The sequence below is a fragment of the Salmo salar genome, chromosome 04 (assembly GCF_965601325.2).
Source record: "Salmo salar chromosome 04, fSalSal1, whole genome shotgun sequence".
NCBI lineage: Eukaryota > Metazoa > Chordata > Actinopteri > Salmoniformes > Salmonidae > Salmo > Salmo salar.
The window spans coordinates 22,443,885-22,515,973 of record NC_138294.1 but is presented as its reverse complement, the minus strand read 5'-3'; the positions used below and the strand labels follow the sequence as shown (position 1 = coordinate 22,515,973).

General features: G+C 42.3%; 2 protein-coding genes across 5 annotated transcripts; one reads left to right on the top strand and one right to left on the bottom strand.

The window, feature by feature from the left end:
- Positions 1 to 22,101: 22,101 nt before the first annotated feature.
- LOC106602383 (centrosomal protein of 44 kDa) lies at positions 22,102 to 35,994 on the bottom strand. The gene is made up of 11 exons (XM_014194982.3): positions 35,852 to 35,994; positions 35,517 to 35,615; positions 30,351 to 30,498; positions 24,246 to 24,392; positions 23,948 to 24,043; positions 23,608 to 23,748; positions 23,280 to 23,492; positions 22,926 to 22,992; positions 22,668 to 22,786; positions 22,359 to 22,396; positions 22,102 to 22,233 (listed from the first exon to the last, which is right to left on the bottom strand). The coding sequence occupies exons 2-11, from the start codon at positions 35,606 to 35,608 to the stop codon at positions 22,185 to 22,187; spliced, it is 1,110 nt and encodes a 369-aa protein (XP_014050457.3). The 5' UTR covers positions 35,609 to 35,615; positions 35,852 to 35,994; the 3' UTR covers positions 22,102 to 22,184.
- Positions 35,995 to 36,384: 390 nt separating this feature from the next.
- LOC106602384 (F-box only protein 8) lies at positions 36,385 to 51,567 on the top strand. Of its 4 annotated transcripts, XR_014392103.1 has the most exons (7): positions 36,385 to 36,674; positions 40,488 to 40,900; positions 41,375 to 41,501; positions 42,129 to 42,247; positions 42,338 to 42,534; positions 46,895 to 47,114; positions 48,836 to 48,956. XR_014392103.1 is itself a non-coding variant. In XM_014194985.3 (6 exons), exons 2-6 carry the CDS (start codon positions 40,497 to 40,499, stop codon positions 49,021 to 49,023), a joined length of 1,035 nt encoding a protein of 344 aa, XP_014050460.1. In that variant the 5' UTR covers positions 36,386 to 36,674; positions 40,453 to 40,496; the 3' UTR covers positions 49,024 to 51,567. The 4 variants fall into 4 exon arrangements, 3 of the variants coding, with proteins under 3 accessions (XP_014050460.1, XP_014050458.1, XP_082830308.1); XM_014194985.3 differs by lacking the exon at positions 46,895 to 47,114 and having other exon boundaries at positions 36,386 to 36,674; positions 40,453 to 40,900; positions 48,836 to 51,567; XM_014194983.3 differs by lacking the exon at positions 46,895 to 47,114 and having other exon boundaries at positions 36,390 to 36,674; positions 48,836 to 51,567.
- Positions 51,568 to 72,089: the final 20,522 nt, after the last annotated feature.

The following is a 72,089-nucleotide window of genomic DNA, read 5'->3' as shown; positions in this document are numbered from 1 at the left end:
CTTCTTAGATGTGAATTTGGTCGGGTTCTAAAAAAAAAAGTGACATATTGCAGTTTTAAAGGGATAGATTGATGGTAAGGCCCTGCGATAGACTACAGTCCTGTCCAGGGGGTGTACTTGTACATCAACCTGCCTCACGGAACAGAAGAGAGACTCCTGCTCCTATGAGCCGTTTTGGCTTGCACAAGCCAAGGCTCGTGCAAGACTACTTATACAATGTGATACAATACAACACACCCATGCTAAGTACGATAATGTGTCTGCCTAATTATGTCACAGGTCCTTATTAAATGGAGAGATGGGTGGAATGGTATAGTGATGGAATGTGTGAGTGTGAATGTTCTCTCTGCTGTTGTCGGGCTTCTAGGCCATATGTAATGATAGGGCGGCTACATTGACTAGGAGCTGGGTGTGAACTTTATAGTTGAAATCATATCATTAAGTTAACACCACCGGTCATAAACCTATATTTACATCTACCTCCCAAACGCTGTGAATTAGACAGGATGTTCTCTCTCCTGTTCAAAACTCACATTGTGCTCAAATGACGCACGTAGCTGTTTACTCAGAATGGCGTGTACGCATGATGTATTCATCACACTGTTGAGCGCAAACTATACAATGTCTATTGTGCATGTGATAATATGGTATTTCCGTGTATCAGGGTGTTGAATTAATTTGTACAAGAAGAAGGTTACATATCCTAATATGGTCCCTGATGTTTCCTTTTGTGATGGGGTGCAATGTCACGCACAGCAACCACGCCTTATAGGGGCAGTTCAGTAAAAACATATTTTCATGTTTTTGTATGATATGTCCACACTATGAGGTAAAAATAACACTCTGAAATTGTGAACATAATGATTAATGCCATTTTTGTGTATGTATCTCAGGTGAGATCTAACTTTTGGCCCATAGCATGATTATAATAGACCAATGACTGTTCATCTGGTTAAACGGGTGGGTTCTAGACCATCCTATCAGCCAATCAATGCTATGTATGTAAATAGATTTTTATTTGTTTCCTGATGCCCACACGATGAGACTGAGCATTTCAAGTGTCAAAGTTGATTCAGGGAAATAAATAGTTATTTTCACTAAATAAACACACACATTCATTTATTAGACACTCAGTGATTATTTAAAAACAACATTAAACAAAGACTGCATGGGGGCTTTAAACACATGTCATTAAATGTTGGCTCAGAGTCAAAGGTGTAAAAACTGAATTCCCCAACCTGCGTTGAGAAACGCATACACCACCAGGTGTTTAAAGAATGCTCCTGGTGAAAGGGTTTGTTCAAATACAATTGCCTCACTCTGTCCCAGGTACAAACATGCGTCCTTTGTCCTGATCTTATCCATATTGTGATAAAAGACAAATGTCTTTTATCCGTCTATTGTGTTCGCATTGTGACAAGATTTCCTGGTCACAATGCGTCAGGGTCCCTGAATACCTCTGGAGGTGGTCGGAAGATCTGATCACAATCTTTTAATCATCTACAACTGTGGGCAATGTCAGAATGTGGACAGGATCAGGACAAAGGTAAGAAACGGGTATAAACAGGGCTTTTGAGAAGTATGGCTCAATGATTGATTAGATATTTAGAGAGAGGTTTCTTTCCACAGAGCAGCCCTTGAATGCTGTTCATTGACTACAACTCAGCATTCAACACCATAGTGTCCACGAAGCTCATCACTATGCTAAGGAACCTGGGACTAAACACCTCCCTCTGCAACTGGATCCTGTACTTCCTGACGGGCCGCCCCCAGGTGGTAAGGGTAGGCAACAACACGTCTGCCACGCTGATCCTGAACACTGGGGCCCCTCAGGGGTGTGTACTTAGTCCCCTCCTGTACGCCAAACACGACTCCAACACCATCATTAAGTTTGCTGATGAAACAACAGTGGTAGGACTGATCACTGACAACGATGAGACAGCCTATAGGGAGGAGGTCTGAGAACTGGCAGTGTGGTACCAGGACAACAACCTCTCCCTCAATGTGAGCAAGACAAAGGAGCTGATCGTGGACTACAGGAAAAGGCTGGCCGAACAGGCCCCCATTAACATCGACGGGGCTGTAGTGGAGCGGGTCGAGAGTTTCAAGTTCCTTGGTGTCCACATCACCAACGAACTATCATAGTCCAAACACACCAAGACAGTCGTGAAGAGGGCATGACAAAACCTTTTCCCCCTCAGGAGACTGAAAAAATTTGTCATGGGTCCCCAGATCCTCAAAAAGTTATACAGCTGCACCATCGAGAGCATCCTGACCGATTGCATCACCGCATGGTATGGCAACTGCTCGGCATCTCACCGTAAGGTGCTACAGAGGGTAGTGCGTACGGCCCAGGACATCACTGAGCCCAAGCTTCCTGCCATCCAGGACCTATATAATAGGCGGTGTCAGAGGAAAGCCCATAAAACTGTCAGAGACTCCAGTCACCCAAGTCATAGACTGTTTTCTCTGCTACCGCAGATAAGATACAACACACCCATTTCCTGGTTATTCTGTCCTGCTTCCGGGAATCTTCATACCCAGAATTGTTGGCACCTTTGATAAAAATGAGCAAAAAAGACTGCATAAAATAAATAATACAACTACTGAGCTATATTGTTTGCTCCATACAAATTGGGAAATTATATTATTTGATACTAATACAATTGCTCAGAGAAAGAGATTTTGTTTAACAAGTATTCTTTAAAAAAATCAACCAAAAAATATAGGGGTCAAAATAATTGGCACCCATGTTTTCAGTACCCTCCCCTTAAGAGGGTAACAGGAATGGGTCTTTTTCTAAAAAAAATTATGAGATTAGAGAAACCAAAATCTCTTTCTCTAAGCAATTCTATTAGTATCAAATAATATAAGCTCTAGACCTCAGATGAATCTGGTAATCAATGGTGTAGCTGTTGAACAAGTTGAGGAGACTAAATTACTTGGTGTTACATTAGATTGTAAACTGTCATGGTCAAAACATATAGATTCAATGGTTGTTACAATGGGGAGAGGTCTGTCCATAATAAAGAGATGCTCAGATTTTTTGACACCACATTTCAAAAAGCAAGTCCTGCAGGCTCTAGTTTTGTCTGATCTTGATTATTGTTCAGCCATGTGGTCAAGTGCTGCAAAGAAAGACCTAGTTAAGGTGCAGCTGGCCCAGAACGGAGCGGCACATCTTGCTCTTCATTGTAATCAGGGGGCTAATATAAATACTATGCATGTCAGTCTCTCTTGGTTAAGAGTTGAGGAGAGACTGACTGCATCACTTCTTTTCATAATAAACATTGTGTTGAAAATTCCAAATTGTTTGCATTGTCAACTTACACACAGCACTGACACACACACTTACATCACCAGACATGCCACCAGGGGTCTTTTCACAATCCCCAGGTCCAGAACAAATTAAAGGAAACATATAGTATTATACACAGCCATGAGTGCATGGAACTCCCTTCCATCTTATATAGCGCAAGTAAACAACACACCTGGTTTAAAAAAAAATGAATAAAGCAACACCTCACGGCACAGCCCCTCTCCCCCATGTGACCTACTTTATGTGTGTATGTACTGATATGTACAGTATGTGTAACTGATAAACACACTATATGTTCATGTTTTTAAATGTAAATTGTAAAGTATTTTGTCTGTAATGTATTTTTCGTTATATGTCGGACCCCAGTAAGACTAGCTGTCGCCATTGTCGTCGACTAATGGGGATCCTAATGAATAAAAATCTGTTTTTATGTTTTCTGTGGCCCTAGAAAGAGTAGCTGCTGCTGTCGCAACAGCTAATGGGGATCCTAATAAAATAACCCAAAATACCGAAGGAGAGGCCTCTTGAGTGGCGCAGCGGTCTAAGGCACTGCATCACAGTGCTTGAGGCATCACTACAGTCCCGGGTTTAATCCCAGACCCACGAGGCGGCGCACAATTGGCTCAGCGTTGTCCAGGTTAGGGGAGAGTTCGGCCGGCCGGTAGTTCCTTGTCCCATTGTGCTCTAGGGACTCCTTGTGGCGGGCCGGCCGCCTGCAATCTGATTTCTGTCGTCAGCTGGATGGTGTTTCCTCTGACACATTGGTCCGGCTGGCTTCCGGGTTAAGCGAGCAGTGTGTCAAGAAGCAGTGTGGCTTGGCAGGGTCGTGTTTCGGAGGAGGCATGGATTTCGACCTTTGCCTCTCCCGAGTTGCAGCGATGGGACAAGACTGTAACTACCAATTGGGGAGAAAAAATGGGTAAAAGTAAAAAGGGTTGTCCCACCTCCCCATGCTATTTGCTCTCTCTCTCTTGAACCGCTGGTACAAAACATACATCAAAAATTGGCTTCCTCACATATCAAAATCAAACAAACTGAACAAGCAATTTCTCTGTATGCAGATGACAATGTTCTACGTCGCAAACGCTCAGAAATCCCTCCAGCCAATAATGTCTATTTTCACAGCATTCAGCTCATGGTCTGGTTACAAGATCCATTGGTCTAAATCAGCTCTACTACCTCTTAACTCAGCTATGGGAAGCGTGCAACTACCACCCATGATCCCAGTGAAGAAACAAACCACCTACCTAGGCATCACCGTATTCCCCCTCTATTCACACTACTTGCAGGAAGAACTACTTAGAGACCTTTCAAAATATAAAAAATACATAAAAAGACGGTCCGCTATGGCCACTTCTTTGCATGCTAGAATCTCAATTATTAAAATCAATGTCCTCCCTCGTATCAATTTTATGAGTTCCATGTTACCACTGCCTCCTATAGACTATTGGTCTAAACTTGACTCTGTCATAAAGAAGTTAATTTGGGGGAGAAAGAGACCACAGATTAAATATGCAACACTACAGAGAACAGAAGAATCAGGTGGACTTGCAGTTCCAAATCAAACATTTTATCACCGATCATTCCAAATTATTTTCCTGAAGACCTGATTAAACCCAGAGGCTTCTGTTCCTTGCCATGCTATAGAAGAGTCAATAGTTTCACCAATTAGATTACAATATTTAGGCAGAGTTGCAAAGAAAAAGCCATACCTCAGACTGGCCAATAAAAATTAAAGATGGGCAAAAGAACACAGACACTGGACAGAGGAACTCTGCCTAGAAGGCCAGCATCCCGGAGTCACCTCTTCACTGTTGACGTTGAGACTGGTGTTTTGCGGGTACTATTTAATGAAGCTGCCAGTTGAGGACTTGTGAGGCTTCTGTTTCTCACACTAGACACAAACTGATGGACTTGTCCTCTTGCTCAGTTGTGCACCGGGGCCTCCCACTCCTCTTTCTATTCTGGTTAGAGCCAGTTTGCGCTGTTCTGTGAAGGGAGTAGTACACAGCGTTGTACGAGATATTCAGTTTCTTGGCAATTTCTCGCATGGAATAGCCTTCATTTCTCAGAACACGAATAGACTGACGAGTTTCAGAAGAAATGTATTTGTTTCTGGCCATTTTGAGCCTGAATCGAACTCGTAAATGCTGATGCTCCAGATACTCAACTAGTCTAAAGAAGGACTGAGCATTTCCGACTGAGCATTTTGAGTGTCAGAGGCTCAGGGAAGTAAATTATTCAAAATATATTTTGGAGTTTATGTTCATTAAATAAGCACAGTGATTTATTAGAAATGTCATTAAATGTTGGCTCAAAGTCAAAAGTGTAAAAACTGAATTCCCCAACCTGCTTTGAGAAATGCATACACCTCCAGGTGTTTAAAGAATGCTCCTGGTGAAAGGATTTGTTCAAATACCATTGCCTCACTCTGTCCCAGGTACAAACATGCGTCCTTTGTCCTGAACTTATCCACATTCTGATAAAAGACAAATGTGTCTTTTATCCGTCTACTGTGTCCGCAGATTTCCTGGTCTCTGCCTGTATGCACATTATTTGACAGATATTCTTTCAAAATAATATTTAATTATCTATTTTAAGAAACACATTGACGCCATAAGTCAATGGTGCCACCTGTCAATGATTTTCGAGGCCGATATAATGATGATTTCACTGTGCAGATCCGTCTACACTTGTAAGATATCCAGACACAATGGGTCCCTGACTACCTCTGGAGGAGGTCGGAAGATCTGATCACAATCTTTTAATCGTCTACAACTGTGGGCACAGTCAGAATGTGGACAAGATCAGGACAAAGGTTAGAACCAGGTATAAACAGGGCTTTTGAGAAGTATGGCTCAATGATTAATTAGATATTTAGAGAGAAGTTTCTTTCCACAGAGCAGCCCTTGATGGGAATACGGCCCTTTCAACATGCACCAGTGGGAATTGAACTCACAAAGATGTTGTTGGTGGTAGCTCCACACTCTTACCCATTGAACCAGATGGGACCTTTTTTAAGGTTGGCAAGACAATTGGACAGACGAAAGCAAACGCTCCACCTCAGTTTACTCAGATACACTGATTGGAAAAGCCTTGACAGGTGTGAACAAAATGGTGGAAGCCCATCGTTAGACTGGCTTTCACCAGAGGGATATGCTATAAAGCAGCATCAATGAGTTAGCCAGCTAGCTAATTTGCCTAAATCTTCTGGAAAATTATTTTAATTTTAAAATAAAACTTGAAATTGGCATGGTCTAATTGACTCGACAACCAATAACACATATCCAAGTTCAGATTTCTTAAATGAACCAGAAAATAAATAGTTATTTCTGGTTGTTTATCAAGGTTAGCTGGCTAACTCATTGATCCAGCTTTGTAGTATACCCCTCTGGTCGGTTTTTTCAGATCAGTGAAATGAATGAGGAGAGAGAACAGGCCTTTTAGTCCATGCAGAAAGAGCTAAAGCCTCACAGTGATACTGGTCGCGTTCCCCTGCTCAGACGTTGAATGCATCCTCCGATGGCCGAGTGCCATGTAATCAACTGTGCAGTCGGGCACCAGATTGCTATAACACATGTGTTTAGCTGATACATAAAATACCTATCCAGGCTTTGTAAGATCTGGCATGCGTCGACAACGCCTGGGCAGAGGAACGCGCCCATTGTAGGAAGTAGGATACAGAGCCCTCTAGTGATCTTCACTAGGCTGTACACCTGCACCTGCATGGATCCACAGCGAAGACTTGTCATCACATGAAGAACCAAGCCTCTTTACCTGAGTCAAAGGTGAGTTTTAAGTTCTTGTTTACCCATAGACTCTTTGTTATTCTTACAGTGATTCGTGTTGACTTTTTATACTCTGGAAATGCTTTTATTAGATCTGGTTCATCAACAAATATTGAGCAACAAGATGACTACTGTCTATGAAGAAACTCATGTGAAGGGTAAACCTATAGAGCTAGATAGAGGACTCCTCTTTATGTCTGCGCCATTATAGAATCTGTGACAGCATGGACAGCGCCATTGAGGCTACAATCCATAGGAATGACCACCCAGTTGACTACATTGACTACTTAAAACAGCAACAACAAAAAAGCATGGTGGAAGCCCCCATGCTAAACTGGCCTTTTGGCCACTAGAGGCCTCTATCATTCTCTATGGGTAAACCCCTTGAGGATCAGACGTCTAGTTTCATCTAGGGAATCCTGGTGAAAACCAGTGACACAATGACTGCCATCTTGTAGGGTAACCCCCACAACAAGCCAGAGAATACAGTAATTGATACATTTGATAACAGGCAGTAAGAAAGACCAGAAACCTTTCAACCACCCTTCATACATTTAGCCATAGTGTTTCTTTCAATATTGTGTCACGCAACACAATGTCTGCATAAACAAAATGCATAATGTTTATGTCAACTTTAGCATTATGTTAGACTTGTGTAAGCACTATGATGATTACTTTACAGTAGTGTCACTGGCAGTTCAACACGTGATTTATTAAAACATTTTGTCTGCACATTATTTTGAGATTTCCCTCCGTCATTTAGTGATGCTCTTTTAATGACTGGGCTTTGTAATGCAGTGTGTGTGTGGTGTGTGTGCATGTCTTTGTTGTATTACTGGGAAATAGGTGCATCAGCTTGACCTTGTGTAAAGTTCTGTGACTAGCCTTAATGTGTGGTGCAGTCGAAAGAGGAGACAGATGGGTAGAACACACCAGGAAAATCAGTGGTGTAAAGTACTTAAGTAAAAATACTTTAAAGTACTACTTAAGTCGTTTTGGGGGGGGGGGGGAGTCTGTATTTTACTTGTAATATTTTTGACAACTTTTACATTTACTTCAGTACAATCCTCAAAAAGAAAATGTACTTTTTACTCCATTCATTTTCCCTGACACCCAAAAGTAATTGTTACATTTTGAATGCTTAGCATGACAGGAAATTTGTCCAATTCACACATTTATCAAGAGAACATCCCTGGTCATTCCTACTGCCTCTGATCTGGCAAAGTCACTAAACACACATGCTTCGTTTGTAAATTATGTCTGCAGTGTGCCCCTGGCTAAAATGGTGCCGTCTGGTTTGCTTAATACAAGAAATGTGGAATAATTTATATGTTTACTTTTGTACTTAAGTATGAGAAATTACATTTACGTTTGATACTTAAGTATATTTAAAATCAAATACTTTTAGACTTTTACTCAAGTAGTATTTTACTGGGTGACTTACTTTTACTTTACTTTTCTATGAAGGTATATTTACTTTCATTCAAGTATGAAAATCGGGTACTTTTTCCACCACGAAGGAAAAGTGGTATCCCACTGGGCACAGATGTCAATTCAACATCTATTCACGTTGGTTCAACGGTATTTAATTTAAATGACGTGAAAACAACGTTGATTCAACCAGTGTGTGCCCAGTTGGATCCCGCTCTTCTGGACACATAGAACTAGCACACAACAACATGGGGAGTTTCTCTCCTGTAAGGTTCTCGTGAACTCATTGCTTATGTTGTCTGAGGAGAAAATGGCACAGTGGAAATGACTTACAGTTGAGTCACCGCTGCCAAAATTGATTTCCCTATTCTATTTTTGACTATGATGATTCTCTTCATTTCAACCAATTACTGTAAGGTCAAAGCAGCATGTTCTGGCAGCATGCGTTCAAAAATAAAAAGTGATTTACACATAAGTTATCGATTTCAGCAGGACTTCACCAAACTCATGAAGCACACTGTTGCCTTGTGGTGTGTAAGATAGGCTGCTAATTGGTGGTGGAGGGATGGTGCCTGTGTGAGAAGGTTAGGCTGCAAACACAGACAGTACCTACCAGACTAGAAGGTCGCTGACTGGCTGCCATTTAATCTGATTGACAGTCAGTCAACAAACTCCCTTGACAGTCTGAATAAAACGCCCCTTTAACCCATATAAGCCAACACAATATTTTGTCAGTATTCCTATGGAGCATGTAAAGCAGAAAATGATCAAATTCCTGTTGCATAGCAATTAAGTTGACTCTAAGGATGGTGTGGTATCAGTGCCTCTGCTTTAGAGAACTGAAAAGCAACCCAAAGGTCGTAGAGAAACAATATGAGTATATATGTCTGTAAGTCGAGCCGTCAACTTTCCGGCTTGGCTTTCGCAAGAATGATATGACAACATGGAGCATATTTAGCAATGATGATTGACAGCCAGGGATAAAATTAGTCACTCAAAAAGAATGGCCCAATTTAAAAGGACACGCATCCATTGAAAATACCCTTATGCTCTAATTATTGGCTACCCCTTACAAAAAGTGTGAGAGACATTCTCATTCGTTCATGGAAGTTTACTCCTTTACCCTCTGTTTATCATTTAAACTGCATTACATGACGCCTTGCTTCAGAAATGTCTAGATGTTTACGGAAACGTGTGTGACCTCGTCCTATCCTCTGCTGTGGTTGATTGGTTATCGACCACAGGATGTAGTTATTGTTTTGGAGGGGTTTGGAACCGATTTTTAAGATAAGAACTACAAGAGGTTATTTAATATGTTCTTTACAAACTATGGTGGGAACGAAAGAGAGAGTAGAACTCCCTGCCAACTCCCAGCGTTGCTCGGGGTTGAGATATCTTCAATGTAAACAGAGGCAGAAGGGCTTACATTGGTTCAGCATTCTATAAAAACTCTGCAAACCCTTTGCTCGGCGAGATAGTCTTGTGTTATTTATTCTCTAAACAGCCTTTATCCCAGCCATGTTTTTCAACCATGATGCCTGGCCTGTTGCCACAAGGTCTGACAATCCGGCTGGCCTTTGCAGCAGATGCTGTTTCTGTTTCACAACGGTCATGATAGAACAGATATATTTGATAAATTTTTCCTGGACAAATACAGTTGAAGTCGGAAGTTTACATACACTTAGGTTGGAGTGATTAAAATTCGTTTTTCAACCACCCATACATTTCTTGTTAACAAACTATAGTTTTGGCAAGTCGGTTAGGACATCTACTTTGTGCATGACACAAGTAATTTTTCCAACAATTGTTTACAGACAGATAATTTCACTTATCATTCACTGTATCACAATTCCAGTGGGTCAGAAGTTTACATACACTAAGTTGACTGTGCCTTTAAACAGCTTGGAAAATTCCAGAAAATTGTCATGGCTTTAGAAGCTTCTGATAGGCTAATTGACAACATTTAAGTCAATTGGAGGTGTACCTGTGGATGTATTTCAAGGCCTACCTTCACACTCAGTGCCTCTTTGCTTGACATGGGAAAATCAAAAGAAATCAGCCAAGACTTCATAAAAAAAATTGTGGACCTCCACAAGTCTGGTTCATCCTTAGGAGCAATTTCCAAACACCTGAAGGTACCACGTTCATCTGTACAAACAATAGTACGCACGTATAAACACCATGGGACCACATAGCCGTCATACCGCTCAGGAAGGAGACGCAGTCTGTCTCCTAAAGATGAATGTACTTTGCTGCGAAAAGTGCAAATCAATCCCAGAACAACAGCAAAGGACATTGTGAAGATGCTGGAGGAAACATTTACAAAAGTATCTATATCCATAGTAAAACGAGTCCTATATCGACAGCAAGGAAGAAGCCACTGCTTCAAAACCGTCATAAAAAAGCCAGACTACGGTTTGCAACTGCACATGGGGACAAAGATCATACTTTTTGGAGAAATGTCCTCTGGTCTGATGAAACAAAAATAGAACTGTTTGGCCATAATGACCATTGTTATGTTTGGAGGGAAAAGGGGGAGACTTGCAAGCCGTAGAACACCATCCCAACCGTGAAGCATGGGGGTGGCAGCATCATGCTGTGGGGGTGCTTTGCTGCACTTCACAAAATAGATGGCATCATGAGGATAGAAAATGATGTGGATATATTGAAGCAACATCTCAAGACATCAGTCAGGAAGTTAAAGCTTGGTCGCAAATGGGTCTTCCAAATGGACAATGACCCCAAGCATACTTCCAAAGTTGTGGCAAAATGGCTTAAAGACAACAAAGTCAAGGTATTGGAGTTGCCATCACAAAAGCCCTGACCTCAATCCCATAGAACTGAAAAAGCGTGTGCAAGCAAGGAGGCCTACAAACCTGACTCAGTTACACCAGCTCTGTCAGGAGGAATGGGCCAAAAGTCACCCAACTTATTGTGGGAAGCTTGTGGAAGGCTACCTGAAATGTTTGAGCCAAGTTAAACAATTTGAAGGCAATGCTACCAAATACTAATTGAGTGTATGTAAACTTCTGACCAACTGGGATTGTAATGAAAGAAAAATAAGCTGAAATAAATCATTCTCTCTACTATTATTCGGAAATTTCACATTCTTAAAATAAAGTGGTGATCCTAAAACAGGGCATTTTTACTAGGATTAAATGTCAGGAATTGTGAAAAACGGAGTTTAAATGTATTTGGCTAAGGTGTATGTAAACTTCCGACTTCAACTGTATGTTTCCACCACTGATTTGTGGTGTGTAGTGGGCCAATGTGCTTCTTTTCTTTCTATAGCCTTCTTTACCCAGACTCTGATGCAGGTCCTGCCAACAGTCCACTGTCGTTTGTTAGCGTCTGCTCGGGCGGTGACCTCAGCAGCACATTGACAGTGTGAGATAGAGCCGCAGTGTTTATTTTTCAACTCCATGTCCGAGTGACCTCCACAGCTCGCCTAGTGTGCTCGCTCACAATGATAAGATGTTATTGTAGGACTTCCCATAGCCCTGTGGAAACTGTTTTGATTGGCAACCCAGAGGGCTTTTGGCCCGGGTCCAACTATAACAACTTGGCTTCTATTGGCCGAGAGAGTGAGAAATAAGACTAAATTTGCAATCAATCATTAGATCGAGCGGAGGAAATTCTTTTCGGAACAAAACAATGAGGAGAAATAGTGGAGTTAAATTGGAGTGTTAGAAAAACAATCCTCAGCGTCAAGTAGGTAAATTGTCCGCAGGATGACCGGCTTGGAACCGAGACAAATGTTAGGTAAGATAATAACGGAATCTTAATGTGAATCAAATCAACAATGACTAGATGTTCTTACACAGGGGCCCGAAGCGGGATATGGTTCAGCCATGAAGGTTTAAATAGCTGGCTAGACTAACTTACCTAGCAACCTTATCGACATGATTGACTTTCAGTGACTGACATAACACAAGAAAAACTGCTGATGCACTAGCTACCAAATTTCAAAATTGCACGTGGTATATTCTTCTATGCTATCTTTCAACAGTAAGTTGAGAACCCCCAACTGAGGTCCCCCCCCCCCCTCCCCCAAATAGTCCCCCTAGCAGCCGCGGGGCCCTACCTGCAGCGCATAGTCTGCATATAGGCAGATAACAAAAACATCAAAGTCCCTTTACTCATGAGCTCAGGAAAGAGCTGACAAACAATAACTACCACTTACTGTGGACAGTCATGGGGAGAATCCGCTATAAGCTAAGTGTCACATTTGATCGCAGGCGTGTGTCTAAGGCACTTCACTGCCCGGTTTGGGCCCATACATTTCAGTCTTCACTGCTCAGCTTGGGCCTGTACATTTCAGTCATCTATACCCGCAGCAGTCATTACAATGACTGATTATTCCAATTAGCCTAGCATGGCCCAAGCAGCGGCGGTGCCTGCCATGTCTGTCTGCTATGGGGCTAACCAATCAGAAAGGTAAAGAGTTCATGGGCATGCTTGAGATCCAGCTAATTGGGGGGGTGGTGAAATTGAATGTGGACTGGTGTGAGAGGAGGGAGGAGTGGTGGGGCGCACACAGATACATATAGCACACACATACACTCAGGACCCTGAAGGAATGTGCTGAGTGCCAGCTCCCTCTTAGATTATCCCTCTTTCTTCCCTCTCTCTTTCTTTCTCTCGTTCTGTCTGTTTTCTCAGTACTGCTGTGACTGATGAAGGCTGGAGTGGAGGTGCAGATGAAGGTAGATGTGGGGAGCGACAGACAGAGCCATGTGTTTCAGCCAAGGCTAATCAACAAAAGATAATGACCCATTCACTATGAGCTTCTTTTCCTCTCTCTCACTCTGTCTGTCTTAATATCAGCCACTGGGGCTCTTAGTCTTGAGACACATTGTGATTACATCATGAATCATTGCTGTGGATAGCGTATTTATTTTAGAGCAGAGTGAATTGGGATTCTGATGGTATCTGGCTTTCAGTTAAAAACTGTAGCTCAATTGGTAGAGCATGATGCTAACAACACCAGGATAGTGGGTTTGATTCCCAGGACCACCCATATATAAAATGTATGACTGTAAGTTGCTTTGGATATGCTGAATGGCATAGATACTGAACAAAAATATAAACGCAACATGTAAAGTGTTGGTCCCGTGTTTCTTGAGCTGAAATAAAAGATCCAAGAAATGTTTAATACGTACAAAAAGCTTCTTTCTCTCAAATTTGTTTACATCCCTGTTTGTGAGCATTTCACCTTTGCCAAGATAATCCATCCACCTGACAGGTGGCATATCAAGAAACTGATTAAACAGCATTATCAATGTACAGGTGCACCTTGTGCTGGGGACAATAAAAGGCCACTCTAAAATGTGCAGTTTTGTCACACAACACAATGCCACAGACGTCTCAAGCTTTGAGGGCGTGTGCAATAGGCATGCTGACTGCAGGAATGTCCACCAGTGCTGATGAAACTGTGGGTTTGCACAACTGACGAAGCTACAGACAACGAACACATTCGAATTTTATCAATGACAATTTGAATGCAGAGATACTGTGACGATAGATCCTGAGGCCCATTTTTGTGCCATTCATCCACCACCATCACATGTTTCAGCGTGATAATGCACACCCCCACATCTCAAGGATCTATGCACAATTCCTGGAAGCTGAAAATGTCCCAGTTCTTCCATGGCCTGCCGACTTACCAGACATGTCACCCATTGAGCATGTTTGGGATGCTCTGGATCAACATGTAAGACAGCGTGTTCCAGTTCCCGCCAGTAACCAGCAATTTCGCAAAGCCGTTGAAGAGGAGTGGGACAACATTCCACAGGCCACAATCAACAGCCTGATCAACTCTATGTGAAGGAAATGTGTCGCACTGCATGAGGCAAATGGTTATCACACCAGATTCTGACTGGTTTTCTGATCCACACCCTACCTTTTTTTAAGGTAGTCTCTGTGACCAACAGATGCATATCTGTATTCCAAGTCATGTGAAATCCATAGATTAGGGCCTAATGAATTTATTTCAATTGACTGATTTCCTTATGTGAACTGCAACTCAGGAAAATCATTGAAATTGTTTTATATATATATATATATATATATATATATTTTTTTTTGTCTATATGGAGGGAAGGGATTTGCTGTTGAAACAGCTACTTGAGCAGATGGTGTTTGACTTACGGTATAGTAGGTATGTTTTAGCAATAAGACAACACAGACGTAATATTACAGCCTTTTATCAGAAATACACTTTGGAGTGAACAGATGCCATAGTTTGTTTATTCCTTGTTGGACAGTAGTAGGCCTTTCTGCTGTAAAAGATACATTCCTTTAGGGTTGAAGAAGCATATCGGTTCACAGTCAAGTCCATAAAACAAGAAAACATTCAAATGACAGCAACAACAACAAAAAATCGAATAATCCAATCTAATGCCTTGGAGGATTGACCATTTTACTGCAATTCATATTGAACTAAACTGATGACTGAGAAGACAATTGCAAAGAAAAAGATTGATGGAATCAATGGGCTTCATTCAACATGATTTAGCCTTGGAGCACTTCCCTTTATTCAAAAAATATCGACATTAGGGAGGGAGAGTATGTTTCTGGTGAATACACTTCCTCCCCTTCCAAAAGCCCTACAGCTCCGGGTAATTACTTTAAGCTGAAATGGAGCGTCTCTCTTCAACTCCACACAATGCAAGAGATGTGTTTGTTCAGGCAGGAGATCACAACAGTGCTTCATTGTACTCTTCAGTCGTGTTGTATTCAATTCATAGAACATTATTTTTCTTGGGAGAGGAGTTTCTCTTGATAGACTACATACAGCAAGACACAACCGCATAATCCCAACAACAGTCAACACACACAGAAAACACAGGATGCACAGTACAGAACATAACATTAAAACCCTCACACACAGCCAGTAAAAACAAGCAGGGTTTAGGGAACAATCTTGAGGAAACATAGCAGTGGAGAAGAAGTGATTAAGGACTTCTCCCCCGGCTTAGCCACATCTGGGTAGGGCAGGTCTCACCGTCAGGCCGCAGCAGTCCTGTAGTAACCCAGACTGGGTGTTTCAGTATGGGGGAGGGTTGGGGGTGGTCCAGGGTCTCCTGTTGGATTTGGGGGAGGAAAGGAGGGACGTGGGGGTGTTTTTTTGAAAGGAGTTACATGCCGTTTGTTGAGTCTAAAAGGAGGAATGTGTGGATCTGCTACTTTTGGTTCTCGCTCTGTAGGTCTATGATCAGACTTTACTACAGAGACTGTGTGGTCTCACTCTGCCAGCTGGCAGCCCCTGCTGAGCTCCCAGCATCACGGTAAGCTGCTCCACACACACACACACACACACACACACACAAACAACTAGAGACAGACACACACACCACCTCCACTCAGGGCTCACCTCTGATCTACCCATGTTTTTGCTGAGCTGCATCACATACTTACTCCTGACTCACACTGAAAGTCAATAACAAATGTTCAGGAACAGTACCTTGGATTTGCAATAGCAGGCTCTGTTCCAGAATACTAATGTGTACATCCTTCCAGACAGGTCCCCACATGATCTGGATGTTTCGCCTCTCCAACAGCTTCAGCCAGCTAGAGGCCTGGGAGCTGAGCTAAACAACAGGTAAGAGGGAAGGAGAGACGGGGGGAGAAAGGTCTGAGAGGTTAGGCTAGCTCTGTTCTAACTTGCTGTCTCTAGAACAAGGGGTCAATGAATGCACCCTCTAGGAATGACCATTCAGATTTAGTGGCAATTTGCTCTGAAAACATTCCATCTCACAGAGCACTTTGCAAATATTCAAAGTAGCAGTGAAGGATAAGACGGATGTATTGTTCTCTTATAGATAGAATGACCACTAGAGGGCAACAATGAAGCATGAATTAATCATGTCAGCTGGAATATACTGTATAGCTGTCTGTTAGTGAACTCTAGTGGTCAAATCCATGCATCACACTGTGGTCAGGGAAATAAAGGATCAGCAAAAGCGCTGCATTTTTGTATGTTGGTGAAATATAAAGATTTTGTATGTGAAATATACAAGCATGAAAATCAAGAGGCATTTGAACACATTTGTTTTTGGACTCCGTTAATACATTTGGTAATGCAACATTTATTGGATGCCTTCATTGAAGAAGATGCATTGGGGACAGTGGTGGAAAAAGTACCCAATTGAAAGACCCTGAGCTCAAGTGAAAGTCATCCAGTAAAATACTAATTGAGTAAAAGTCTAAAGGTATTTGGTTTTAAATATAGTTAAGTATCAAAAGTAAAGTTATAAATCATTTCAAATGACTTATATTAAGCAAACCAGAAGGCACCATTACATGTATTAATTTAATTTACGAACGAAGTTTGTGTTTATGGAGTCTGTCAGATCAGAGGCAGTAGAGATGCCAGGGATGTTCTCTTGATAAGTGCGTGAATTTGACCATCTTCCTGTCCTGCTAAGCATTATAAATGTAACTAGCACTTTTGGGTGTCAGACAAAATGTATAGAGTAAAAAGTACATTATTTTCTTTTGGAACGTAGTGAACTAAAAGTAAAAGTTGTCAAAAATATAAAAAGTAATGTAAAGTACAGATGCCCCAAAAAACTATTTTTACTTAAGTATTTTACACCACTGATTGGGGGTTTGCCACTTAGAGAGAGCAGCAGGAGCTGCTGAAGACTGTCCAAGCTCCATGGACCTTTGTTTGAATGAAGAGGTCTTTGGTTCAGTTTGATTGAGTAAGTTATGCTCTGACAGAGCTAGGCCTTTTGAATTAGAGTTTGATCATGTTGTGGGCCCCTCAGAACCATGGTTCTAAGCCTCAGAAGGTGACCATCCCTTCGGCGACCGATTTGGTAGTTGTTCAGCCCCGGGGAGGTCCTGGCTTTTGATCCGTCCCCAGCTAAGTTTGTCATTAAAAGTCTATATTTTGCCTTAAACCTGCCTCTTGAGTGTTTGTACTGTGGCCAATCCTCAATTACACCACAGCTTATGTGGCACTTATAGGAATCAAAGCCAAATCTCTGGTGTTGCAAGCACCATGCTCCAGCACACTGGGTTGTCCATTTCTTTGGATCCACAACTCCTTGGTCATCGTTTTTGGTTTTATTACGCATTTTTATGATATTTAGGTCAGGATTCAATTAAAGAGCACTTTGTCAGCAAAGTCCACATTCACGGTACAACGCTGCATATAGAAATAAGCATATCAAGAAGCTGATTAAATAGCATGATTGTTACACAGGTGCACCTTGCGCTGGGGACAAGAAAATGCCACTCTAAAATGTGCAGTTCTGACTGCAGGAATGCCCAAAAGAGCTGTTGCCAGATATTTTAATGTTAATTTCTCTACCATAAGCCGCCTCCAACGTAATTTTAGAGAATTTGGCAGTACGCCCAACCAGCCTCACTACCGCAGACCATGTGTTACCATGCCAGCCCAGGACCTCCACATCTGGCTCCTTCACCTGCGGGATCATCTGAGACCTGTCACCCGAACAGCTGATGAAACTGAGGAGTATTTCTGTCTATAATAAAGCCCTTTTGTGAGGGAAAAACTCATTCTGATTGGCTGGGCCTGGCTCCCCAGTGGGTGGGCCTATTCCCTCCCATGTCTGCGCTCCTGCCCACTCATTTGAAATCCAGATTAGGGCATAATGAATTTATTTCAATTGACTGATTTCCTTGTATGAACTGTAAAAACTTTTATTATTTTTTGTAAATCACTGAAATTGTTGCATTGATATTTTTGTTCAGTATAGTTAACAAATTGAATAAGGTTTGCTAGCTCTAGAATAGATCAAGTACATGAAAGGTCTGGGGATCTCAATGAGAGGTTTGAGAAACCACTGCTTTATAACATGCCTTGAATTGAATCTCGGCCTGAATGAGAAACTTTGAGCAGAATTAGACTTTCTCAAATGATTAATTCCTTGTGTCCTTTCTCCTAGCCTTTTTTTCAAAACGCAATTGATCTTCTTCATACAATGCAGTCCGTACTGGGCCTAGGGGAGCTCTACTATGAGGAGGAAGGATGATTGAACGGGAGCTGGAGTACAGTCCAGTATAGCCAGAGAAGACGTCTCAGAGGTCTGTTAGTGACCTCTACTGGTGTCAGTTTAGGCGCAACTGCAAAGTAGACAACACACCGTGAGGCTTTATTCAATTTGCATCGCTGAAGAATTACAGATTGCGTGACAAATGTAAAAGGTTATTTCCAATTAAACTGACATCCAGCGTTTACCGTGAATGTAGAGTCCGCCTACGCGGAAACGTTGCTTATAAATTTCACATGCTGAACTTCCGCTATACGGATTGAATAGAGCCCTCAGTTGACGGGTATTCCGACACGCCACCCTGATTGAAAGTAAGGTTACACAAGACCGGGCATTGTACGTAAAATTGTTTGTGCAAATAAAATACAGAATTACAGTACCAGTCTAAAGTTTGGACACACTTACTCATTCAAGGGTTCTTTAAAATGTACTAATTTCTACATTGTAGAATAATAATGAAGACATCAAAACTATGAAATAACATATGGAATCATGTAGTAACCAAAAAAGTTTAACAAATCAAAATATGTTTTGTATTTGAGATTCTTCAAAGTAGCCACCGTTTGTCTTGACGGCTTGCACTCTTGGCATTCTCTCAACCAGCTTCATGAGGTAGTTACCTGGAATGCATTTCAATTAACAGGTGTGCCTTGTTAAAAGTTCATTTGTGGAATTTCTTTCCTTATTAACCTGTTAGGGCTAGGGGGCAGTATTGACACGGCCGGATAAAAAAACGTACCCGATTTAATCTGCTTACTACTCCTGCCCAGTAACTAGAATATGCATATAATTATTGGCTTTGGATAGAAAACACCCTAAAGTTTCTAAAACTGTTTGAATGGTGTCTGTGTATAACAGAACTCAAATGGCAGGCCAAAACCTGAGAAGATTCCATGCAGGAAGTGGCCTGTCTGAGAAGTTGTGTTTCATCTTGGCTCTTTTTATTGAAGACTGAGGATCTTTGCTCTAACGTGACACTTCCTACGGCTCCCATAGGCTCTCAGAGCCCGGGAAAAAGCTGAACGATATCGAGGCAGCCTCTGGCTGAAACACATTATCGCTTTTGGCAAGTGGCCGATCAGAGTACTATGGGCTTAGGCGCGTGCCCGAGTCGACCCCATGCTTTATTTTCTTTCTTCTGTTTACCTAAACGCAGATTCCCGGTCAGAATATTATCGCTTTTTTTATGAGAAAAATGGCATAAAAATTGATTTTAAACAGCGGTTGACATGCTTCGAAGTACGGTAATGGAATATTTCGAATTTTGTCACGAATTGCGCCATGCTCGTCACCCTTATTTACCCTTTCGGATAGTGTCTTGAACGCACACAAACAAAGCGCTGCTGTTTGGATACAACTATGGATTATTTTGAACCAAACCAACATTTGTTATTGAAGTAGAAGTCCTGGGAGTGCATTCTGACGAAGACAGCAAAGGTAATAACATTTTTCTTATAGTAAAGCTGACTTTGAGTGCTAAACTTGCTGGGTGTCTAAATAGCTAGCCCTGTGATGCCGGGCTATCTACTGAGAATATTGCAAAATGTGCTTTCACCAAAAAGCCATTTTAAAAATCGGACATATTGAGTGCATAGAGGAGTTCTGTATCTATAATTATTAAAATCATTGTTATGCTTTTTGTGAACGTTTATCGTGAGTAATTTAGTAAATTCACCGGCAGTGTTCGGTGGGAATGCTAGTCACATGCTAATGTAAAAAGCTGGTTTTTGATACAAATATGAACTTGATTGAACAAAACATGCATGTATTGTATAACATAATGTCCTAGGGTTGTCATCTGATGAAGATCCACAAAGGTTAGTGCTGCATTTAGCTGTGGTTTGGGTTTATGTGACATTATATGCTAGCTTGAAAAAATGGGTGTCTGATTATTTCTGTCTGGGTAGTCTGACATAATCTAATGTTTTGCTTTCGTTGTAAAGCCTTTTTGAAATCGGACAGTGTGGTTAGATTAACGAGAGTCTTGTCTTTAAAATGGTGTAAAATAGTCATATGTTTGAAAAATTGAAGTTTTTGCATTTGAGGAATTTGAATAACGCGCCACGGGATTACACTGGCTGTTGCGTAGGTGGGACGATTTGGTGCCACCTAGCCCAGAGAGGTTAATGTGTTTGAGCCAATCAGCTGTGTTGTGACAAGGTAGGGGTGGTATACAGAAGATTGCCCTATTTGGTAAAAGACCAAGTCCATATTATGGCAATAACAGCTCAAATAAGCAAAGAGAAATGACAGTCCATTACTTCAGTCAATCCAGAAAAGTGCAGTCGTAAAAACCATCAAGCGCTACGCTGAAACTGGCTCTCATGTGGACCTCCACAGGAAAGGAAGACCCAGAGTTACCTTTGCTGCAGGGAAGTTCATTAGAGTTACCAGCCTCAGAAATTGCAGCCCAAATAAATGCTTCAGTGTTCAAGTAACAGATATCTCAACATCAACTGTTCAGAGGAAACTGTGAATCAGGCCTTCATGGTTGAATTGGTGCAAAAAAACCACACCAATAAGAGACTTGCTTGGGCCAAGAAACACAACCAATGGACATTAAACCGGTGGAAATCTGTCCTTTGGTCTGATGAGTCAAAATGTGAGATTTTTGGTTCTAACCGCCATGTTTTTGTTAGATGCACTTGTTGAACAGATGATCTCCGAATGTGTCGTTCCCACCGTGAAGCATGGAGGAGGTGTGATGGTGTGACAGGTAGCCTCGTGGTTAGAGCATTGCGCCAGTAACCGAAAGGTTGCTGGATCCAATCCCAGACCCGACATGGTAAAAGTCTGTTCCGTCCCTGAACAAGGTAGTTAACCCACTGTTCCCCGGTAGGCCATCATTGCAAATAAGAATTTGTTCTTGATTGACTTACCTAGTTAATTAAATAAAAAGGTTAAAAACAAACGGTGTGGGGGTGCTCTGCTGGTGACACTGTCAGTGATTTATTTAGAATTCAAGGCACACTTAACCAGCATGGCTACCACAGCATTCTGCAGCGATAAGCCATCCCATCTGGTTTGCGCTTAGTGGGACTATCATTTGTTTTCAACAGGACAATGACCCAAAACACACATCCAGGCTGTGTAAGGGCTATTTGACCAAGCAGGAGAGTGATGGAGTGCTGCATCAGATGACTTGGCCCCCACAATCACTCGACCTCAACCCAATTGAGATGGTTTGGGATGAGTTGGACCGCAGAGTGAAGGAAAAGCAGCCAACAAGTGCTCATCATATGTGGGAATTCCTTCAAGACTATTGGAAAAGCATTCCAGGTGAAGCTGGTTGAAAGAATGCCAAGAGTGTGCAAAGCTGTCATCAAGGAAAAGGGTGGCTACTTTGAAGAATCTAAAATATATTTTGATTTGTTTAACACTTTTTTTGGTTACAACATGTATTATTTCATAGTTTTGATGTCTTCACTATTATTCCACAATGTAAAAAATAGTAAAAACGAAGAAAAACCCTTGAATGAGTAGGTGTCCAAACTTTTGACTAGTACTGTTTATAATGGATTGTGAACACAAGTCGATATTTATCTATGATACCTTTATTCATCACTAACATACTAATCCAGAGAGCAATTACAAAAATACATTTTTTTTTAAAGTTTCAATTTACATTGAGGGTTCTATACTTCTTAAAAGGCTGGAAGTGTCTTTCATCCTAAAACAAAGGAGAATAACAAATCGTAATGAAGTTAAACATAAATGCAGTATTATTTTATATACAGTAGATGGTGTATTAGCCTTGGTTAACATGAGGGAATACAACAGATCTACAGTACTTACATGTTGGCTATCCTTTCCAATCTCTCTTTCATATTCTCCTATAGAAAATGAGTCAAGAATAAATGAAAAACAAAGGGCTTGATTTCATCCGTATTGCGGAAGATCCGCGTAAAAATTCTAAGGTAATGTCCAGTTGACTCCTCATATGCAGAGTTTACCGTGAATGAAATCTCCTCAAACATTGCCTTTAAAATTTAAATTGACCTATAACGTGGATCTTTCACGATACTACAGATTGAATCCAGCCCAAATAGTCTGTTTCCATGACAGACATACATACATACACACACTTGTAATATCTGCCATTACCTCTGGGGGTGCCGTTGTCACACAGGGGCTGATGGGATAGCTAGCGGAAAGGGTGGAGGACTGAGGACGCTCACAGCCAGAGTTGTGTAGGAGGCTCTCTGGAGGACTGGGTCTTGACTCTAAGGGTATGTGAGCATCAGTTGAACTTTTATATCACACTGGGAATTTGATCTTTCTATTACTGTATTTCAGTTGTTGTATACAATGGCCTCATCAATGCTCTACTAAGATACTTTCACTGTCAAAATCAGTTCCAACCCGTGACTTCTGTTGCATTATCCGCCATGTGATTACTCCAACCTCCATTGATAAGTGATGACGACTCCTAGAGGGGAAAAAAACCCCAAAAACCTTGAAAGCTGTACATTTTTCCATCTTTAACCAGCAAACAGAGATACAGCAGACATTCTGGAATGGACTGACATCATTAGTTCAACATCTGCTTCCACTTGTCATTGGATAGAGGTACGGAGAGTTCTTTAGAAGCGTCTTCAGATCGGACAGATGTGGTGTAGAGATCCCCTCCTACCTGGGCCATGGCTGACACACATGCAGACACACAGTATCCAATAATCAATTTGCAGTGGCTAGGGACACACACACAGAGCCTACCTGGGCCGTGGCTGTGGAGAGGGTCAGTCTGGTCTCCAGCAGTAGCACTCTGCTCTCCAGGTTCTCCCACTGGTGCTTGTCTATAGTGATCCTCCCGGCCGAGGCCTTCTCTAGAAGCTCCAGCCTCTGCTCCAGGGCCGAGAGCCTCCCCAGCCTGGTCTGGACCTGCAGCAGCTGGGCCTCCAGCGCTGCCAGCCTCCCCTCCACCAGGTCCTGGAAGGGTGGTCACAATCCAGTCTGTGTGTGTGTCACTTTGGTGCTGTGTGTTACAGAGAGAAGGGCTGTGTGTGTCTGTGCTTATATTGTGGAGAAGTATGCTGGTACTCACTGTTTGAGGGACTGTAGGTGCTTGGTTCTGGACCTCATCCAGTCCCAGCCCCTCTTCCTCTTCATTATCTGAGGTTCTACTAGAGGAGACCCAGGAGTCACCACCAATGTGTCTCTCCACTAGTGGCCTGCTTAGGGACAACTGTGGGAAAGAACCATCTCACCTAATCATGTTAAGGCCGGGCCATGTACTCATGCAGCATTACAACGGACTATGTTATTATTTTAAAATGTTTTATTTAACCTTTATTTAACTAGGCTAGCTCAGGCCTCTTTGTTAAAGTGTAGAGAGTTGAACAGGTCTGTTGGTCTACACTGTCATGTCCTTGGCAAATACTTACTGTGGTGGCCATGGGATTCATCGTTTCAGCCTGAAATGGGAGAGCCTCACTTTTGGAGTCTGAACTCGAGGCCTGAAAAAGAGCTCTCGGCTTTGGCTGCAACACACACAGATGCAATACATGAACCTTTTCTTTTACCAGGTAGGCTATTGAGAACGCATTCTCTATTACAATACAGACATGGTCTAATCAAGAGGGTGCAATAGTTAATTGAACCGTGAATACCGCGTCATCATTATCATGTCGTTGATGATACTCTTTGCTCTAGGCTCGTCAAAGCTGAGGGAGACAGACTGACCTTGTTGCCTTTGCTGAGCTCTTTGTGTTTCTGCAGGGCGAAGGCGATGACGTCACAGAGGATGCAGGTCTTTCTTTCTGCAAAGCCAAACTGGAGGAACTGCTGCTTGGTCAGGACAGGTTTGTAGTGGAAGAGATCCCGCAGTACCTAGATGTGGGTGAACAATAGACAGTATGACACACACGGCTGAATTCTCCCTGCTGAAAAATTCTTTCAAATCAAAAATACACAAGGTTGTTTCATTCAAACAGTAAAAAATGCAAAGATCAAAACAACATTCATTGAAGATCACATTGCAAAGTATCTCGTACAGGGGTTTAACTCATTTTGCACTGGGGGCCACATTCGGTCTTCAAGAAGGTCCAGAGGGTCGCACTGAAAATGTGTTCACTTCTTCACCATCAAAACGTGCAAAGAAATTGTCCTGTATCCAATGCTTTAGAAATGTTCAATGCTACCCGACTGTCTAATACTTACTGTGGTGGCCATGGGATTCATTGTTTCAGCCTGAAATGGGAGAGCCTCACTTTGGAGTCTGAACTCGAAGTCGCTCTGGATAAGAGCGTCTGCTAAATGACTTAAATGTAAATGTAAATGTCTACAGTGAGGGGGAAAAAGTATTTGATACCCTGCTGATTTTGTACGTTTGCCCACTGACAAAGAAATGATCAGTCTATAATTTTAATGGTAGGTTTATTTGAACTGTGAGAGACAGAATAACAACAAATCCAGAAAAATGCATGTCAAAAATATTATAAATGGATTTGTATTTTAAATGAGGGAAATAAGTATTTGACCCCCTCTCAATCAGAAAGATTTCTGCCTCCCAGGTGTCTTTTATACAGGTAACGAGCTGAGATTAGGAGCACACTCTTAAAGGGAGTGCTCCTAATCTCAGCGTGTTACCTGTATAAAAGACACCTGTCCACAGAAGCAATCAATCAGATTCCAAACTCTCCACCATGGCCAAGACCAAAGAGCTCTCCATGGATGTCAGGGACAAGATTGTAGACCTACACAAGGCTGGAATGGGCTACAAGACCATCGTCAAGCAGCTTGGTGAGAAGGTGACAACAGTTGGTGCGATTATTTGCAAATGGAAGAAACACAAAAGAACTGTCAATCTCCCTCGGCCTGGGGCTCCATGCAAGATCTCACCTCGTGGAGTTGCAATGATCATGAGAACGGTGAGGAATCAGCCCAGAACTACACGGGAGGATATTGCCAATGATCAAGGCAGCTGGGACCATAGTCACCAAGAAAACAATAGGTAACACACTACGCCGTGAAGGACTGAAATCCCACAGCGCCCGCAAGGTCCCCCTGCTCAAGAAAGCACATATACATGCCCGTCTGAAGTTTGCCAATGAACGATTCAGAGGACAACTGGGTGAAAGTGTTGTGGTCAGATGAGACCAAAATGGAGCTTTTGGCATCAACTCAACGTGTTTGGAGGAGGAGGAATGCTGCCTATGACCCCAAGAACACCATCCCCACCGTCAAACATGGAGGTGGAAACATTATGCTTTGGGGGTGTTTTTCTGCTAAGGGGACAGGACAACTTCACCGCATCAAAGGGACGATGGACGGGGCCATGTACCGTCAAATCTTGGGTGAGAACCTCCTTGCCTCAGCCAGGGCATTGAAAATGGGTCGTGGATGGGTATTCCAGCACGACAATAACCCAAAACACACGGCCAAGGCAACAAAGGAGTGGCTCAAGAAGAAGCACATTAAGGTCCTGGAGTGGCCTAGCCAGTCTCCAGACCTTAATCCCATAGAAAATCTGTGGAGGGAGCTGAAAGTTCGAGTTGCCAAACGTCAGCCTCGAAACCTTAATGACTTGGACAAGATCTGCAAAGAGGAGTGGGACAAAATCCCTCCTCAGATGTGTGCAAACCTGGTGGCCAACTACAAGAAACGCCTGACCTCTGATTGCCAACAACGGTTTTGCCACCAAGTACTAAGTCATGTTTTGCAGAGGGGTCAAATACTTATTTCCCTCATTAAAATGCAAATCAATTCATAACATTTTTGACATGCGTTTTTCTGGATTTTTTTGTTGTTATTCTCCCTCTCACTGTTCAAATACACCTACCATTAAAATTATAGACTGATCATTTCTTTGTCAGTGGACAAACGTAGAAAATCAGCAGGGGATCAAATACTTCTTTCCTTCACTGTAGGTTTCATTTGAATGATTATTAGTGAGCTGGACACAGTCAAGAAACAGTATAAATGTAGGTCCATTATATTTTCTACAGTTTCCATTTGGTTTTAATCACTTTAAAAGTATATGGAGTTCGTTTTCCCTTCCAAAAAATGACATGTATCCTTGCCTCGATACACTTAATTCATGTGAAAAGGGAATAATAGGAGCTGGATCACATGACAAATCCAAACATTCTATTGATAATTGTAAAACTCACTATAGTTAACATGAGTTAAGGAAAGATGGCAGTACGTATGACAGGAGGGCTAAATGAGTGCTTTCCTGTTACACTGAGCAAATCGCAGAGCAAATGGCTTGTCTCCTCTCTGCACTGTCTTCTGTATGAAATGCTGCTGGTGTCGGCCCAATCTGTTTCCCATATTTATTTGTGTGTGTGTGTGTGTGTGTGTGTGTGGCGTGCGCACCAGCCAGGCGAAGCAGTGACTGGGCGCCAGCCATCGCACAGAGGTTCTCGCTCTTCCTTCTCGGTCTCCCTCTCCTCTCTCGCCAAAATGAACCAATGCTGTGAGAGGCAGATAGCTCGCCTGCGGCCTCAGCACTAAGGGAACAGAAGAGGGGATTCTGATCCGAGATGAGAACTTGGACCAACATGGAGTTCCTGTGTTCACCGCAGGAATCAGGATTTCATGTGATCCTTCATAAAACACAATTGCTCAAGGACACTGTGCTGCCGACCACCGGTTGCCAGCTGGAAGGAAACACCAGAGAGTGTGTTAAATACAGATGCTGCAGATCAGGGCCCGCTCAGTGAAAACCCTTCTGGTTCTGATAGCAGGGTTAACAGAGGCTACAGTACAGCCTCAACAGAAAGACTGAAAAAACCCCTGATGCATTTACACAAGTCATTCCTTCCAAGTCCTCGGTTGGTTGTGATGAGAGAGGAGCTGTAATATTAAAACGTGCGATGAAGGAAATGGCTTAGCCTTGACCAAGCACAATATCATGGAAAAAGGAATTCCGACAGTGGAGACCTATACCATTTCCCATAGATAAGAATGAATGGAATTCCTAGAGTACCTTAAGACTCCATTCATGTCATTTGAGCACCACAGGAATGAAAAGGAATCCCACATGTAGCCTACCCTTTACTTCTACAGGGGAAATCCTGCACTGTTTCAAAAGGACTTTATTGGTAGTGAGCGACGCAATAGCAATGTCTTCCGTGTGTGTGTATTAGGGGAAAATATTGCGGTTCAGCTCAAGCTCGGAGAGGTTAAACCACAGCAGAGCGTCTGGGTAGACAGCCGTTGGCCTCAGGAGACCCCAAGGAATAAACTGAAGTCAGTGTGCGACCGTTGCCTGTGAAGAAACAACTGGAAACACTGCCATTTTGAACCATTACGATGATAGCTGTGATGTATGAGAGAGGGGATCTAGAGGGGACTCCCTGCTATTAGGAGAAACTGTTCCATGTTAGAGAGAGAGACACTGCATGGGGCCACATGGGGAGAGCGGTGGTGGGGAGCCTACTGGAAAAAAGTAGGACCCAGGAAAGATCCCAGCACGCGGTGAATGAACAGAGCATTAAATCATAGGGAGGGCATGAAGGAACGAGGCTGGGAGATAAGTGAACTGGTCTGGATGTGGGATTGTTGCGGCGGCGTCAAGAAGACGCTCTGTGTCTTCTTCCTACCATACTAATGGAGACCGATGGAGTAAAATCCCTCCACTGTGCATGATGATAGCCTTACTATTTAACTATGTCACAGAAACATGTTAACCTACAGTACCAGTCAAAAGTTTGGACACCGACTCATTCAAGGGTTTTTCGGATTTTTTTATATTTTCCTACATTGTAGAATAATAGTCAAGACATCAAAGCTATGAAATAACACATATGGAATCATGTCGTAACCAAAACAAAGTGTTAACCAAACCAAAAAATCTGATCCTATTACTCCAGTGCTAGCCTCCCTACACTGGCTTCCTGTTATGATTATTATTATTTGACCATGCTGGTCATTTATGAACATTTTAACATCTTGACCATGTTCTGTTATAATATCCACCCGGCACAGCCAGAAGAGGACTGGCCACCCCTCATAGCCTGGTTCCTCTCTAGGTTTCTTCCTAGGTTTTTGGCCTTTCTAGGGAGTTTTTCCTAGGGAGTTTTTCCTAGCCACCGTGCTTCTTTCACATGCATTGCTTGCTGTTTGGGGTTTTAGGCTGGGTTTCTGTACAGCACTTTGAGATATCAGCTGATGTACGAAGGGCTATATAAATAAATTTGATTTGATTTAAACAAATCAAAATATTTTATATTTGACATTCAAAGTAGCTACCCTTTGCCTTGATGACAGCTTTGCACACTCTTGGCATGTGTTTGAGCCAATCAGTAGTGTTGTGACAAGGTAGGGTTGGCATACAGAAGATAGCCCTATTTGTTAAAAGGCCAAGTCCATATTATGGCAAGACTAGCTCAAATAAGCAAAGAGAAATGACAGTCCATTATCACTTTAAGACATGAAGGTCAGTCAATCTGGAAAATTTGAAGAACTTTGAACGTTTCTTCAAGTGCAGTCGCAAAAACCATCAAGCACTATGATGAAACTGGCCCTCATGAGGACCGCCACAGGAAAGGAAGACCCAGAATTACCTCTGCTGCAGAGGATAAGTTCATTAGAGTTACCAGCCATGGGCCTCCCGAGTGGCGCAGTGGTCTAAGGCCACTAGAGATTCTGGGTTCGAGTCCAGGCTCTGTCGCAGCCGGCTGCGACGGGGAGACCCATGGGGTGGCGGGTTAGGGGAGGGTTTGGCCAGCATGGACGTCCCATCGCGCACTAGCGACTCCTGTGGCGGGCCGGGCGCAGTGCACGTTGACACCAGGTGTACGGTGTTTCCTCCGACACATTAGAGCGGCTGGCTTCCGGGTTAAGTGGGCATTGCGTTAAAGAAGCAGTGCGGCTTGGTTAGGTTGTGTTTTGGAGGGTGCACAGCTCTCGACCATCGCCTCTCCCGTACGGGAGTTGCAGCAATGGGACAATTGGATACCACGAAATTGGGGAGAAAAAAAGGGTGTAAAAAAACACATTACTAAAGGACACCAATAATAAGAAGAGACTTGCTTGGGCCAAGAAACACAAGCAATGGACATTAGACCGGTGGAAATCTGTCCTTTGGTTCCAACCACCATGTGTTTGTGAGAAGCAGAGTAGGTGAACGGATAATCTCCGGATGTGTGGTTCCCACCGTGAAGCATGGAGGAGGAGTGATGGTGCTTTGCTGGTGACACGGTCTGTGATTTATTTAGAATTCAAGGCACACTTAACCAGCATGGCTACCACAGCATTCTACAGCAATATGCCATCCCATCTGGCTTGGGCTTAGTGATACTATCATTTGTTTTTCAACAGGACAATGACCCAAAACATACCACCAGGTTGTGTAAGCGCCATTTGACCAAGAAGGAGAGTGATGAGTGCTGCATCAGATGACCTGGCCGCCACAATCACCTGACCTCAACCCAATTGAGATGGTTTGGGATGAGTTGGACCGCAGAGTGAAGGAAAAGCAGCCAACAAGTGCTCATCATATGTGGGAACTCCTTCAAGACTGTTGGAAAAGCATTCCTCATGAAGCTGGTTGAGAGAACGTCAAGAGTGTGCAAAGCTGTCATCAAGGCTAAGGGTGGCTACTTAAACAAATCCAAATATATTTTAGATTCTTCTAACACTTTTTGGTTACTTCATGATTCCACGTGTGTTATTTCATAGTTTTGATGTCTTCACTATTATTCTACAATGTGGAAAATAGTCAAAATAAAGAAACACCCTTGAATGAGTAGATGTCCAAACTTGACAGGTACTGTACACTATTACCCTTAATAGATTATTTTTTTTAAAGAACACAATAGAATCAATGTGTGGATTTACCTTGTAGATGCATTCGATAAAACGTAGGTCATTCTTCCCAGCGAGTTCCACTCCGAAGACCACCAGGTGTTCAGCAAGGTATGGTGAATAGGAGATGAATGCATAACTCACTATGGGGAGAAAAGCAGAAGGATCCCCTTTGGCCAAGCTGTGGAGATAAAGCATAGATTGTGTTTTACAATGTGTACGACTGTTTTCATATGTATTAGTATCATTTAGGCCTAAAAATATATGACAATGCTCTGTTCAGACAGGTAAACCGATTTTAACAACTTTTTTTTTGACCAATCAGATCAGATCTTTATCAGAGCTGATGTGATTGGTCAAAAGCCCAATTAGCGGGGAAAAAAATAGAAGAATTGAGCTGCAACACACATTTTGACAATGGAACCCAAACGAGTTCGATAAAAAACACATTCAAAAAAAAGTGGCCAACCTTTGTCTCCCGATTTAAATTGTCTCACATCCACAGAAAATTGTATTTGAGCCATATCCTTTTTTAAATCCCCCACAAGCATATTGTGTTTGATGCTCTTCACTTCAAAAGGAATCCCTACTTCCCTGCTCATCAGATGTGCAGACTGGGGTCCTCGTCAGAGGGGTACCCACGGCTGGTTAATGTAAAGCATGTTTACAAACCGAGTTATAGTCGGGCAGGGCTCTGTACAACCCCCTCTGCCGCTTGCCGGAGACTTCAAAACAAACTCAGACCATGAACTGTACCCGTGGCTACAGCCCCAATCTGGATGTTTATAGGACTACAGATGTTTAGTCTGTCTTCCAGCCAAATCATTTAGTCTTTGTCGCAAATAGCACCCTATATAGTGCACAATTTTTTTTAAACAGAGCCTATAGCACGCAAGAGTAGTGCACTATCTGAGGAATAGGGTCCCATATGGGACACAATCTCGTGACTTTATCCTACACTACAGAGCAGGTTTGCCTATAGCACGCAAGAACATCATACAGACTGTTGATAATATTCATTCTAGCCTAAATTGTCATTCTTAATTCATCACAAGTTCCATATGTCATCACACTTGCAATGTGTTGGCACTTTCAAGCCAAATACTGAGTGTAATGGGCAAAGGCCATAGAAATCAGTGACCCCACAACCTGGATAAAGAGCTGGTCAGATATGCTCATCATAACAATGGGATCATCGGAAATTAGGCCCATGGTGGAACAAAATGTTAAATCATGAGAAATACTACCATATGCACACCTGCCTCTCCTTCAAGGTGTCGTCTGCCCAAAATATTCTTAGATACTGCATGGATGGTTAATATTTGTAGAATAATAGTGAAGACATCAAAACTATGACATAACACATATGGAATCATGTAGTAACCAAAAAATAAATAAAAAATTAAACAAATCCAAATATATTTTATGTTTGAGATTCTTCAAAGTAGCCACCCTTTGCCTTGATGACAACTTTGCACACTCTTGGCATTCTCTCAACCAGCTTCACCTGGAATGCTTTTCCAACAGTCTTGAAGGAATTCCCACATATGCTGAGCACTTGTTGGCTACTTTTCCTTCACTCTGCGGTCCAACTCATCCCAAACCATCTCAATTGGGTTGAGGTCAGGTGATTGCGGCAGCCAGGTCATCTGATGCAGTACTCCATAACTCTCCTTCTTGGTCAAATAGCCCTTACACAGCCTGGAGGCATTTTGGGTCATTGTCCTGTTGAAAAACAAATGATAGTGGGACTAAGCCCAAACCAGATGGGATGTTGCGTCATACTGATGGCAGTCTATGGACACTGTCTGGTCAACAGTACAGGCTGGTTGCAGTGGTGTACCGCCGTCCAATCTGCAGCAACTGCATGACACCACCGCGTCAGCATGTACCAACATGAATGTGTAACATTTCTGACTTGTAGATTCCACGCCCCGAAGAATTCTTGGTATTCTGGAGGCAAAGGGGGGTCCGACCCAGTACTAGACAGGTTGTAGCTAATAAACTGTCTGGTGAGTGAGTATGTACAGTGCCTTCGGAAAGTATTCAGACCTCTTGACTTTTTTTCACATTTTGTTACGTTACAGCCTTATTCCAAAAGGGAGTCAATAAAACATTTCTCAGCAATCTACACACAATACCCCATAATGACAAAGCAAAATGTAGAAATGTTTGCAAATTTATTCAAAATAAAAAACATACCTTATTTACATACTGTAAGTATTCAGACCCTTTGCTATGAGACTTGAAATTGAGCTCAGGTGCATCCTGTTTCCATTGATCATCCTTGATGTTTCTACAACTTGGAGTCCACATGTGGTAAATTCAATTGATTGGACATGATTTGGAAAGGCACACATCTATCTATATCTATGGTCCCACAGTTGACAGTGCATGTCAGGCAAAAACGAAGCTATGAGGTCGAAGGAATTTTCCTTATCGACAATATTGTGTCGAGGCACAGATCTGGGGAAGGGTACCAAAAAATGTCTGCAGCATTTAAGGTCCACAAGAACACAATGGCCTCCATCATTCTTAAATGGAAGAAGTTTGAAATCACCAAGACTCTCCCTAGAGCTGGCCACCAAGCCAAACTGAGCAATCTGTGGAGAAGGGCCTTGGTCAGGGAGGTGACCAAGAACCCGATGGTCACTGACAGAGCTCCAGAGTTCCTCTGTGGAGATGAGAGAACCTTCCAGAAGGACAACCATCTCTGCAGCACTCCACCAATCAGGCATTTATGGTAGAGTGGCCAGAGGGAAGCCCCTCATCAGTAAAAGACAGTAAAGACTCTCAGACCATGAGAAACAAGATTCTCTGATCTGATGAAACCAAGATTGAACACTTTGGCCTAAATGCCAAGCGTCACGTCTGGAGGAAACATGGCACCATCCCTACGGTGAAGCATGGCGGTGGCAGCATCATGCTGTGGGGATGTTTTTCAGCGGCAGGGACTGGGAGACTAGTCAGGATTGAGGCAAAGATGAACAAAGCAAAGTACAGAAAGATCCTTGATGAAAACCTGCTCCAATGCACTCAGGACCTCAGACTGGGGCGAGGGTTCATCTTCCAACAGGAAAATGACCCTAAGCACACAGCCAAGACAACACAAGAGTGGCTTCGGGACGAGTCTCTGAATGTCCTTGAATGGCCCAGCCAGAGCCCAGGCTTGAACCCGATCAAACAACTCTGGAGAGACCTGAAAATAGCTGTGGAGTGAAGCTCCCCATCCAACCTGACAGAGCTTGAGAGGATCTGCAGAGAAGAATGGGAGAAACTCCCCAAATCCAGGTGTGCCAAGTTTTGTAGCGTCATAGCCAAGAAGACTTGAGGCTGTAATTGCTGCCAAAGGTGCTTCAACAAAGTAAAAGGTCTGAATACTTATGTAAACATAATTCAAAAAATATAGAAATTAGCAAAAATGTTTTTTGCTTTGTCATTATGGGGTATTGTGTATAGATTTTAGGGGGGGGGGGGACAATTTATCAATTTTAGAATAAGGCTGTAACGTAACAAAATGTGGCAAAAGTCAAGGGGTCTGAATACTTTCCGAAGGCACTGTATGTATATATAGACACACTGAGTATACAAAACAGAACACCTGCTCTTTCCATGACAGATTGACCAGGTGAATCCAGGTGAAAGCTATGATCCCTTATTGATGTCACTTGTTAAGTCAACTTCAATCTGTGTAGATGAAGGGGAGGAGACAAGTTAAAGAAGGATCTTTAAGCCTTGAGACAATTGAGTCATGGATTGTGTATTTGTGCCATTCAGAAGGTGAATGGGCAAGACAACATATTTCAGTTCCTTTTAATGGGGTATGTTAGTAGGTGCCAGACGCACCAGTTTTTGTTAATGGCTGCAACACTGCTGGGTTTCTCGCACTCAACAGTTTCCTGGGTGTATCAAGACAGGTCCTCCACCCAAAGGACATCCATCCAGCCAACTTGAAAAAACGGTGGGAAGCATTGGAGTCAACATGGGCCAGCATCCCTGTGAAACGCTTGACACCTTGTAGAGTCATGCCCCGATGAATTGAGGCTCAGTGAGCAACTCAATATTAGGAAGGCGTTCTTAATGTTTGGTATACTCCATGTATGCTGCATACAATGAGCTCCAAAGGTATTGGGACAGTGACACATTTGTTGTTGCTTTGGCTCTGTACTCCAATACTTAGGATTTGACTATGAAGTTAAAATGCAGACTGTCAACTTTAACATTTTCATATAGACCCCCATTTTAGGGGACCAAAAGTATTGAGACAAATTAACTTGTGTGTATTAAAGTAGTCAAAAGTTTAGTATTTGATCCCATATTCCTAGCACGCAATGATTATGTCAAGAGTGTGACTCTACAAACTTGTTGGATGCATTTGCTGTTAGTTTTGGTTGTGTTTCAGATTATTTTGTGCCCAATAGAAATGAATGGTAAATAATGTATTGTCATTTGAGTCACTTTTATTGTAAGTAAGAATATAATATGCTTCTAAACACATACATTCATGTGGATGCTACAATGATTACAGATAGTCCTGAATGAATCGTAAATAATGATGAGTGAGAAAGTTAGACTCACAAATATACCAAGACACACTAACCTCTCTATTAAAATAACAGGGGAGATTAGCATTTGGGGGTGTATGATATTTGTGCATCTAACTTCCTCACTCATCATTATTATTATTCACGATTCATTCAGATCTATCTAATAATGATAGCAAAAATGGAGGGAACTATGTGCAAAAAGTGTTGTCATTTACCCTCAAATTAAAGCTGACAGCCTGCACTTTAAACTCAATCATTGTATCATTTCAAATCCAAAGTGTCAACCCACTGTTCACCAGTCTTGGAACACCTGATGATCAAAATCAGGTGCTGGAGTACAGAGCCAAACAACAACAAAATGGTCACTGCCCCAATACGTTTGGAGCTCACTATATATCAGAATGAATGAATATATGGGGGATTTATTTCTCCAATGTAAGCAAGTAAAAGTGACACAAATGTTCACACATCTCCTGCACTGCAACTAAGAGACTGAATAGTAGAGCCATCATGTGGCCATCCAACTGAACAACCACAACACAGGTGCCGACAGATTGTATAAGCTGGCTGCTTCCCTCAAAAAGTTTGGGAACGTGGCACAATTGTTTAGTTATCACTGGCACAATTTTTATCCATGACCTAGCTAACATACCCATTATAGTCGACCTCTCTTGGGTAATTCAATGCCCGTAGTTGAGTATTCAGTTTCCGAAGACATCCTTTCAAATCACCGGTTGACATCATTGTGGACCTTGAAGATGCAAATGACAGTCACAACAATTCTTCCATGAACTCTTTTACAACGAATGGATAAAACACCAACTAGCTAACTAACATAAACAATATAGCTATGTACGTGTTGGCTAGCTACCAACACAGCTTGCCAGCAAGTTACTTGCTATATTATAGGCTAACGTTAGATGTTGTTGAGGTGACACGTTGTTGCAGCTACTGAAACATACCATAACACAAAATATAATAAATTACCTTATATTTGAGTAGAAGTGCTAGCCAAATTGGCGAGCTAGCTGGACATGTATTTAGTTTGTTTTGCCCGGGTAAATAACATAATTGCCGCGATTGGCTGCCATGATAAGTGAATCAGAAAAACTAGAAGGAAGATTCATAGGAGCACATTCGTAGCTAGATGGCGCTAAAGGTTTTGTTGTGGACTTCTGGTTTTAATGTAGATGGTAAACTGACGACGACTTATGAAACAAGCTGAACTAAATAAATCCATGTAAAACGTCGTCTTTACTGTCTGTAGTTGAAAGGGAAACATAATTATTCGGGTTAGCTACCTTTAATGTGTTAGAAGAAACAAAGCAATGCACTGCAGATTGTTTTGTAAAAAGTCCAATGGATTTCATTAGATTCGTTAGACTACTCTGTGTAGGCCGACCTTTTTACTAGAATAATATTTTTCTAAACAAAAAAATTAAATATTGTTTATATCACAGTTAAGTACCATTCACAATCGTTAGATGGATTTACTCAGTTAGAGCTACGTCATTTCCACCAATAACACGCGAAACGTCAAACCAGACAACAGTGCGTGTGAAAAGAGGAGGGCGAAAGGAGGAGTTGAAGAAGCCCTATATTGAGTGATATGGGCAGCTTAGGCCTGTTGTCACTTTGTGAGCAGTTTTTCTCTACAACAGCGACGAGAGTAGGTCTTTTTGGCCAGCATTTAACGGAGATGGGAGCATGTGGTTACCGGTAGAAGACCCAAAACTATTCCCACCGAAGTTGTTTACGTTCTGGACTGTGTATACGTCGCGGCGGCGGTAAAATCTTCCATACAATTCAGGTAGGTGGCGCTGGTTACGATGGTCTGTCATTGACAAGACGAGCCTCCCCAATGGCTGGTTGGCTTGTATAATTAAATTGAAGAAAGGCGAGGGCTTTAGGTCAATCTAGCTTGATAGTGAAATTATCTATCAGTTGCTGAACATAACTTCATGTTTGATGTTGTTTACAGCAAGACACTGAATGTGTTTCCAGCCCACTACTGTCTGACTTTGTATGACAGTTTATCCAATTACTGAATTAGGCAAACGTCAACAGACGATGGGGCACGTAACTCTAGTGCTTGAGTATGGTCCCTCTTTTTACCAAGAGACAGTTCTTATTACATGACTACAGGTATGTATGAATGTCCTTCTCACTAGCAAAACGTTTGCATTAGTTTGTTAAAGATTGTACATTCAGTAGGCAGCTGATCGGAATGATTTCTCAGAATCGGTGTGCTGCGTCACTTTATTGACTGTACACAAACCATTGGGTACAACATTCTCTGTACACACATGTACTGGTAGGCTACCACCTGTTTTTCCATCACGAATAAGTCAAAACCCACTGTAGATTGTTGCTCATTTTAAACTCAAATTATATGTTTGCAACCACCAGATTCAATTAAAACACCCCCAAACCCAACTAATTTGAATGCCCCACCCCATGAACCAACTACCAATTTAGACCAACCATATGCCTGTCCTGTGCATTCGCAATACATCGGTTCAGCCAATGTGATCACACCATGCACTGTGCTTTCTCTCCTTTTAAATGAGTGCAAGTTAGCTTTTTCTACTGAATTATTTGTTGAGAAAATGCTTAAAATAATTTACTAGCAAGCTAGGCCGTCATAAGTATGACAGTAAGACATCAATCCACATTTGAACAAATACACCCTTAGGTCAGTTGACCTAATCCAAACAGTTTAGGCTATGTATCTAGACCTAGTCTAGGCCTACATGTCTAGAAACATCTATGACCTACAGTAACCCTCTCACCATATAACCAGTTGACTCGTGTCAACTTTAAAGATGCAACATGCAGAAATAGCTCTGCCTTTTCCTGGTTGCTAAAATTCGAATAGTTTGACAAAATAATCAGTCAGTGTAGAGAAACATTGTACCATCTAAACCGCTGTGGAATATGTTTTCCATATCCAAAAATAGTGTATTTTCAGCCGTTTGAAGCTTGTGTACAAAAGTAAAAGATGCAAAAAATAAACATAGCGGGAATCATGGGCATAGCTTAGAAAGAACATAACTACCATTTTTTTAGACTTGCTTTCAATGAGACTAACATATCTAGAACACACATTCCTTTGAATTTGGTCAGCTTGCCCAAAAAGTTACATATTGTCGCTTTAAGACATTCCCCAGTGTGTTTTTTGAGCAGCCTACAGTCTTAATGCTCCAGCAGAAAGCAGGGAATGCTGAATAACAAGTGCAATGGCATTGCAGCGATGTAGTGGCAAGCAGCCTAGGAGCATGCCCACATCACATGGAAACAGAGAATTGAGAACATGTGAGGAATTCCGAGGAGTGGGTAGGCTAAATAGGCTGGAATTGAGATTCAACTGTAGTGACAGGGATGGAAGATTCTATCTTGATCCCAGATGTGTTTGTGCTGTCTTAACAATAACCACAGGAGTTGGTAAGATGGCACAAACAAATCTGGGACCAGGCTATGATTTAGCTCTGAACCATTCTAAGATGCTATTACAAGAGAGAAGAGAGTGCCTGTAGTGTAAACTGTCTGACATTTTATTTGTCACGTGCCAACATCAACAGGTGTAGACCTTACAGTGAAATGCTTACTCACAAGCTCTTTCCAAACAATGCAAGTTAAATAAGAAAAAAGGGGGGAACAAATGTGTGACAAAAACACAAGAATTCGAAATTAAGCTACAAACCCACTCACTGAGACTGACTGACAGGGGAGTCGGAGAGAGTTGAATGCATGTCACCTAGCGGGTTAACTGAGGCTACTTCTGGTTTATAATATAATACCACGTCGATCTGTGTTGCGGATGGCTTTTTTTTTCATGGAGAATAAACAGGGCCATAGCTAGCATGATAGAGGGTAAATGATAGCAGGCTAAATGGTTTAGGCCTTGCCTCAGTTGCACTGTCTCCTGTCTGATGGGGTAACGGTTTAGATGGCTATAAATGGAAGGGGTAAGATAGTCGTTCCTGGCCAAAGGATTATAAGGGTAAAGATGGAGATGGCAGGCTTGATGCATATAGTAACTACACGAAACCAAAATATAAACGCAACATGTAAAATATTGGTCCTATGTTTCATGAGCTGAAATAAAAGATCCCAGACATTTTCCATATGCACAAAAAGCTTATTTCTCTTAAATTTTGTTCACAAATTAATTTATATCCCTGTTAGTGAGCATTTATCATTTGCCAAGATAATCCATCCACCTGACAGGTGTGGCATGTCAAGAAGATGATTAAACAGAATGATCATTACACAGGTGCACCTTGTGCTTGGGACAATAAAAGGCCATTCTAAAATGTGTACTTTTGTCACAACACAATGACACAGATGTCTCAAGTTTTGAGGGAGCGTGCAACTGGCATGCTGACTGCAGGAATATCCACCAGAGTTGTTGTCAGAGAATTTAATGTTAATTTCTGTACCATAAGCCACCTCCAATGTCGTTTTAGAGAATTTGGCAGTACGTCCATCCGGCCTCACAACCTCAAACCACGTGTAACCACGCCAGCCCAGGACCTCCACATCCAGGCTTCTTCATCTGCGGGATCGAAACTTAGAGTATTTCTATCTGTAATAAAGCCCTTTTGTGGGGAAAAAACATATTCTGATTCGCCTGGCCTGGCTCCCCAGTGGGTGGACCTGTGCCCTCCCAAGCCCACCCATGGCTGCACAACTGCCCGATCATGTGAAATCCATTGATTAGGGCCTTTATTTATTTATTTATTTAAATCTGACTAATTTCATTATTAACTGTAACTCAGTAAAATCGTTAATTGTTGCATGTTGCATTTATATTTTTGTTCACTATATTTTGAAATGGCTTGTTGTGCAAAATCACATTAGAATGTGCCTCGAACCCTTAGAGACTGTTACAGAGTGCACTTTCAGGAAGCAATTTCTTTGATTTGATTAGGCTAATGTATGCGAGATGACACATGAAAGCAGAGGCAATCATTGAAATGTTTCTGCGGACAAACAGCTAGGGTCTGAATCCAGATTAAATTGACCCGTCACGGATGATTCTCTATTTTATGACAACCGCTGAGCCCTTCAGTGACTCAGCATAGCAGGGTAACTCCAAGATAGATATGCCTACCATCAGCTGTTGCCATGCCAGTGACTAAATTAACCAGGAAGTAATCCAGTTGCTCAAACATTTAAACACGGTAGCACGATGGCCTCCGTTTTTTATATTGGATTGTTAAAATTGGACTTTGGATCAATCAAATGTAATTATAAACCCCTTTTTACATCAGCAGATGTCACAGAGGGCTATACAGAAACCCAGCCTCAAATCCCAAACAGCAAGCAATGCAGATGTAGAAGCACGGTGCACAGGAAAAACTCCCTAGAAAGGCAGGAACCTAGGAAGAAACCTAGAGAGGAATCAGGGGTGGGGTGGCCAGTCTTCTGGCTGTGCCGGGTGGAGATTATAACAGAACATGGCTATTTAAGGCCAGATTGGATGGCCAGGAAATTCCCAATTTAATGCCCAGTAACTAGACCACTGAGCTACTTCTGTTTGATATTCCTCCTGAGGGAACCTATTCCCTATGTGATGCATGCAGGCTGTGCTGCCTGTGTTGTCTTGCCTATACACCAGATCCTGCAGATGGGTCAGGGGCTGTGGAGGGTGGCCAGGAACCAGCAGCTGCAGCAGGAGTACGGAGAGCACTGGGACGCTGGACCTGGCCTTGACGGAGAGCCCCAGGATTTGGGGATGGAGATGGGGGCTAACCCAGGCCAGGCTCCCCCCTCCCCCGGGGTGGGTGACCTGGGTGGAGGTCCCCTGCCACCTCACCCCCACCCGCGGCGCCACCCCCAGCACTGCCAAGGGGCAGACATCTACCAGCTGCTGCGTGCCCGCCGGGGGAAGGAGCAGCAAGGCTTCATAGACCTGGAGATGCTTCCTCCAGAGCTCAGCATCACCATCCTGTCCTACCTGAACGCTACAGACCTCTGTCTGGCATCCTGCGTGTGGCAGGACCTGGGCCACGATGAGTACCTCTGGCAGGGGTGAGTAGTAGACTGACAGGGTCTGTGGAAGGGAGGCAGGAGTGAGTAAAGTTAGAGGGTGTTCAGAATGAATTATTCAAAACTAATATCACTAATTGGTATTTTGACCAAATAAGATCAGCTTTAAAAAAAATTGAAAAGTTCTTATGTTATTGGTCAAAAGACCAATTATTGGACAAAATATCAGAATTGGGCTCCCTGTGTGAACGCAGCCAATGAGAAGTGTGCTGCACGACAGGACCTGATATACCATTACAGATTCATCTATGTTTTTAATTGTCCAAAAATCATTCAAATGGTGCTTGCCACAAGTTGGTATAACATTTACCAGGTTCTGTGTGACAATGTGCTTTTTTTTTTTAATGGTTCAAAGAGTTGATTGGGTGATCATGTTTCTAATTGCAGTCCTCCCTTTTTCTCTGTCGCTCGCTTGTTCCCTGACTTGCTCGCTCTCTCTCTCTTGCTGTGCCCTAGTTTATGTAAGTCCACATGGGGTCACTGTTCCATCTACAATAGAAGGCTTCCCTATGGCTTCTCATATAGAAGACTCTACATGATGCTAGATGAAGGCAGTCTGACATTCAACGCTAACCATCAGGAGGTAAGTAATCTCTTTTTCACCTTTATCCCCAATGCCTCGTTCTCCTTTTTAAAGCACCACTTCCCTACTGAAACACTCCGGTTTCCCGGACATAGATAAAGCCGGCTTAATCTGTTTCCGGGAAATTATTCCTTATATATTAGATTTGGCTAGATGTATACAGGCCAATTAGCTTTTTTTCACTATATGGTATTGATTCTGCATAGATCAGCCTTCCTCGCTATATGAAAACCACAAAAGAAATAGGATTTAGAAATAGTAAGTACACATCAAACCCACCACACTTCAGCCCACCCTGAAGACAAATGACTACCAACTAAATGACTTGTTTACTGCTGATGCATACATTCTGAAAGACATCAACCTTGGAGGTCACTGCAGGTCAAAGCCTGGTTCCCTAGAATCTGTGGAACATTCTAATGGTGTTATTTGGTGTGTCTGTATCGCTAAGTGGATTAGGCTCACTATGGCCCGCCACTTAAAGGGCATGTGATAGCTGTGTGATGGACTGAGATGGTGCTGTCTGGGTCTCTTCTCTCTACTCTCCCCCTCTAATCCCTCTTTCTCTCTGTGTGTGTTTCATGTTGTCTCTCTCGCTCTCTCGCTCTCTCTCTCTCCCCCCAATAGGGTATCAGTTACTTCATGTCCAAAGGCATACTGGTGGACCACCCCAAGGACCTGGCCAAGTTCATCTTCTGCACTCGTATGCTCAACTGGAAGATGCTGAGGGTATACCTAGATGAGAGGTGGGTTTTCTTCATTGAATTCTCACTGGGCTTTTTTCTAATTCTCGTTGGGCTTTTTTCAAATTCTTATTGGCTTGTCTCTAATTGCAGGAGAGATGTGTTGGACGAGCTGGTCACGCTGCACAACTTCAGTAACCAGTTCCTGCCTAACGCACTGAGGGACTTCTTCAGACACATCCACGCCCCAGAGGAGAGGGGCGAATATCTGGAGACGCTCATCACCAAGTTCTCCCACCGCTTCTGCGCCTGCAACCCCGTCCTGGTCCGGGAGGTGGGACTCAGCCCAGGTCAGTGCACTGCAGGGAGTTGTAGTTCTAATCTGCAGGGTGTTGAGAGAAGTCGGATGAGTGGAGGGGATTGTAGTTCTGGTGAACGTTATGTTAATTCAGCCTATGTGAGCGGAGGGAGTTGTAGTTCTACAGGATTTTTAGTTTAGTTGGGGGGAATTGTAGTAATAAATTAATTCATGGGAATTGTAGTCCTGACAGGTGTTGCGTTAGAAGCAAGATGTGTGTGTGGGTGTTGCAATGTTTGTTTTTCTTTTTTTTGCCGATGTAGCGCGGGCAGACAGCTAGAGAGTGCTATATCGGTCTGCTAATACAGGACTAGTAAAGGCCCAGCGCACTACTTTTGTAAGAGAAATGTATATTTTTATATAAAAATATATGGGCCTCCTGAGTGGCACAGCGGTCTAAGGCACTGCATCGCAGTGCTAGAGATGTCACTATAGACGCGGGTTCGATCCCGGGCTGTATCACAACCGGCCGTGATCGGGAGTCCCATAGAGCGTCACACAATTGTCCTAGTGTCGTCCGGGTTAGGGGAGGGTTTGGCCAGGGGAGGGTTTGGCCAGGGGAGGGTTTGGCCGGGGGAGGGTTTGGCCGGGGGAGGGTTGGGGAGGGGGGCTTTAATTGGCTCATCGCACTCTAGCTACTCCTTGTGGTGGGCCAGGCGCCTGCAGGCTGACCCCGGTCGTCAGTTGAACGGTGTTTCCTCTGACACATTGATGCGGCTGGCTTCCAGGTTATTAAGGGGGCATGTGTTAAGAAGTGCGGTTAGATGGGTCATGTTTCGGAGGACGCATGACTCGACCTCCCCCCCCCCCCCTGAGCCCATTGGGGAGTTGCAGCGACGATACCAGATTGTAATTGGGGAGAAAAAGGATGTAAAATACAAAAAGATATATATACAGTCAGGCCCATAAATATTTGGCCATTGACCATGTTGGTATTATTATTTTAGCTGTCTACCACAGCATATTGGAGTTAAAATGAAAGAATGAATATGAGCTTTAATTTGAGGGTATTTACATCCAAATCGGGTGAACGGTGTAGGAATTACAGCACTTTTTTATGTGGTCCCCCCATTTTTAAGGGACCAAAAGTAATTGGACAATTGGCTGCTCAGCTGTTCCATGGCAAGGTGTGTGTTCCCCCATTAGTTCATTTACAGGTAAGCAGATAAAAGGTCTAGAGTTGATTTCAAGTGTGGCATTTGCATTTGGAATCGGTTACCGTTAACCCTCAATATGAAGTCCAAAGAGCTGTCACTGCCAGTGAAGGAAGACCTCATTAGGCTGAAAAATCAAAACAAACCCATCAGAGAGAAACATTAGGTGTGGCCAAATCAACTATTTGGTACATTCTTAAAAAGAAAGAACGCACTGGTGAGCTCAGGAACACCAAAAGGCCAAGAAGATCACTGAAAACAGCTGTGGTGGATGACAGAATTCTTTCCCTGGTGAAGAAAACCCCTTCACAACAGTTGGCCAGACCAAGAACACCCTCCAGGAGGTAGGCGTATCTGTGTCAAAGTCAACAATCAAGAGAAGACTTTACCAGAGTAAATACATAGGGTTTACCACAAGATGTAAACCATAGGTAAGCCTCAAACAGGAAGAGTTTGAGTTTGCCATATTAGAGTTTGCCAAAAAACATCTAAAAAAGCCTGTACATTATGGACAGATGAGACAAAGATCAACTTCTACCAGAATGATTAGAAGCGTATGGAGAAGGGAAGGAACTGCTCATGATCAGAAGTATACCACCTCATTTTATTTTTTATTTATTTCACCTTTATTTAACCAGGTAGGCAAGTTGAGAACAAGTTCTCATTTACAATTGCGACCTGGCCAAGATAAAGCAAGCAGTTTGACACATACAACAACACAGAGTTACACATGGAGTAAAACAAACATACAGTCAATAATATAGTAGAAAGGTCTATATACAAAGTGAGCAAATGAGGTGAGATAAGGGAGGTAAAGGCAAAAAAGGCCATGGTGGCGAAGCAAATACAATATAGCAAGTAAAACACTGGAATGGTAGATTTGCAGTGGAAGAAAGTGCAAAGTAGAAATAAAAATAATGGGGTGCAAAGGAGCAAAATAAATAAATACAGTAGGGGAAGATGTAGTTGTTTGGGCTAAATTATAAATGGGCTATGTACAGGTGCAGTGATCTGTGAGCTGCTCTGACAACTGGTGCTTAAAGCTAGTGAGGGAGATAAGTGTTTCCAGTTTCAGAGATTTTTGTAGTTCGTTCCAGTCCTTGGCAGCAGAGAACTGGAAGGAGAGACGGCCGAAGGAGGAATTGGCTTTGGGGTGACCAGAGAGATGTACCTGCTGGAGCGCGTGCTACAGGTGGGTGCTGCTATGGTGACCAGCGAGCTGAGATGAGGGGGAACTTTACCTAGCAGGGTCTTGTAGATGACCTGGAGCCAGTGGGATTGGCAACGAGTATGAAGCGAGGGCCAGCCAACGAGAGCATACAGGTCGCAGTGGTGGGTAGTATATGGGGCTTTGGTGACAAAACGGATGGCACTGTGATAGACTGCATCCAATTTATTGAGTAGGGTATTGGAGGCTATTTTGTAAATGACATCGTCGAGGATCGGTAGGATGGTCAGTTTTACGAGGGTATGTTTGGCAGCATGAGTGAAAGATGCTTTTTTGCAAAATAGGAAGCCAATTCTAGATTTAACTTTGGATTGGAGATGTTTGATGTGAGTCTGGAAGGAGAGTTTACAGTCTAACCAGACACCTAGGTATTTGTAAGTCAGAACCGTCTCATCTGTGAAGTATGGTGGAGGTCGTGTTATGGCGTGGGCATGCATGGCTCCTTCCCTTGTATTTATTGATGATGTGACTGCTGACAAAAGCAGCAGGATGAATTCTGAAGTGTTTAGGGCTATATTATCTGCTCAGATTCAGCCAAATGCTTCAAAACTCATTGGACGGCGCTTCACAGTGGATGGACATTGACCCGAAGCATATTGTGAAAGCAACCCAATACTTTTTTAAGGCAAAGAAGTGGAATATTCTGCAATGACCAAGTCAATCACCTGACCTGAATCCAATTTGAGCAATGCATTTCGCTTGCTGAAGGCAAAATGCCCCAAGAACAAGCAGGAACTGAAGACTGCTGCAGTAAAGGCCTGGCAGAGCATCACCAGGAAAGAAACCCAACATCTGACGTCTATGGGTTCCAGACTTCAGGCAGTCATTGGCTGCAAAGGATTTGCAACCAAGTATTAACTATTTTAATTTGATTGTTTGTTTGTCCAATTATGTATAAAAATGATTGTAATTCCTAAATGGTTCATACAATAATTTTTACAAAACTGTTAAATTTAAAGATACATCTACACTTAAAGCACATCTTGATTTTTTTTAAAAAAAATTTTTTTTTTTTTTTTTACTATTTTCTACATTAGAATAATAGTGAAGACATCAAAACTATGAAATAGCATGTGGAATCATGTAGTAACCAAAAAAGTGTTAAACAGATCAAAATGTATTTGAAATTCTTCAAAGTAGCCACCCTTTGCCTTGATGACAGCTTTGCACACGCTTGGCATTCTCTCAACCAGCTTCATGAGGTAGTCACCTGGAATGCATTTCAATGAACATGTGTGCCTTGGTAATTTGTGGAATTTCTTTCCTTAATGCGTTTGAGCCAATCAGTTGTGTTGTGACAAGGTAGGGGTGGTGTACAGAAGATTGCCCTATTTGGTAAAAGACCAAGTCCATATTATGACAAGAATTATAAGACCTGAAGGTCAGTCAATCCAGAAAATGTTAAGAACTTTTAAAGTTTCTTCAAGTGCAGTTGCAAAAACCATCAAGCGCAATGATGAAACTGGCTTTCATGAGGACTGCCCCAGAATTACCTCTGCTGCAGAGGATAAGTGCATTAGAGTTGCCATCCTTAGAAATTGTAGCCCAAATAAATGCTTCACAGAGTTCAAGTAACAGACACATCTCAACATCAACTGTTCAGAGGAGACTGCATCAATCAGGCCTTCATGGTCGAATCGCTGCAAACCACTACTAAAGGAATTATCTTGCTTGGGCCAAGAAACACGAGCAATGGACATTTGAGTCCAAATTTTAGATTTTGGTTCCAACCGCCGTGTCTTTGTGAGACGCAGAGTAGGTGAACGGATGATCTCTGCATGTGTGGTTCCCACCGTGAAGCATGGAGGAGGTGGTGTGATGGTGTGGGCATGCTTTGCTGGTGACATTGTTGCTGATTTTTATTTACAATTCAAGGCACACTTAGCCAGCATGGCTACCACAGCATTCTGCAGCGATACGCCATCCCATCTGGTTTGGGCTTAGTGGGACTATCATTTGTTTTTCAACAGGACAATGACCCAACACACACCTCCAGGCTGTGTAAGGGCTATTTGACCAAGAAGGAGAGGGATGGAGTGCTGCATCAGATGACCTGGCCTCCACAATCACCCGACCTCAACCCAAGTTAGATGGTTTGGGATGAGTTGGACCGCAGAGTGAACGAAAAGCAGCCAACAAGTGCTCAGCATACGTGGGAACTCCTTCAAGACTGTTGGAAAAGCATTCCAGGTGACTACCTCATGAAGCTGCTTGAGAATGCAAAGTTGTCATCAAGACAAGTGGTGGCTACTTTGAAGAACCGAAAATATATTTAGAATTTTTTTGGTTACTACATGATTCCATGTGTGTTATTTCATAGTTTTGATGTCTTCACTATCATTCTACAATGTAGAAAATAGTAAAAAATAAAGAAAAACCCTTGAATGAGAAGGTGTCAACTTTTTACTGGTACTATATATTAATTCAGATTTTTCAGGGGGTGCTTCACCACCCGATAATTCCCGCGGCTATGGTAAGTGGATGTTGTAGTACTGGCAATAGATGGATTCAACCAGTCTAGACGTAGGTCTGCTTAAGAGGACCGAGCCCTAGAAGACCCAAGTACTGTAAAAGGCCCTTTACTCCACTAGGCGCTAAAAGGAATAGGTGATGTCACTGTAAACACCTGACATCGTCTGTCTGTCTGTCTGGCCTGTTCTGTTCTGTTCTGTTGACAGCGCCTGCAACCACCTGCCAGTTTCTGCCACAGTCGAACAACTCCTAACTCGGGGTCCACGCTCAACAAATCCCACAGGCTTGAGGTCTTCTCTCGTCTGTTGATCTCCCCACAATGCCTCTGTAATTTACTAAGGGCTCTGATGTTGCACTTGACCCAAGTTGTGTCCTGTCCTTGTTGCATGAATCAAATGTGTGAGAAATCTTTCTACTAACACTGTCATTGGTCCTTAAAGCCACAATAATCCCACGGGCTTAAAGTGTTTGGAGAGTGAGGGCAGCGCTCCAGCCAATCACAGGACGGCGTTGTAATAACATCTGGGCCGTATCTCGGCCGTTCTGCGTCGTCCTGGAGGAGAAGTCGGCTGATTTATTATAAACTTACTGGCGATAGAATTGGCAGAGCAGTAAAGGAGGAGCGGAGATGTACGCTCTCACACTTTCTCTCGCTCTCTCCCACTCTAAAGAGACCCCCTGTTCAACCCCTCTTAGTCTGCCCAGAACCAGGGCTGATACCCACACTGTAAGGTCTGAGAACATGAGTAGACACGTCTCTTTCCTTCCCTGTTATGTGTCCTGTCTTAAAGGAATATTATTCACACTTCAGAATGTGTATTTTTTTTTTTTTTTTTTTTTTTTTTTTAATTTGTAAACGCGTCATTATGAAACTATTTATCTGCCCTTCTGTTCTGATGCTCTTTTCTGGTCTTCCCTTCACTCTGTCTCCCTGTCGTTTATTCTTAAACTCCCACACACCCTCTCAGCCAAGTAATGACCACACAATGAACAGAGAAAGTGTTGCTGGACTGAGAAAGACATCAACTTAAACATTGGGGCTGGCTAATATATTGAATACATGTATATTACTAAGCAAGATAAAATATGTATTTTTTTGGTGTGTGTGCCCCATCTCCTTTATTGATCTTAAGTCTAAAATAGTTTTTTAGGTAAACACCATCACTTTTATTTATATATATATTAGTAATTTAGCAGATGCTATTATCCAGGGCGACGAGGTGCCTTGCTCAAGGTCACATCGGCAGATGTTTCACCTTGTCGGCCCAGGATTCGAACCAGCAACCTTTGGGTTATTGGCCCAACGCTCTTAACCGCTAGGCTAGCTGCCACCCCACAGCTCCATATACAACTTTATCTTCATTGGGTGCTGGCACTTGTTTGACCACTCTCCCAGTTCTCTCACTCTCTCTCACATTCTGTCCATCTCTCCTCTCCAGATGCAGTGTATGTGCTCTGCTACTCGCTCATCCTGCTCTCTATAGACTTGACCAGCCCGCACGTCAAGAACAAGATGTCCAAACGCGAGTTTATCCGCAACACGCGCCACGCTGCCCAGAACATCAGCGAGGACTTTGTCGGCCATCTTTACGACAACATCTATCTCATCGGCCACGTAGCGGCCTAACCGGGAAGTGACGAGGAGTGGAAGTCGGTGAATACACAAACCAGTTATTGCACTGATGCAGGATACTACTTTGGACAATAGTTGTTGCTGGTCATTCTAAATATAGGGTTCTGTACTGCTAGCAATGATGCTTGTTTCCATACTGGGTGGGAGGCGATCTGTTCTCCGGCTGTAAAAATGGCTGTAGAGCCAATGGAGACCAAGTAGCTTAGAGATTTGGCCCGCCCACATGAAGTGACATTTTAAGGTGCAAGGCCTCAGACAGGCAAGACGTATATCCGGCACACAAGTAGCATACGACAATATAACCAACTACTTCCAGCTTAACCACGCAGAAGTGTAGCTCCAGTATGTTAACGAAGTTAAACATATGCTATGAACAAGGACTGAATATTATTACAGCAACAATTAGCAGTTGTGGTTCACATTATACTCTGTTTTTGTTTTGTGAATTACTCAGTTTTGAGTTTAATATTCTGGTTTTCTTTTTTAAATGAATGTTTTTGTTGGAATGTTTTTTACGATTAGAAGAACTTAAAAGAATGACTGCATTTTTGTCCTTAACTTTGTGAGCTGGATTAAATTGGATGGAATTAATATGAATTTCCAAGAGGCACAACAATAATTAGTCCAACCACATTTACAACATGAAATCCTTTTATATTTTAGCAGCGAACTTCAAAGGACTATTTGCGTCCATTCCAAAGTATTTTATGAGTTGTAAAGTAATCGCCATGGGTCATACTCTGAATTGATATGTGTGTGGATGACTAGAATGTCCATGGGAATCTCAGAGTGTCCAATTTTGAGTTTGTAATGTGAACTCTCATCTACATGCATCTCAGCTGGGTCGTATTAATTAGTGTGCAAAATTTGAAAACGTTTTTCGCCTAAGGAAGATGAAAATAAATGTTTCTTATTGGACAAGTCCAATTAGTTTCTCAATGTTGTAATGTTGCAATCTATTTTCTTCTATTTGGCGCCTAATGAACACAACACTGGTAATACAGCTCTTGATTGTTGATGGAAAAATAAGTGTCAAAGTTGAGGACAATTGTTCAGTGAGTTTTTACCTCTGCCCAAGCTGGGATAGGTAATGTTGGTAAATGAAGGTATGTGTTCGTGTATCTATGTTACTTTATCCTTTTGTGTTGACAAGCATTCTACCCCGTCAAAACAGGCTGTATCCCAAATGGCATCCTATTCCCTATGTGTTGTACTACAGTTGAACAGGGCCCATAGGGCTCGGGTCATAAGCAGTGCACTATATAGGGAATAGGGTGGCATTTGGGACACATTCCGGCACTGACTCTAGCACCGATGCCTGCGTTTACACAGGCAGCCCAATTCTGATTTATATATTTTTTTCCACTCATTGGTCTTTTGACCAATGAAATCCGATCTTTTCACATCCAGATCTGATTGGTCAAAAGACCAATTTAGTGAAGAAAAAAAAGATCAGATTTGGGCTGCCTGTGTAAACAGCCTAAGTGATACCACAGATATGAAAGTTAATCTTTCCCACCATCCTTTGCAGACTACATTTATCTTGTGATTTGTTTTATGTGTGTGACTCTGGACTGATACTTCTATCATGTTTAAATCCTCCTGTCAATCTCTAATCTATTCTATGACTGCAACCTCACTCTCTCTCCCCAGTGACTCTAAAAGGGCTTGATTCTATTTGCTACAAATGTCCAGAAATGTCATCTAGATCAGACATACCTCTCTGACATGTAGAATAAGGTATCATGTCCGCTCTATTCATGACATTTCTATATGCAGTGTTCAGTAGATTGCACGTGTCCCAGGACTACAAGATTGTTTCTTTAAATGATTACTAACTAGTGAGCACTTTAACCAGGGGGTGTTTTCGCTCCACACTGCTGTCTTCTGATTCATATAGATATATATCTCACTCTATTTAGTTCTCACATATCTGAAGGACTGTTTGTGTTCTGTTGTCTTAGCCATGCAGTCTTTATTATTAGTTATAGTGCCAATAAACAAAATGTTGAAAATGACAACCAAACTGACATGAGAACATGAGCAGAATAACAACTGTGGTAAATGTTTGCATACAATTGATTAAAACCCAGATTTTATTTTATTTGCACATGTATATATTTAAGTATAGAGATTTATATAAGAAACATTTTATTTTGACGTATTTTAACAAAGATTCTTTTTCCTCACAAGTAGACCTGTTTTTGCACTGACATTTTGTATGAGCACTGGACTGCATGCAGAAAACTGAGTCTTTGCACAGTTAATGTTCTCCACTACCATGATCAATTTATGTGATTTGAGATTATTATTGTAATATTTATGAAATGTTAATTACACTTATTTTTTTTATTATTATTTTTTTTCAATTCCATGTACATTTTAGTTTCCGGTCTGGATTTACGGATTGAGATTTTTATAGACAATTCCCGTTTCAACCGCCTAACAAAACCATTTACATCTGAGAGAGGTTGCTGAATGACAACACTGGAAATGAAACATGTCTAGATTGTATACAAATAAAACTGAGAAAATATTCCCCTTGTGTTGAGCTGTGACTATTTCTACAGTGATCATAATGTTTTGATATTCAAGGTCGTGACCATTACTGATTCACCCTTCGACTATGAACGCTATATTTACGAATGAAGTCCCCTATATACACCTCTCAAACACGGCTCTCAAAACTACCAAACCCCATTTCAAAGCCCCGATCCATAGTGTATACATTAACCATAGACTTCCTCTGAGCCTGTCGGTGTATAGATGGACAGGAGTAAATCTACTCCAGACACAACATGACCCTCGACCTCTTAGCAGAGTGTGCTTTATGTGCTGTAAATGAAAAGAGCGAGCATCACAGGGGCCGTCAGCAGAGAGATACAGGGCCCTTAGCGCTGCATGGGAGAGGGGTCAATCTGAGAAAGTTTAGAGAGTGGTGATGCAATGTGTGCCCTGACCCTTTTTAGCTCTCCATAGCACAGGGAGACACAAGGGACCATGTCAAGGAGGGAGAATCTATAACTCAACTTTATCTGTCTTCCTCAAAGACTCATTTCAGGGCCTACAAAAAAACAGCAATGCCAAATACTAGGCTAAATTGGATGGAGAACTGAAATGGTGCATGATTGAATGGCTGGTAACCTACTTGAGATGATACGATCCATTGGCTTAATGATTCATTTACTACCAGCTTTTTTCAGTCAAACACATGTTCGTACTAATTAAGATATGATTAATAGCCTACCTATCATTGTTGCAACAACCATGGAGTTATTCAACATTGAGGACTTATATCTACAACTGTGCCAAAAGGAGCTCCAAGCGCCTTCCATTACTCTTATTATATAAAAGCAATACTATTTAAGAAAATCCTACATGCAAGTTACATTAATTCATAGGAATCGTCGTGTTTAATTGACTGACATAAATGACTTTCTGATAAGGCAGATTCTTAACTTGAGTAAAGCGATTACGCACGAGTTGACCCTGTAAATCAGTCGATAAAGAGTTGTGCCAAACAATCGACTTGTGCGTATAGGGAGGAAGGATGGGACATAACACATCAAAATAAGGATTGCAGTTAGTTCACCACACTGACCATAAAATTGTACATGCAACATTAATATAGTTACATTTGGGGGGGCGTATTATTCTTTAATTTGCAGCATTAAATGGAAATTGTGATTGTTTATTATTCAGCACTTTTTTTTTTTATTACACATAACTTATTAGCGTAGCTCATACATGTTCATTTATTGGGCCATACCGTTCATTTAATTTAGTCTAAGTGCATCTGAAACTGAAATGTATGATGAAATTCGATTTTTTTTCTTTCTACCTTCCAATGAATAGGCTATATTTGATTCTGCTCTGTTCCCATAGACTCATCAGGGTTTCCGACAGTTGATGCTGTTTATACAGGTAACATTTTTTTTTCGGGGTGGCTGACACCGAGGTTGCCTTTAATTTGGAATGATTGATGAAGTCCTTACGGTTCTCCATATTCTGCAGTTTGTCAACACAACTACCTGCTGAGGGAGCGGGACGCCACGCTGTCGCTGCTGAGGCGCGCGGTCTCTGGATGAAAGCAGGGGAAATTTGGCTAGGCTTCGAACCCATAGCCTAGCCTATATTATAAAACTATAAAACTATACGCTGTACTTTTACTAATAATAACAATAATAATAATAACAACAATAATAATTGTAATATAACACTTACCAACATTCATATTGTATATTATTGAGGAACAGTAGGCCTATGCTAAAATGAACCCTCAAAATAGGCCATATACAAAATACAGTTTGAGAGTTCAAGATGAACTCTACCTAAGTTTACGAATTTTGTAGCAAACGTATAATATCTTTCTGGATAGGTTACGGCGAATGTTGAGTTCCATTTACCAGACTTTTGGTCATGTAAATCAAAAACAGATGCTAATCGGAAAGAAGCCAGGCCTATACTGCACAGGTATAATAAAAGTAATACAAATATCATTGTCATTATTATAGTCAAATAGCGCCCCCCCCCCAAAAAAAAAAAAAATGAAAAGAAGAAGAATATGGATAGATAGGCCTATTTCCAGGATCGAAATATTCTTATCTATTATTTCGTCTAGTTGACGCCAGCATGATAGGCCTACTTTCACTGGTCTCGTATCCTTTGGCGAACTGACCATCAAACTCTAAACGTGATCATGTTATTCATGATCATGCTAATTATGTTCATCCGAAACACAGCAACCGGCATTTTTGCAATACTATCCATGACATCACAGTTTGAAAAGAGGCAAGAGGGGGGAAATGCCACCGGATGCATCTCCTTTCATTATTTTGGTATGGAACCACCAATAATGATTTCTGCCCAAGGTTTTAAATGTGCTTTGGCATCTTTATTGGTGTTACTCTCACGCAAGGCTTCCTCGGGTCCAAATGTCAAGCAGATGCCAAAGTTGGGGATGTTCTTAACAAACTGAAACCGCACCTCCCAATTCAAAGCCCAAACCCAACGCACTTGGAAATTGGAAATTCGGTTCCCATAGCCTTTATTATTTTTTTGCTGTCATTTTACAATTTATGGTTTAGGATTATTGTGTTTTTAATGATGTTCTGCTCTTTTTTAAGTCCTAAAATAGATCTCAATCAACGTGACATTGAAATATTGTCGATGCCAGCAGACAGCAGTTATAGAAAGGCAGGAGTTTTGAGTGTTTGTTATGTTTACCGATTTGATCCGTGAGTATAGGCCTATATTGTCTGCAGTTTGTTTCAAAAGCATGCCAATAACTCACTCTGATTGCAAACGTGCACTGACTACGTTTTGGTTGGATCCACTAGGTCCCATAACACCCCTGTGCACAAGGGGATGTGTCAATAAGGTTTTAAAAAACGTATTAATAAAACTGAAAATGATGGTTAACATAATTTCAAGAAAACACGTTAACTAGGGTTAGTCCTTTGAAAGAAATGAATTACCCATCGGCAGTCCCGCAATGATGCTTGTAGCTGCCCTCTCTGACTCCAGGTCTTCTTTAGTGTTCTTGAGAACTCTACTTCCTATCGAAAAAGCATCGAATTGGGATTATTTTAGGGAGTTACATGGCCTAATAATAATATAATTATTTGCAATAGCATCGTTATAAGATGTATCTAATAAGTTCTCAATACTTAAGCGAAGTATATTGGTTGTAGGGAATAAAGCAATTTACGTGATATATAACGAGATGTCCTTATGATCATTCTTTCAACATGATTTTCTACGATGAAAATATTACAGAAATACATTCTATTATCCTTATGAAATACGTCAGCTCACGTAAATAAATTAAAAGCAGAAACATTATCACAAACAATATTTCCCCTAACACTTATCAAGTAGCCTTATTGGCCATATCATACATAATCATGATACAATTTTATACTAATATGATTACCTGATATAATTGCTTGTTAGTCCGCTGAAATGTCACACTTGATTTGATCAAGAAACTGTGCGAGAGATAACGGACTTTAGTTCTGTCAGAGTTTTAATTGAACTGTAATCTCCAGATTGCCTTCTAATTGAAAATGGGCTGCCTTATTTTGTACTTAAGGTAACAAATGAAAGACGCAAGAGGACTTGATTTTTATGGCCGTTATGTCATTCATGGGGAAGTCCTTTCAAGGAAGATGGAGGAGTATTGTAGCCCACTGAATGTTTATTTATATAAATGAACGAATCCTACATTTGCTATAGGGTTTCATGGATACATATTGTTGTTGGGTGGGGAAGATTAAAACAATATCCTACCCTTTTTTCTGACCTGACAGAGCAGCAGCAAGTTGGTTGCAATTGATACTAATGTCACAATCCATCCCAAAAACAAAATGGTATAAAAACTTAGCAAAAATCTGAAATCTTCTAATGATAATGTAAATGTATGTTCTCATAATGAATTACAATATGTCCAGGTATAGCCTCTGTACACTATACTGGCTATGAAGCCAAGCCAGTGAAGCAACTAATTGTATAATATAAGTCCAGTATATACCATAAGTATATACACCCTAAACATAGCCCCATCTGCAAACAGGGTCATTCTCTCCATATCTCACACACACACACACACACACACACACACACACACACACACACACACACACACACACACACACACACACACACACACACACACACACACACACACACACACACACCGTCACAGTCTCCTATCCTGCAGCCTAAAGTGTCCCTTATTTTCTGGAGTGGACAGAGAGTCTTCTGGACATCCAACAGCTCTGTCCAGCTGTTGTCCAGCTGTGGGGAGCGATCAGTGACCAAGTCTCTATACCCATCATAGACATCCCATCACAGACACGGCCCATAGGCTGATTCTCTATACCTGTCCTGTCATGACTATGCTCTGATGAAGGGGAGTTAGGGAACAGTTGTCTTCTGTTTTATACAGGGAAGGAAGGAGACTTCATATCCTATTGGAAAAGGGTACTTTTCAAAACCTCGGTCTGGCGCTCGACGGTACGCTATAATATTTCGTATTTGATTTATTTTGAATTCAGATTGGGAAGGAATATGGCTGTGAATATGACATGACAATCCTTTTCAGCACCATGACAATCTTTTCTGAGTCGAATACTCAAAGGTGAGTTCCTGATTCTAAGGCGAGTCCTGAATAAGCCGTTAGGTGACGTAAGTGGTGGGGATATGTTTTACGGGATGTTTTTTTCATGAGACCATATCTCTCTGACAACTTACATTACATTACTGCCTCCCCTCCCCCAAGCTACATAAAGATATACTAGGGAGAGCCGCCCTGCCTCGACGTGACAGGCTGGGGTGTCAGACACTTGTCAGATTACAAGGAGGGGAGATCAGTGATCACTCTATAGGCTGTTGAGCTGTTGGATGGAGCTACTGCTTTAATCTATCTGCTTATACATCCCCATCATATCGCAATCGCTGCGCTGCTACTGTTACCAGATTGGCCCTGAGAGATGGAGAATAGAATAGAATGGGCTGGAATGGAATGAAATGGAATAGAATTGGATAGAATGGAATAGAAAATAATTCACCAAAATATTCACTCATTTGTCAAACATAGCCCACACATTATAACACACTGGAGTACATTTCCAACATTTGGAAATTAACTGTGCTGTAAATTTGGCAATAAGCTTTTATGGAAGGAGGCATTTCCTTTCCGGATGGCGAGGGTCAACTTATTCAAAGGCTCTCTTCTGACATACTGCTGTACAACACCAGGCCATTCAGCAGCATTATGACAGTGTTGTTTAGATCCCGAGTGCATCTCAGGAAGTGTGGCCCAGGCTTTACTCGCTATGCTGTTGAATATTAAAAGCCTACAAGGCGTAGGAGCGTAATCTATATAATAACCCATAAAGGTTTCATTTACAGAAAGCCCGCTTGTTTCTCACCTCAGTGTCTATGTCTTAAAACGTATCCTATTTCCTACACAGTGCACTACTTTGGACCATTACCCATAGGGCTCTGGATAAAAGTAGCACACTGTGTAGGGAATAGGGTGACATTTGGGACGCACACCAGTGAATTCCATAAGAGTTACATTGTATCAAGCGTCCAATCTAAACAGGATCTGCTGGGCTGGTTTCCAGCTCGGGGTTCCTAAAAGATCCGACAGGAAATGTGATGGAAACCACTGAAACACAATCTTCGGTTAAAGCTGTTTTCTGGCCTTGCGAGGGGCTAGTTTCTGTACTGAATGAAGAGGCAATAGGTTGGGGGGGAAAGGGGGGATATCACTCAGTGAATCGTCCAAAGTATGCAGTATAAAGACAGAGTACCCTGGCATATTAAAGCAAGGGTGGGAAAGCTACTGTAAGGTGTGTACATCAAATACACAGATGGGGTGGCACAGACAAACACAGACCAACAGAGTGGTCAACCACATGTTGTGAGAGTTGTTATGAATGGCGTTAGTTATAATAGGGTGCGTGCCAATGTCCCCACTCTCCACAAGAGCTCATCAACTCCAATGCCCCCCTGCTTCAAAGCACCAGGAGGGAGGACCCAGAGATCCAACGAGACCTCGGTTGGGAGCAGCCCTCTGTGGGTATGAAGGGCACCAGAGCCAGGGTACCGGGCCCTCCTGGGGCCTCGAAGGTCCAGCCCTCAGCCTCTCTAAGGGCCCAGTTCTTCCAGGTTCCTTTGGCCCTCTGGCTAAAACAATATCCAGTGGCTCCAGTCACTGAGCCTGGTTAATGCATCTGTCCAAGGCCTGCAATTACCTGGTCATAACATTACCCCAGCCGCTGCCAGCCAACCAATCAGGGCAGGGCTTCTATAGGCTTCTAAACAGCGCACATTTCGCCAATGTCAAGCTGTTTGATCTCTGAGGGTAGTATTGCTGAGAGAAACGTATCAGGAGAGAGGAGAGGAGAGAGGCCGAAGAGATGTATTTTTGTCTTCTACCTAGCTCCTATTGTTTGGAGGTATCCACCTTCACCACAGACTGGGACATGCGAGGCATACTACACACACAACGGTGCACGTTTACACGTATAGAGACACACACACACACACACACACACAGAGATAATCATGCATTATGTTTATACACTTTTAGTAAGAAATAAATACTATGGGCATGTGTTCAAGATGTGTTGACATTTCTCTTTTTTATATGTCAAATAATTATTCAGCTGTAGTTTTTAGATGTAAGCTATCCGTTATATACGTGGGGTTTTAAGATCATTCAAATGATCTCATTTCTGTAGGCCTATAGCTGCTCTGTGTTGTGTCTGCATGCTGCCTCTTCATTATAGCTTAATGAAGCATGGACGTTTTGCTTGTTTGTTATTTGTACAAGTCCAGCGTCGTCTATGTACCATGTTTTGCTGCTGTGCCTATGAGCACTGGTGGTATAGTGCCTCGGTGTCTGCCTACTGAAAAACATAAAAAGGCGCGTGATTAATCGTGCAATTACCAGGGTCATTTTCCCTCTTATCGGCGCCGGACTGCAGAGTGATTTGCTTTATTGACTGGGCTGTCCTTGTTTTCACACATTACTACATTGTAAAAAGTCAAGGTGCGTTAATAAAAGGCAGAGGTGAGCGCTGTGTAATTATAAAACACACACATTTGTAATCCCGAGCCATCAAAGCGTTGAGACATAATTATAATTACTATGACAACCGATGATGTTTGTTTTTCAGAATGATTTGTAACGGGTTTTGATTTGTAATCGATTCGTTTAATCATAATTATCTTAATCAGAGGTAAATAATCGCATTGAGGGGATGAATTAGTGCTTTAAGAAAGCCTAGAGGAACGTTTTACCGCCTGGTTTATCATTATGTCCATTACATAGAAATGAAAACATCCTTGATTTTGACCCACTCAACAAAAATGTAGCAAACTCTACTTAAGTAGGCCTATCCTCGGTAAATGAATGTTTGCTTTGAAATGCAATGCAATAAGGCTTTATTGATATTGTAGACTACATTGGAACTAAATCTAGGCCCGAATTTTTTTGAAACAAGGTGATATTTATCCAGTTATTCTTTGTAATGATTAATGCGATACACACATATATATATACGCAATATTAATATAGCCTTATTGCGTTTCACTTCAAAGCAAACATATTCATTTACCTGGGCTAGGCCTACTTAAGTAGATTTTGCTACATTTTTCTTGCATGTTGAGTGGGTCAAAATCAAGGATGTTTTCATTTCTATGTAATGGATATAATGATGTATATATATATATATATACGCAATATTAATATAGCCTTATTGCGTTTCACTTCAAAGCAAACATATTCATTTACCTGGGCTAGGCTTACTTAAGTAGATTTTGCTACATTTTTCTTACATGTTGAGCGGGTCAAAATCCAGGACGTTATATATTTGGGTCGACTGTTAGAAAAAAATATAGTGGGTGATGGGCGATTTTCGTAAGAAAAATATGGGTAACAAACGTTGGAATGACGACATTTACGTTTTTTTTTAGATACAGCTTATTAGAGATTGAATGAATGTATCAGTTTCCGTGTGTGTGTGTAATGTATGTACCTGTCGTCTATTGAAGATTGAGGTGTCCCTTCGCAATCATCGGTGCCAGGCAAATCATCGGCTATATAGGCCTGTCAAGCATCCTCTTTACATAGCCAGAAAAGGAAGATTATTTGATTCAAAGTGACCATGAGTCCTATGGCATTCTTTTCAAACAAGGATTATATCGCCACGAAACCAACGAATAAACTATTCAAATGAATATTAAACGATTCATAATCATTCGACAGTGGATAGGTCCATTAAGAATTGAAAGTGAAAAAAAATCACGCTTTCAAAATAACGACAATGAGGAATAAATTCACATAGACAACAATGATGGGTTCAACAATTAGATCAACATTTTTTACAGTTGCATTCAGGGTTAGTGAGCGAATTGTATGCAGTTTAGGCTATTTCTATTCCCTTACTTAACTTGGCAATACGGCCAGACAAAGCAAAGCCACTACATAGGCTTAGAATATATCATGCACAATAACATTCCTAGAACTATATACATTCCTTCGAGTTGTGCGCTTATAAGACGACGTATACATGCAACATCGCTGTTTAAATGATGTTATAGGCCGAATAATGAATCATGTTATTATTTTTAATAAATGAACGACACATTTTTCACTAGGGTAAAATAAAAACGAACGGTAGGCTGATTCATTTAGAAAATAATGGATTGTAGTATATTTTACTCTATATATCTCATATTTGCATGCGGAGGGAAATCCTACACACCATGAGCGAGGCATTTTGACACAAAACAGGCAGGAAGAATAACTTAATTAATTCCTGATCACATTTGGTATTGCATAAAAGGCCTTTCTTCAATAAGAGCATGAATTTCTCTCCAAGAGTTTTTTGTGTTTCGTTTGCAGATGTTTTCATTATACACTTGCCTGACATATGAATTCAATTCATGAAGAGCAAATCTGCACACAATATTGATGCTCTATGTTATTTTCTGCTCTATCCTTCGATGCGTCAAGGACACATTGCAAGAGCAGGTCACCACGATTTTAGACCAAATGATAAGTCAAATAAGAAATCCATTCACGTAAAACTGTCCTACACTCTTAGTAAAAAGTCCCAGAAGTGAATGGATCATTTTCGCATAAACGAAACATATACACTCTTAGAAAAAAAAGTTTCGGAATAGATCCAGAAAGGCTTCTAGGGTTGCTTCATATATGGCACCTTTAAGGGTTCTATATGGTGCCATGTATGAAGCAAACAAAATAACCCTTTTTGGTTCTATCCGGATTTTTTTTTAAGAGTGTATATGTTTCGTTTATGCGAAAATGATACAATCACTACTGGGACTTTTTTCTTCTGAAGTCGACCATCTTCTCATCGAATGTGGAAAAACCATCATTGCTACCCGTAAGGTAGACCACACTCTCTCTCTCTCTCTCTCTCTCTCTGCACCAAGGCATTGTCCCGGATCACTAGGTGGCGATAGAAACCCCCACTAAAACACACCGTGGTTTCAGAGATACCTGCCAACCTTTCGCCTCAGTCGAAACAACCAAAACAAAAACATATCCAAGGGTAAGCAGCATTCAGAAAGAACACAACCTCCCTAATAAACAACATCAATTACTGTTTTTCTCTAGAACATGAGTTCATGCTCTGTAGTTAACTTCCAGCTGCTCCTCCAATCAGATCCCACTGGGAGCACACTGTTTGAATCAACGTAGTTTCCATGTAATTTCAATGAAAATACGTTGAACAAACGTGCAATAGACGTTGAATAGATGTCTGTGCCCAGTGGAATATCAACCATCCATCAATCCCATCAACACCTGGGGCGAGTGACTAGAAAGGTTACAGTTTATGTCAAAGTTTACTTTTCGTAGCAGGTTAGGAGAACTTACGTAGCAGGTTAGGATCATTAGGTTAGGGTTAGCTAAAATACAAAACAAATCTACTTTTGAGTCAATTGAACATAAACTGTATCCCATCTAGACATGGCTGCATCTAGCTGAACAGTGAGGGAGAAAATTCTAATCCCCACTATTGTGCTCTTGAGTCTCTCTCTCTCTCTATGCCTCTCTTGGCTGCTCTACCAGTCTCTCATCTGTCTTTCACTCTCCCCATCTCTCTACACCTATTTTCTCTAGAATGGTGAGTGCAGCCAGTCACATCAAACAATCTCTCTCTCTCTCTCTCGCTTGTTCTCTATTTTATTTAGTCTCTGTATACCTGCAGTCTCTCTCTCTCTCTCTCTCTCTCTCTCTCTCTCTCTCCCTCCCTCCCCCTCCCTCCCTCCCTCCCTCCCTCCCTCCCTCCCTCCCTCCCTCCATGGGGCCCGAGGTGCCCCTCTCACCCACTCTGACCGCCTGCGTGGCCCCGTGGGCGGCCGCGGGACGTAAGGCTGGCTTGGACTGCCACAGGAATGCCCCCGGCTCCAGGCCTGACTCACAGCTGTTGGCATACACTCAGCCCTCTGGCTCAGACCCTCCAGACACACTGTGCACTTTCCCCACATTCCTCCACACGTTGTTCCTCCTCAACCCCAAACTGACTGACATGTAGTCAACCCCAAAGCCAGCCTGGACAACCTAGTCCGTGCCAGACAGAGACATGTGTGGATATTTGTTGCCTGACTGACAAGGGAGATGCACGGTAAGAGGGTTGCACTCCGCACACAGCATGGAAAACACTGTCCATTGAACACTACAGATGGTGTAGTCAAAGTAACATTAGATACACAAAACAATGGGGGGGGACGAAGGTAATCTTGCAAAAGATTCATTCAATTATAAGCCGACGGAAGGATACTACAACATGACGCGCATTTTGATTATACTCCATCGAATAATGTATTCGTTAGACATTTCCCTCATTAAAGATCTTGATTTTTTATCATTAAATTATATTGATACTGTCAGCTAGAGGACTAGAACCCCCATTGTAATCAAGCTCTGTATAAAATCAATCATCCTCTGGTTTCAGTGGCCACAGTTTTACGGCTGCTACAGACGTGCGGGGCCGGAGAAGCTAAAAGTGGAGGGCCTGTACCTGGATTATGTAGCCGTTTGAAGTTTCTCCCTCTCGGACGGGCCCTTCAGTGAAAGGACACAATGAAATTGGGCCCCCTTCCCAGTTTAAAGGGACTAGAGTGGGACCACCAACAGCCAGGGCTGGGGCCTGCTTTTATGGCCTAGGTTGGGGCTGGGCTGAGGGGGTTGGGGGGCCGGGGTAGGCTAGTAGCTAGTTGGGAATCCATTTCAGCAATGGAAGTGAAGAGTTGGATAACGGCCTTCCCTCAGGGGTGGCTCGGTGCGTTGTAAATCCTAGGAGTCCCGAGTCCCATACTCCATTTTTACTAGGTGCTTGCCTTGCCTGCTGATGTGAATGGATGAGTGAGTATCCAGTTTCAATTTAAGTTAGAAATAGTAGAAATGAGACTGAAAAAGGGCACTTATAAGGCAGAAGTCTTGTTTTTCGTTCTCCGCAAAGACAAAGGCTTCAAAGCGACATAGAAGGGGAGATCTTAATCCACTTTTCCGCTGTTAATTCGTTTTTTTTTCTTTCTGAGACAATCGGCTTGGGTTGCCCTGTCTGTACCAGAGAGAGAGAGAGAGAGAGAAAGAGAGAGAGAGAGAGAGAGAGAAAGAAAGAGCGAGAGAGAAAGAGAGCTGGCTACCATAGAAACGGGTCATTACCATAGATACAGGGGTCAGACCCGGTATGACCTCAGAGCAACAGGATGCCAGCGGCCAATCACGGGCCTCCCTCACGTCCCTCTGGGTTAGCGGTGGCATAGCGTGAGACGTAACAGATGCTTGCCCTCCTTCACCACTCAGCCACAGCAAGGGAGAGCCTAGCATTTCATCATCCTTCTTCACAGCTCCAATCGCAAAATCCAATAGAAGCATAAGCCACAACCGTCTTGAGTGTTTGGGAGTCTTGCATTTAAAAACAAACAAATGTTGGCCACAAAACATGCATTGTTTGACCATAAGGACAACACATACCCTAATATTTGCGGAATCGAATCAAATAAGGAAAATGAAGTTGTTGTTTTTTACTTGTCAGACTACAAATCAACCCTGATTGAGTTTCCAACTACAAAACTTGATGAAACTACACCTCCCATGATCCTCTGTAGTGGCTTCATCATAAACCGTGGTGGTCAGAGTAGCCTAACAACATTGTTGAAAGCTGTGGAGGAGCGGCCAATACTAAACAGAGCTGGTCCCATGGTGTTAGCACCTGGGTGGGCAGGCAACTTTCCCATGTCACGGCGGCCCTCGCCATTCCTGTCACAGAGATTACACGCCCTGTAAAATACTTGAAATAGTGTCGCATTAGTGAGAATATGTGAATGAGATTGACTGTTCTGCGATAGCCGGGGTTTGCGTTCATGTCAGTGTGTCGTGGCGTGACGCCTACGTGACAGGGACAAGTAGGTGGTGCCACTTCATAACAACAACACTACTTTACTCAACGGCCTTCAGAAAGGATGTTTTCCCAGGCGTTTAAACATTATCCTGGTGCCTTGTTTGGACATTTTGAAATCATGGAAATCAGTCACACACATCAGAATTCAACCCTCTAACCCACTTGCTAAACCCTTCTGAATGGGCCTGAAGTAAACTAAATGACCAAAAGTATGTGGACACCTGCTTGTTGAACTTTTCATTCCAAAATAATGGCCATTAACATGGAGTTGGTCCCCACTTTGCTGCTATAACAGCCTCCACTCTTCTGGGAATTCTTTCCACTAGATTTTGGAACATTGCTGCGGGGACTTGCTTCCATTTAGCCACAAGAGCATGAGTGAGGTTGGGCACTGATGTTGGGCGATTAGGCCTGGCTCGCAGTCGGAGTTCCAATTCATCCCAAAGGTGTTCGATGGGGTTGAGGTCAGGGCTCTGTGCAGGCCAGTCAAGTTCTTCCACACCGATCTCAACAAACCATTTCTGTATGAACCTCGCTTTGTGCACAGGGGCATTGTCATGTTGAAACAGGAAAGGGCCTTCCACAAAACTGTTGCCACAAAGTTGGAAGCACAGAATCGTCTGGAATGTTGTATGCTGTAGTGTTAAGATTTCCCTTTAATGGAACTAAGGGGCCTAGCCCAAACCATGAAAAACAGCCCCAGATCATTATTCCTCCTGCACCAAACTTTACGGTTGGCAATATGCATTAGGGCAGGTAGCGTTCTCCTAGGATCCGCCAAACCCAGATTCGTCCGTCGGACTGCCAAATGGTGAAGCGTGATTCATCACTCCAGAGAACGTGTTTCCGCTGCTCCAGAGTCCAAGGGAGGCGAGCTTTACACCACTCCAGCCAACGCTTGGCATTGGAAATCCATTTCATGAAGCTCCCGACGAACAGTTCTTGTGCTGACGTTGCTTCCAGAGGCAGTTTGGAACTCTGTAGTGAGTGTTGCAATCGAGGATAGACAATTTTTACATGTTACGTGCTTCTGCACTTGGCAATCCCGTTCTGTGAGCTTGTGGCCTACCACTTCGCGGCTGAGCCGTTGTTGCTCCTAGATGTTTCCACTTCACAATAACAGCGCTTACAGTTGACCGGGGCAGCTCTAGCAGGGTAGACTGTTGACGAACTGACTTGTTGGAAATGTGGCATCCTATGACGGTGCCACGTTGAAAGTCACTGAGCTCTTCAATAAGGCCATTCTACTGCCAATGTTTGCCTATGGACATTGCATGGCTGTGTGTTCATCAGCAACGGGTGTGGCTGAAATAGCCGAATCCACTCATTTGAAGGGTTGTCCACATACTTTTGTATATATAGTGTATATACTTGTTGTTAAGAATCAGTGTCATTACTGAAGACAGACAGCGACACCCATTCATAAGATGCTGTGTTGTGATTTGTGAGAAACGCTGGGGTAGACTTTATGGTGTAAACCCCCTGTGGTAATGACTTACAACTAATGACCACAGACCACCACACACTGCTACAGGGGCCCCATGTCTGAGACACAACCAGGGCAAACAAGTCAGAACAACAAATCACCTATTGCTGAAAGTAGGGACAGTGGCAGTGCCTCTTAGACTAGAGGATGGCACCTGCTAAGTGTTGTGAGGCATAAGGGTCTCTTACTGTTGAGGCCCAGGGACTGTTGTGGCTGGCTATTCCAAAATGGCTGCTCAACTGAAGGAGGAATTGTCAGACATCACCTAAAGTAACCTTACAGCAAAAGAATAAAAAAATACTAAACACTCAAATGAAGAAGAAAAATCTCTGTTGAGTGAAGAAAAGCATAAGCATTACTTTATGTTCTGGTTACATAATGAGCATTAGCCATTTGGAAAATGATTAATTATGAGGAGGGCAGAACGAAAGGGTAGGACGAAAACAAACAAAAATGAAGAAATTCTAAATAAGATGAAACTTATTGCCTGGTAGAGATAGTTGTTATTGCAGAGACCAACGAAAGTGCTTTATCTGCGACAGAGAGAACATGCCGTTTGTCACCTCTCTCTCTCTCTCTCTCTCTCGCTCTCTCTCTCTCTCTCTCTCTCTCTCTCTCGCTCTCGCTCTCGCTCTCTCTCTCTCTCAGGGCTTATAGTTCACACTTCATTCATTAGCTAAACTAAAATCCATCCAATGGTTTAATTGTTTGTGGCCTGTATATCTTTAAGGCACCTTGTTTTGGAGGTCGGAGGCCAAGAGGAAACAATGGAACACTGTTTTCCTTTTTCTGTTAATTTGTTCTCCCGGAAACCCTGCCATTATGGCTCTTCATCTAAATGAATCTCCTTCATGCATCAGAAATCATCCAGAGGTTTATATGTCTGCAAACCTATGTTTATATTGTTTCTATATATGTACAGTATATATTGTTTATATAGAGAGGGACTTGTGTTTTGGTGGTACAGTATCCCTTCACTGAAACATTCATTAAGATTAGGGTTAACGGACAGTACTGTATGTTGGTATACGATGTAATTCAGAGTTTACTGTGGTTCTTTGCTGAGTGGCTATGTGACAGAGCTGTCTTATAAAGAGAACTTCATGACAGAGTGAGTGTACTTTGTGGGTTAACCTACCTTGTTAGTCGAAAGACAACTTTTACAGGCCTGTTAAAATGGCAAAATAGACCTTTTTTTTTTTACGTCACCTCTGCATGCGTGTAAACTAAGTGTTTGTAATTTCCTGTGACCGTATCTGCTTCCCATCCTCCTGTGTTTAATTTTTACTATATTTTTTTACCATTTAATGTCGAATTTTCTTTCTCTATTCAGCATTTCTTCCCCGCTGTGGGGCTGATTCCAACCTCTCCAATTTGTGTGTCTGAGAATTACATTTATATCAGCAGGCTATAGACCTTTTCTAGTATGAGAGCTACTTTTCTCCTCAGCCTTGCAACTCTTCCCCGGGTCCTTAGTGCACTATATTCTCTTGTACACTATGTTTTCTGCCAATATACCTGGTAAAATAATGGTTAATAAACAACTCTAAGGCGGGCCCTAAAAAATATGTTTAAAAAAAATATGTTTTATATTTTCACAAATTATGTTTTCTCAGTTAGATTTTTCCTGGTTTTAGATATCTTTTAGTTTTTCCACTCTCAATTATTATATACTTTTTTATAGAGAAACAACGAAATTGGATGTTCTGAGTCTATGTCAATGGTTAAATCACATCAGAAGACCATATTTTTTAGGTCTGGAAGAAAACTAACACATGTATTTTTTTGTGTAATTCCCAATTCATTGCGCATGTGGCTCTTTAATTGTGCATCTAGTGAGTGAGGAATGTGCAGTCTAATGTGCAGGTCTAACGATGGTTCCGTACTGCTGCTCCTCATTTCTTAGCAAAGTTTGCCAATAACAATTAATAGATACAAATGATATACTCACTTAAGATATACTTCTGCCAGGTAATCCTACTTCGCAGGTAACATTTCATTGAGAAGTATTTCTGTCAACCTACAAGATGGCTATCACATCAACTGGCTACACATGGAGTCATAGACACATGTCTGCACCACACAGACAGACACGGACAATATTGCTGGAAATGAATTGGCAGATATTGTGTTAGGTTTGTCTTTTTAAGCCAATAGTGGCTAACCAGGGGTGGGATAATGTCAATGTTGCGTTCATTAGATTGGAGCTGTGAGCTTGTGTCTGATACTTGTGAAATTTGTTTATGACAGTTTGCGATGGAACACGTGAAAAATTGCACATACTTTCGGAAATTGTTTGGCGAGCTACTCATAGGTGGGCTACGAGCTACTCATAGGTGGGCTACGAGCTACTCATAGGTGGGTTACGAGCTACTCATAGGTGGGCTACGAGCTACTCATAGGTGGGTTACGAGCTACTCATAGGTGGGTTACGAGCTACTCATAGGTGGGCTACGAGCTACTCATAGGTGGGCTACGAGCTACTCATAGGTGGGTTACGAGCTACTCATAGGTGGGTTACGAGCTACTGGTATCTAGCGATAGACCTGTTGGAGACCCCTGCTATAGGCAGCCAGGCAGACATGCAGACAGACAGGCCGACAGACCAACCAACCGACAGGCAGACAGACAGACAGGCAGGTAGACTAGGCAGGCAGAGGAGTCGATGCTGAGCCCACAATAGAAATAGAACTACTAGAACGGGAGAAAAGGCCCTCATCACAGGAATATTGACTTGCATTTCACGGTAAGGTCTACACTTGTTGTATTCGGCGCATGTGGCAAATACAGTTTGATTTGATTTGAATGGGAATATCCGTTCTAGTCATTTTATTTGTATGTAGGACATCCTCTCTACCAAAGGAGATACCATGTCTGTCTGTCAGGCTTTTAATTCAACCTAGAACAGAGCAGCTTACAAGGAAACAGACATCTCACCTGAGATTCTTTTCATATATTTAAATATCAAGTGTTGTCCAATCCCCCATTACTCCCATAATATCCTAACGTTGATGTTTAAAGGGATCTACGATGGAATTCGATGACGCCTTGTCTATTATAATGTCAAAGGTCAGTGTGTGTGTGTGTGTGTGTGTGTGTGTGTGTGTGTGTGTGTGTGTGTGTGTGTGTGTGTGTGTGTGTGTGTGTGTGTGTGTGTGTGTGTGTGTGTGTGTGTGTGTGGTGTGTGTGTGTGTGTGTGTGTGTGTGTGTGCCCGTTGGTGCGCGTGTTCCATTGCATGCGCAGGAGCATCTGTGCATGTGTACCAGGTGAATGCATGTGTGAGTGTGTGTGTGTGTGTGAGACGCTAGAATCTGCAGTGGCGGATTTCCCCATGGAGAGATGGGAGGGGAGGCCTTTTACCTTCTCTGACCCTCCTTCTCTGACCCTCCTTCTCTGACCCTGTCTCTCTCAGAGTGAGGTGTGTTAAGAGTTTTTGTAATTTATTTATTTATTATACTGTCAAGGGTTTATAATATGGCTGCGTTGCCATGTTTAAGGTGTACACAGATCCATTCTGTTGATTGTGTTATAATTTTATGCGATGGGATAACTCCTTAATAACCCAATACATTTACTGTCAGTGGTTTTATACATACAGGACGTGAAGGCTATAGTTGTTGTGTCTTATATAACATTTTGAAATGTTCAGCATAAATCGCTGTATTATATTCGGGCGTTATTATTGGGACACAAGTCTGTTATACATATGTAAATGTAATAATTATGTAGCATATCTCCCAAGGTTACATTTCATTATAATTATGCACATCGTTTACCAGGATGGATATACAAGGCTACAAACTGTATTTAGATGATTAGCCTACAAAGGCTAGATTATTTACTGGTGTTTTAGAACACATTAAAAAGTCCTCTGAATTTTGTTCTCAAGATATACTAGGGGTGTCGCTTTCACTCAGTCATTTTACAGCATTAGTGAAGTGTTCAATTGTTTCACCATTACGCACAGGGGGAGATTTCTAGATAATATCAAGATAGCAGAAAACTAAGAGCCACCACTTGTGGCTGATTGATTGAACCCAGGCCCTATTTAGTGACTGTTAGGCTGGCTGGGTTCTCTGAGGTTGTGGCTCGTTGAGCCTGCTGCTATCAGAAGCTCTGCTCCCTTATCTGATCACTGTGATCACACCAGCCGGTCGGTCGGTCATCCCTGAGTCGACAGTACGTGGACCAGGCCAGCCATGCGCAGACCGCGGTCCCAGTCACCCCTTTGGCCTTTGATTAGTCATCAGAGAGAAAGGAGGACGGAGGGGCGTCTGGTCGTTGAGGGGAGCTAACATGATTAGGAGCCTGAATGGCCACTGCAGCAGCCTTGATGTCACAAACGGCCTTAAATCAGCTGCTTTAGTGGACTAGTCCGGGTCGGGGCCGGTGGCTGTATAGACCAGCTGCTAGACGCCTGACCAGCCTGATGGGGGGACATTAACAAGACTGTCAGGATGACCTGGCCCCAGGGGGTCACAGCTGGACCACCGACTGGCCGGCACTTGTTCCTGTTCCTGATAGGGAGGTCTGAAATGACTGTTTCCTAACAGGCCGATGTCATTTCATAATTGGATTCATGTAATGAACATACTGTAAATGTTGCTGCAAATGCATGAAGAGCTTTTTCAAACGTAACTTGAGAAGACTTAGACTCAGATTTCACTAAAGCACAAGATAATCAGCTAGATAATATCCAGTTAAATGCATATAAAAATATCACGCTGTTTTTTGCGTATGCATTAATTAAGATTAAATCATTTCTACTGCATTCCATTTCTTTTTCTGGAAAGGTTCTGGAAATGTAACACGTTTCTGCTAAATCATCTGTATATATCCAAAGGAGAGAATGAAAAATAATATATATATTATGTTGCAAATAATATAGTTGCCACAGTGATATTACATTCTGAATATTCCCATGTACTGTTAATGAAAGCACAACAAAGTAATTTACCATCAGCTGTTTTAAAGAGCTCATGTTAAGCGGTTACAGTAAAGTGAGGTTAGCCAGAACACTGCAAGAGGATGCTTGCTGGATATCCAGGTCGTGGATAGTTTGGTGGACTCACTCCAACGAGTGCACACTACCACAAAAACAACACACACACACACACACTCCAACGAGCGCAGACTCCCACAAAAACAACACACGCACACTCCATCGAATACAGACTCCCACTGAACACACTGATAACTACAATTTTGTTTGCCATCTCGTTATCTTTGTGTCTCCGTTCTAGGTTTCATTTGACTGGTGAACCATTACTGTGTGTGTGTGTGTGTGTGTGTGTGTGTGTGTGTTAATGTCCCTACAGTAGAGAAATTGAAATGACACCATGTATAGCCGTACTTATTTCTGAATCCCCTTTGTGTTTTTCTTTTTGGGTCATACACCAGTCATTAGACATTAGAGGAAGCATCTCTCTGCAACCCAGAGGTTACCCGCGTGACAGCTTTCATGTCGGCGGCAACGGCCACCCTCTGTGACTGCGGGTGGCACTGCCGCCGCTCAAAGGCCCCCATTATGCTGCCCCGTCTCCCGCCTGCTCGGTTATAAATGATTTTCTTGTCCGCCCGGAGTGTGCGGTATCATATACCCTCATCATCTTCAAATGCAAAATATCCCCTTTTCTTTTTCCTGCAAAGAGTTCCAAAGCCTTAGTCCTCTTCAACGAGCCATTGAGGATTTCCCTAATTGCCCTGAAGGAAGCGTTTCTCATGTTTAAATAAATACAGTTGGTAACGGCCCACCGGTTAGCAGCCTATAGGCCCTGGGCTGCTGTCAGTTGGACTCTGAAACCTCTTTACACAGTATCAGAGAGGGCAGTGGGCAGGGCAGAGAAAGAGAGAGAGACAGAAAGGGCACAGAAAGAGAGAAAGGGCACAAAGAGAGAGTGAAGGACAGAAAGAGACGGCACAGAGAGAGAGACAGAGAGAAAGAGAGAGAAGGGGGAAACAGGAAACTATAAATCAGAAAAGAGCCAACGACTGATTGCTGTGTACTGCTAATTGAATCAGAGTGCTGCTTGGTGCAGTCGGCTCTCAAACCCCATTTCCATTTCCACCCCGGCCAAAAACACACAAACACACAGACCCTCATTTGACCATTGTCCGTCTGTCCGTCTGTCGTCTGTGTCCAGCAGGGTTGGGGTCGGTGTCTTTTTAATTCAAATTGAAATTCCACATTTTTCTAATAGAGACACATTGAGGAAAATTGAAATTAGAGTCGGAAGTTCCGTATACTCCCTGAATTGACTGAATTGATAAGGAACTGACCCCAACCAGCCAACGGCGGGGGAACACAGGAACGGGATAGGATATCAGTGAAGGTGGACTATCACCATCACTATCAACAACACTAGAGGGGGGCCAAATCACTGTGTAGTGAAATCAGCGCTGCCGGACCAGACGGCCCCCTGGCCCTCTGACACTCACCAGATACCTTGCTGGCCCTGCTTTAATTCACTTAACCCTGTCCCCTATGTGGTTCTGGGACCTGACTAGCCCCTGGGCAAGGGTTTGGGTTTATTACCATAGGGTTAACTGGATTTGGGCGATGTGTAATTGATGCTTAATGCACGTGTGTGTGTGTGTGTGTGTGTGTGTGTGTGTGTGT

Bases quoted from the DNA above. Each gene is read 5' to 3' on its own strand.
- LOC106602383 (XM_014194982.3), bottom strand. From the start codon at position 35,608: ATGATGTCAACCGGTGATTTGAAAGGATGTCTTCGGAAACTGAATACT. The intron at 23,749-23,947 runs GTAAGTATTTGC...TCTTTCCCACAG, and splicing joins TGAATCCCATGGCCACCACA to TTGTCCCTAAGCAGGCCACT. The intron at 22,234-22,358 runs GTAAGTACTGTA...CCTTTGTTTTAG, and splicing joins TTGGAAAGGATAGCCAACAT to GATGAAAGACACTTCCAGCC.
- LOC106602384 (XM_014194985.3), top strand. From the start codon at position 40,497: ATGGGTCAGGGGCTGTGGAGGGTGGCCAGGAACCAGCAGCTGCAGCAG. The intron at 40,901-41,374 runs GTGAGTAGTAGA...GCTGTGCCCTAG, and splicing joins GATGAGTACCTCTGGCAGGG to TTTATGTAAGTCCACATGGG. The intron at 42,248-42,337 runs GTGGGTTTTCTT...CTCTAATTGCAG, and splicing joins AGGGTATACCTAGATGAGAG to GAGAGATGTGTTGGACGAGC.